This window comes from Molossus molossus, unplaced genomic scaffold (assembly GCF_014108415.1).
Source record: "Molossus molossus isolate mMolMol1 unplaced genomic scaffold, mMolMol1.p scaffold_m16_p_1, whole genome shotgun sequence".
Taxonomy (NCBI): Eukaryota; Metazoa; Chordata; class Mammalia; order Chiroptera; family Molossidae; genus Molossus; species Molossus molossus.
The window spans coordinates 251,922,038-251,980,279 of record NW_023425344.1 but is presented as its reverse complement, the minus strand read 5'-3'; the positions used below and the strand labels follow the sequence as shown (position 1 = coordinate 251,980,279).

At 63.5% G+C, this 58,242-nt stretch overlaps 2 protein-coding genes across 3 annotated transcripts; both read left to right on the top strand.

Moving 5' to 3' along the window:
- The first annotated feature begins 306 nt into the window (after positions 1–306).
- On the top strand, positions 307–7,357 carry NUDT14 (nudix hydrolase 14). Its single transcript, XM_036279012.1, has 5 exons — positions 307–444; positions 3,467–3,510; positions 4,021–4,085; positions 4,228–4,465; positions 7,050–7,357. Exons 1-5 carry the CDS (start codon positions 364–366, stop codon positions 7,288–7,290), a joined length of 669 nt encoding a protein of 222 aa, XP_036134905.1. The 5' UTR covers positions 307–363; the 3' UTR covers positions 7,291–7,357.
- Positions 7,358–12,427: 5,070 nt separating this feature from the next.
- On the top strand, positions 12,428–36,015 carry JAG2 (jagged canonical Notch ligand 2). 2 transcript variants are annotated; one of them, XM_036264852.1, is made up of 26 exons: positions 12,428–12,538; positions 12,745–13,095; positions 21,030–21,087; positions 22,336–22,587; positions 22,902–22,962; positions 26,323–26,453; positions 26,534–26,653; positions 26,843–26,956; positions 27,218–27,331; positions 27,470–27,583; positions 27,665–27,711; positions 27,804–27,974; positions 28,741–28,891; positions 28,975–29,127; positions 29,212–29,325; positions 29,542–29,655; positions 29,738–29,851; positions 30,020–30,136; positions 30,582–30,609; positions 30,696–30,781; positions 31,218–31,331; positions 31,436–31,551; positions 32,002–32,250; positions 32,895–33,026; positions 34,493–34,649; positions 34,741–36,015. In XM_036264852.1, exons 1-26 carry the CDS (start codon positions 12,473–12,475, stop codon positions 35,214–35,216), a joined length of 3,720 nt encoding a protein of 1,239 aa, XP_036120745.1. In that variant the 5' UTR covers positions 12,428–12,472; the 3' UTR covers positions 35,217–36,015. The 2 variants fall into 2 exon arrangements, with proteins under 2 accessions (XP_036120745.1, XP_036120747.1); XM_036264854.1 differs by lacking the exon at positions 27,470–27,583 and having other exon boundaries at positions 12,473–12,538.
- The last annotated feature ends 22,227 nt before the right edge of the window (positions 36,016–58,242 follow it).

Sequence of the window (58,242 nt, the reverse complement as noted above, 5' to 3'; positions counted from 1 at the left end):
TGGACGAACCCATCTCGGGGCGCCCGTGGACCCCGCGGGGTAGGCACCCGCTCGGCTCATCCCCGGCAGAACCGCTCCGCGAAGCCCTCTCTCCCAGCCGTCCAAGTCCCAGCGCACCGGCGATCGCCCTTCGGACCCGCACGGCCGCGCCCGCCGCGCACACTCCGCGAGCCTGGGGCCGGAGACGCGCCCCAACCCCGTGCGCGCGCGCGGCCGCCGCAGGCGCTACCTGCGCGCACAGCCCTGCCCGCCGGCCCGCCCCGCGGGCACTGCGCATGCCCAGAGCGGCGTCACGCGGCCGCTCGCCCCAGTGCAGCGTGGACTCCGCTGCGTCCGCCGCAGCCCCACTGTTCCGCGCGCCGCATGGAGCGCATCGAGGGGGCGGCCGTGAGCCGCTGCGCAGCCTCGCCCTACCTGCAGCCGTTCACGCTGCACTACCGCCAGGTGAGCCAGTCGCGCCCCGGCTTCCGCCCGCCCCTCGGGCGCGCGGAGCCCCGCCCACCGCGCGGAGCCCCGCCCACACCCGGCGCCCCGCCCCGCCCTCGGGTTCCGCGGTTGGGTCCGGGTTCCCGGACCTCGTGAATGCCCGGGTCAGGGCGGAGCCCCGCAGGGACGCCTTGCGGACCTCTCATCCCTCCAGGGAGGCTTTGGGGGCGCGGGCGCTCTTGCTGTTGTTGATCCTCATCCGAGGATATTTTTCCATTGATTTTTAGAGTGAAAGGAGGGAGCGGGAGAGAGCGAGAGAAAGAGAACGTGAGAAGCATCCATGTGAGAGAGGCACGGATTGGTTGCCTCCTGCATGCGCCCCAATGGGGCGGGATCGAACCTGTGACCCAGTACTGCCCTTGACCGAGAATCGAACCCGTGACCCTTACCCTTCAGTGGGTGGGCCGGCGCTCTAAGCACTGAGCCGCGTGGCCCAGGGCGGCACCGGTCCTTTCTGCAGCGGGACTTAACTGGGCTCCTCCGGGGTCGGAGAGCTTTCTAGGAGTGGTGGTTTCCATACCAGGGGGAGAGGCCGGGAGGGAGGAGGCAGGAGAGGGAGCTGGGTGAGCACTGGGGAGCCTCTCCTGGTGGGCTTCTCCCCCAGCGCCCCACCTTGGAGTCTCCACCTTTCTGGGCGCCTAGTAGGTTAACAAGAAATGTTTGTGGGTTGAATGAGTGGCTGGTGCCTCCCGCTCCCCTTGTCTCCAGGACCTGCTCTGTCCAGTTAGAGTCCCCACCCTCACTTACCAGCTCCACCTGCCCCCCAGCTCGCTGCCTCCTGCTGGGGCTCCTGCCCCTCTCAGACAGCACGGTGTTGGGTGCTCCTCAACCTGCAGCGTCCTGTCCTTCCTGTCCTCTCCAGGCCCCTTCTTCTCACTGACCCTGTGAAGCCTCCTAGGGCCCAGCCTGAGAGAGGCCCCGGCACCCCCCACTCCCTCATTGCTGGGGCCCTGTTGGCTCCAGGGTGGACCCACGTTAGCAGGGTGGCCTGGGGCAGGAGCACAGGTCAGTGGAGGGACAGAGTGTGGGAACATGGAGGTCGCTGCCCTCCTCCCTGACATTGGCCTAGGGCAGGATGCCTGACTGGCTGCTCATTCCCAAGGGGGTGGGGCTCTGGGTGTCAGTAGGCACAAGGTGGCCTAGGCACACACCTGCTGGGCTGTGGCTGCAGCCCCCTCTCCCACCCTCTGTGAAGGGCAGCAGTGCTGGTGGGCATCTGCTAGGACATTCCCACTGATGGGTGCTGGTGACCAGAGCTGAGCCACGAGGCTGTGATGGGCACAAGCTGTGGGGCTAGGGACATTGGGCTGGGCAGTGCATGCCACCCAGGGCATCTAGAGCTTTTGGTCATTAGCTACCTTGGCCAGGGGTGATCTGGTGGACAGACGGACCAGAAATAGGGTACCCCTGTGGCTGAGGAGAAGACTGTGTGGACTCCAACCCTGTCCCTCCCTCCCAGGCCCCTGAAAGATGAGCCAGGTCTGGGGCAGGCCTCAGACCTTCCCCTGCACCCTGCCTTGGCTGGACCTAAAGGTCTGCCAGATGTCTGATCTTGAGCCAAGGGGTCCCTGAGCCCTGCACAGGTGGCACGTTCCCTGAGGGAGGCAGTGGGCACAGCAGGCACATGGCACACTGGGGGCAGGCCTTCCTTGGAGCCTGTTCTGGGTGGGTGGCTGGCTTCGGGGTGGCCAGATTGCAGGCAGGCCTGGGCTTGTTTCTGGGGGCAGTACCTGGGAACAGCCTACCAGGCAGCCCAGCCTGCGACCACAGGACATCAGTCCTTCCTGCCCCTTGGAAACCGAGGCTGCCACCACCCTTCCAGGACACCTCTGTCTCTAGGCCAAGCTCAGACCACTTTTCCCAACTCTGCGGGGACCAGCATGGGGGCCTCTGTCTTTGAGGTGCCCCTGCCTGGAATGCCTTTTCCTCATTTCTATGGGGCCTGGTGTGATGTCACCTCCTCCAGGAACTTCTCACAGAGACTGCCCCTGAGTGCCCTTGGTGCTCAGGTCCGTGTCCATTTCGGGGCTTTGACAAACCCCAAGGGTGGGGCCAGCAGTTCACCAGGGCCCTGGGTTGACCAGTGACTGAGGGGCTGCTGATGGGCAGTCTCAGGGCGGAGCCCCAAGGCCCCAGGGTCCAGCCCCATCCACAGAGGCCCCTTGGGCTGGGTGGGCTGGCCCGTTTCACCTAGTGGTGCCCAGCCGGCAGGATTCTGGGCATCTCCGACTCCCCTGCGGGAACCCCATTGGTGTCTATTCTGCCTGTCCCAGTGGGCTCAGCCCAGGCCCCTGTCACACTGCCTCCTGCATATACTGAGTGCTTCCCAGAGCCCTGGCAGACCTCTGCGGCAGGGTGCCCAGGGCAGGGATGCAGGACCCCAGGATGCATGAGACAACCTGGGATAGAAACTGGGCCAGGGGAGAGGTTGTCCCACCATTCAGCTACCATCATTGAGTCCCCACGTCCTGCATATGATCCCCCACCCTGCTTGGGTGCCACCCCACCCCAGCTGCTCCTAGGGCTGGTGCTCTCTCAGGAGGTTGGCCTGCCCTCCTGCCCGCCCACCTCCCTTTTCCCAGTCACCTGTGGGACCTTCATCAATGGAAACCTGGTCTCTGCTCTGCCCCCTTGGGGCCCTCCCTGCCCTGATGGTGAGGTAGGGCATGCCTGCCCCTCCCCCCTGCCGCCACGGTCCTTCCCACACTTGGTGGCAGCGTACATCTTTGCAGCTCCTTGTGCTTAACCCGTGCTGGGTATGCTCTTGCTGTGCCTGGGACACCTTTTCTTCCTTCGCCCTGGTTTGCTGTCTCACCCTGCAGAACCCAGCTGCTCCCCTCCCCCACCTTCAAGAGCTCCGGCTCCAAGGGCCCAGGCTGTGGGCCTCCTCGGGTCTGTCTGGCCTCCTCAGCTCCCCAGAGCACTGCCCCCTGCGCTGGTGGCCCTCTGCCCGTCCTGACTGCCATGCTGCCTCTTTCAGAATGGCACCCAGAAGTCGTGGGACTTCATGAAGACACATGACAGGTGACCCTGCCCCTGGGGGCCCTGCTTCCGCATTTGTGTTCCCCCCACGAACACCCCCACTCTCCCTTTGCCTTCACGGAGGGTCGCCCCAGGGCCTGGAGGCTGAGCTGGGTCCCCGTTGGACCTGCGAGAGGCTGTCTGGGTGACCTTGCTCCCGATTACTGGGGTAAGGGCCAGACAGTGACATGGCTCCAGGGGTGTGGTCAGCAGGCAGCTGGCCAACAGCTACCACATGTCATGTCAGTCACCCGGCCCCCAACTTCCAAACATGTCTTCCCCACCCCACGGCCCTATCCTTCCCCTGGGTCCTAGCTTACTGGGTGATCCTGACAGGCTCCGGCCCTGCCCGGGCCTCACTCTCCCCATCTGAGCAAGGGACCCAGTTTTCCCGGTTTTCCCTGCTGGGGAGAAGGGGTGGGCTGGGAATGCCGGACAGGGCCCCAGGGAGGCGAGGTGGAGGTGCTTCTGTGCTGAGCCTGGTCCCCCGCCCGCCCGCCCGCCCGCCCGCAGCGTGACGATTCTCCTGTTCAACTCCTCGCAGAGCAGCCTGGTGCTGGTGAAGCAGTTCCGGCCAGGTGAGGCGGCCAGGGCAGGTGTGCGGGAGGCAGCACCTTTCAGGTCCTGTGGTCCTAGGGTCAGGGGCCCCAGGGGAAACTGAGGCCGGGCCTACAAGGAGGTGGCTGCCATGCGGCTGTGACCACTGTCTGCCACCCCCAGCTGTGTACGTGGGCGAGGTGGAGCGCCGCTTCCCAGGGTCCCTGGCTGCCGTGGACCAGGACAGACCCCGGGTGCTGCCGGAGGCACTGCCAGGCTCGGCGGGGGTGACGTATGAGCTGTGCGCCGGCCTCGTGGACCAGCCCGGGCTGTCGCTGGAGGAGGTGGCCTGCAAGGAGGCTTGGGAGGAGTGCGGCTACCACCTGACCCCGACGGACTTGCGCCGGGTCGCCATCTACAAGTGAGTGGGCTGGGCCAGGGAAGGGCATCCTGCCTCAGCGCTGCCCAGGGGATGGGACAGGCTGCCTTCAGGCAGTGAGCGCCCCGTCCCCAGGGGTGTGCAAGCAGGGCAGTGTCTCCTTGTTTTCGTCATGGGGTAGGGGGAAGGTTGGATGGAATGCACCCAGATCGTGATCCAGGCCAGAACTTGGGGCTCTTGGAGCTGGTCCTGGGGCATGCTGGGCCCATGCCCCCATCCTGTGGCCCTAGCCTGGTGGGGCTGGCCTGGTGGCAGCTGCTGCTGACAGATGCCTCCGCTTCCTGTGGGATTAAGCACCGGGCGCTGGGGGTGGGGTGAGTCACAGATCCGCTCTGACAGTGGCCCAGGAATGAGAGAAAGGCAGAGTTCTGGGCTGGAGGGGCCCCAGCCCTCCTGGGGAGGGGAGGTGTTGCCTGGACACTGCACTTCAGGACCGGCCCCTCCGAGGACCAGGTGCCCCCACTGCACACTCCCCATGGGGCCCACTGCTGGGGCCATCTTTCTAGGACAGGATGTTGGGGTGAAGCGCACCCCTGCCCTGGGGGCACTGCGATGGGTCCTGCCCTCAGGGGAGTCCGGGCAGGAGGAGGGCCCCAATGTGGGGGCCCTGCCTTCTCTCAGCCCAGTGCAGGGGCCCCTCAGTGTTGGGCCAGGGCCTGCTCTGCATCAGCAGCCCCCAGGACCTAGTTGGGACCCCAGCCTACAGTTGTTGGGTTGGAGGTGACCTCCAGTCCCAGGAAGGAGGTGAGCTACAGAGTACTACTACCTGTTAAACACAGGGTGAGGATTTCCATGCCAAAGCGTTGGATGTCTTGGTGTGAGGCCTTGGTGTTCTGCAGGTCTCCTCATGTGGCTGGCCAGTGGCTGCCTGTCCCCTGAGCCTGCTGGATGGGGAGACTCCTGTCCCAGAGGGGCCTGCCTCGGGGTAGGGGTTGGGCCACGGGGCAGGCAAGGAGGAAGGCAAGTGGGAGGTACCCTGGAGGGGTTGCCCCTGCCCTGGGGTGAGCCTGGTGGGGTGTCTGGCAGAGGGGCTGCACAGTAGAGGCTCTGGGCTATGGCCTGATCCCGAGGGTGCTGGGGAGCCAAGGAAGGTTGTGGACAGTGAGCAGCCTGCTCAGGCATGTATTCTGGAGCCGAGGGACTAGAGTGGGGCTGGAGTGGCGATTAGGGCTGTTGTCCCTGGGGGCCTCAGGAGGGCTGGACAGACGGCAGAGCTCGCGCGGCCCTGTGGCAAGGCCTTCGGCTTCCTCTCCGTCGCCCGGGGTGAGCCTGGCCACGCACCTGCCAGTCCCAGGGGATAGGCCCAGCCACTCGTCTGCGATCAGCTACCTATGGAAACCACTGAGTGAGGGGGAGGCCGTGCCCTGCTGGCTGGGCACACTCAGAGAGGCCACGCCTGTCTCCCTCCCACGCTGGAGGAAACCGGGACTGGGAACCCCACAGACGGGCTGCCATCAAAGGGCAGGCCGTGCCGCCGGCGGAAACGGGCCATCAGGAAGGGTCTGAGGGAGATAAGGGGATGGAGGGCAGAGGAAGCAGCTGGGTGAGCTGTCTGAGTGGGGGCCCCTCCTGGGGGTGGGATGGAAACCCCTCCGTTCTGCCCCCTGCCCTGTGTGTCGGGTGCGTCTCTAAGGGCAGCGCGGCTGACCCGGAATCTCCTTTATCCTCGGCACCTTGGCTTCCTCTGTCCCTGCAGACTGCTCCGGCCTTCCCCTCCGTCTGCTGTCCAGACCGGCTTGTCCCCACCCTGTCCTCACAGTCAGCAGTCCCCACACTGCCCATCTTGCCCTCCACCCGCCAGTCAGGGCCACTGTCCTCTGCCTGAATGCTTGTCTCCCTCCTGGTGGCTAGTAGCCTCTTCTGAGAGGGGGACTCTCCCACACTCCTCTCCGGCCTAGGACTCGTGGGCTTGGTCGTGGGGACCCTGCCATCCTCCCGCCCCACCACCAGGAGCCCAGCCCCTCACACGGGCTGCCTTGGCACCTGCTGTCCTGCAGGTGACGGTGCGGGGAGCTCTCCCAGGGCCATGCCTGCTTGCAGCCAGCCTGGATCCCTGGGTGTGGGTGTGGGTCCGGCACACACCTCAGCAGCCTGGGCTGCGGGGACTGTGATTATTTGTCTGCTGTGGGGAAGGAGGCCCTGGCTGAGGGCCCAGCACAGAGGGCAGGGGGGGGCATGCTCCAGACCACCTGCTGAGGCTGAATAGCTGCAACTACCCACAGCCTGGGGCTGCCCCTCAGGGTCTCTGAAGGCTGCGGTCAGGGTGGAGGCCGGGTCTACTGTCCACCCTACGGCTCAGGTCCTCTTCCCAGCTCCTGCGGCTGTGGCTGTGTGACAAGCCCTGTGTCCTGGCTAGCTACTGGCCGGGACCATGGTCAGCTCCTCCAGGTGGGCAGGCCCTGGCCCCGTGCCCCCACAGCTTGGCAGTTGGCTCTGTCTTCAAGACCAGCCTGTCCGCGGGTGGGGGTGCCTCCTGGAGGCCTGTCCCCCAGAGGGCTGGAAGATGCCGAGCGGAGCAGGCTGGGGGCCTGCACGGTGGCTCAGCTGATGCTCTCTCGACCCACAGGGCTGGCGTGGGACTGAGCGGCTCCAGCCAGACTATGTTCTATGCAGAGGTGACAGATGCCCAGCGGGGTGGCCCTGGCGGGGGCCTGGCTGAGGAGGGTGAGCTCATCGAGGTCGTGCACCTGCCCCTGGGAGACGCCCAGGCCTTCTCGGACAACCCGGATATCCCCAAGACCCTCGGCGTCATCTTTGGTATCTCCTGGTTCCTCAACTGTGTGGCCCCTGGCCTTCGTCGCCAGTGACACGCCAGAGGGTCTGGGTGTGGGCTGGTCCTAGCCCCCCGTCCTGCAGACCTAATAAAGGCTCATATATAGCTCCAGCTTGTGTCCACCAGTTCCGAGCTGTAACGGGCGGGGGCTGTCCAGAGGGCCCCTCAGCTCCGGGCAGCAGAAGCCTCGGCTGTGGCTATGTGGACGGGCAGGATAGGAGGGGATGGGCCCACTGGGCACCAGGCCAGAGGGAGCTAGGACCTCAGGGGCGGTGACTGAGCCAGTCTGTTGGGGTGGGGTGGGGGGCACAGAACTGTGGGCTGTGCATTCTGGAAGACATGCTCCCTGCTTCTGGGGAAGTGAGGTCCCCTACCCAGGTGTTGGTTCCCACAGAGCCCGTGTCCCTGGGCTGCAGGGGTCTGTGATGTCCCTCCACCTGCCCGGTCTGTGTGTGTGGCCATGAAGCCCCAGCCCATCGGGAGGGTCAGGCTGCGTGGGCTGCCGTCAGTCCTCCTGGAATACTTGGGTCACAGGAGGGCTTGGCACCTGGAAGGCTCCATCCGTCACGGGGGTGCTGGAGCCCACTGTGGGGAGTATGTGCTGGTCACCATGGTCACAGGCATCAGCCTGGGGTGGGGGCCCAACATGACCCTTTCTTAGGGTGGTAGCCTGGCCTGGCCATTCTCCAGAGCACACCAAACCCTCTGGTCAGCCCTTCGGATGTTGCCCTGGGGGACAGGTTGGGGAAGCATGGGTCATGGACCCCTGACCCTGGGGAAGGCAAGGTATCCAGGGGGTGCTGTCCCCAGAGAGGGGAAGGGACCGGGGAGCTGGAGGGGCCAGGAGCTTCCCTGTGGACCTGGCGTAGTGTTCTGGGCCCCAGTGTTCCTGGGACTGGGCCCCGGGCTGTGACTGTGGAAGACATGGGGGCAGGACATGGCTGCCTCAGCTCCTGCTGGGACCCCTTTGTCAGGTGGGGGCACCTCATGGGGGCCAAGGTGCACCTGCCCTCGTGTGCTTCCCCTGGCCGACCCCAGGCAGGCAGGCAGGTGGTTTGTAAGCCCAGGTCCCTCCCTGCCTGTAGGCCTGGGGAGGGCTTGTGGCCGAGCCCAGCCACGGCAGCCCAGCCTGGGGCCTGGCATTCGAGGCTGTCCGGAGGAGGCTGTGCCCAATTGACCCACCCAAGCAGCACCACCTGTATGCAAATGCTGGCCGTGACCCAGGTGGGGCCTCCTGGGAGCCCAGCCAGGTGAGTGCCATGCTGCTAGGGAGGGGCCCGTGGGCCTGTGGTGTGTGTCCAAGGGGCCAGCAGGACTGGGCTGCCATGAGGTCCCGAGTACTGCAGCCCCACTCTGTCCGAGGAGACCCCAGCAGGCTGCCCGGGCCCGCTCATCTGAGAACTGTCCCAGGCCAGCTGTGCCCAGCCAAGAGCTGTTTTGCCCTGCCTGCCTCCCTACAGCCTGCCTGATGCCCACCCTAGTGCTCACGGGCTCTCTCGCTGTCCCCCGCATTGTCCTGCAGGGCATCTGGCGGGGACTGGGGGCTCTCTGCCCTGGGGCACGTGCTGGGCTCTGAACTGGCTGGGCAGGGGTGGAGCGCAGGGTCCCTGGACCTGGGTGCAGCCCAGCCCCCTCACTTTGCAGCCTGGGGGCAGGTCAGCAAGCCCTGCTGCTGAGCCTAATGGAACTGGCATCGATTTCCCGGCACTGGTGGGGGGGCTGTAACCGGAAACTCCCCTCCCTGGCCGCTATATTTAGCACCGCGCAGCAGGCGGAAGCACAGCTCACTCCTGAGCCCAGCCGGCTCTCTCCAAACCCCAGCAACCTGCACCCCAGCTCGCCCGAAGCCCCTCGGCCAGGCTGAGTTACCCCAACCCACTCATGCTGTGTCCAGCCCACGCTGATCGCTCACCTCAAGGCATGCCCAGGAGAGCCCCTGGGGCTGGGAGGTCAGAGTGGGAGCCCTAGGCCCCGGGGCCTGTGGAACTGGGATCTGAGGAGTGCTGTGGCTCAGCGGACCCCAGAATAATGATGGGGGCCTTCGTGAAAGAGGCAGGACAGCCTGGCAAGACTGGAGGCCAGAACCCTGACCCCAGCCCTCTGGCCCGAGGTTGCAGAAATCCCTGCAGGGGCACCTCAGAGGGAGGGGTGCCCGCCCCTCCTGTGAAGCGGCCACCTTCCTGGCTTGGACCTCTCCCTGGCACCCTCAGGTCTGGGCTTTGGCTCCTAGGAGGCAGGAGGGGACAGGGGACAGGGAGCAGGAAGGGGCTTCTGCGCCTGTAGGATGGTGCCCGGGACAGGGAGGCAGGGAGCCTGCCCCCAGACATGCGTCCTGGGTCAGCTGACCCCAGTATCACCTCGATGCTCACCCAGCTGTTCTGCCCAAGGGGACCTCAGTCCCTTCCAAAAGGGTCTGGAGGGAGGCCGATGGCCCAGGCCACTGTCTCCCTAGCTTTGCAGGGCAGGCAGGGCCTCCCATCCCCCCTGAGGCAGGGCAGGCCCCAGAGAGGCTGTCTCCTGACAGGTCGAGCTGGGATATTGAGATGCCATGAGCGTCCATCACTGGTGCTTCCCATCAGAGAAAGAGTCTGGTCTCAAACACAGTAGCTCTGGATGGCGGCAGAGCCTGGGCTGTCCTCCCCCCACACCCCCCCACCCAAAGCTGGCCGGGAGGAGAAAGCTCGGGAGGTGGGTGAGGGAGGGGCACACGGGGACTTTTCTCTGACACTGGAATTCCCCAGCCAGCCCCTCCACCTCCAGGCCCCATCCAGCCACTGGCCCCTCTCCCCTGCCGTGGCAGTGGCTACCTAGGGCCTCCCTGCCAACCTCACCCTCGCTGCCCCTCCCCCGCAGCCAGGGATCTTTGTGAAAATGTAAGTCACAACGTGGAGCCCAACCCAGCTCAGCTGCTTTCTGTGACTTCCCGTTGGTCTTAGCAGGAAGACTGTAGTCAGGGAGGCCCAGCTCAGCCAGGCGCCCTCAAGCCTCACCTATGCCCTTCAACCCCTCTGCCTTGGCCATGTGTCTCTCAGGCCCTCACTAGAGTCAGGCTGCCTTGGCCCCAGGGCCTTTGCATGTACCATCCCAGCTGCTCACCTGGCTGGCCCTTGTCTGCCCTCTGTCTTTCAGGGCCCCTCCCTGGGTTGTCCACCTTCTTCACCCTTGCAGTTTGTCACTCTACATTGTTCCTGTAAGTCCTCTGTCTACACCTGACCCTGAGGGTGGGCGGGGACTGTATGCCTTGTTCAGTGCCTCACTGATAGCAGGGCAGAGGTACCTGGAGCCTCCATGGAAAGTGGGGTAGTGGGCATGAGCAGGGACAGGCAGGAATGGACCCGTGGACGCCTGGAACTGGGGGCTCCTCTTCCCTCCTGGGTCCTAGAGTACCTGCTCCAGGCCAGAGCAAGGAGTAGGACCTCCACAGGGAATCCCCACCCCTGCAGGAAGAAAGGGGTGCTCTGAGCACAGCTCATGGGCTCTTATTTGGCAGGGTTTCTGTGTGTGGAGGTGCCTGGCTTGTGTCCTGCCCCCTCCCAGCTTACAGAGGGGCTCAGGTAGGGATGACCTCTTGGAATGAGCAGAGCCAGGCCCATCCCTTCAGGGGCCCCCAGCTGCTCCTGAGGCCTGGATCCTGGAGAGGGCTGCTCAGCAGGGGCAGGGCGATGAAACTGGGGTGGGGGTGAGTGGTAGCATCCATTCCCAGGGCACTGGGCCCTTTGGGGGGTGCCTCAAGAACATCCTCAAGGTACAGGGCACTGTCAGTGCTCCTGAATTTCTTCTGCCCACCCCCAGCCCCTGAACCAGTCTCCTTCAAAGCTCTTCCTCCAGGAAGCCTTCCGTGCCCCTAACTGTGACAATGACTAATGCCAGGTAGCAGGCCTGCACTCCCAGCACCCAGCCCAGGGCCTGGGGCAAATGTGCTGGAGGATCCATGAGAAAGAACACGGTCCAGTGCGGGAGTGGGGAAGACCCCTGTGGAGCATATGGTGATCCCCAACAGTCAAGGTGATCACCATTCCTGGGAGGGACCCTGCTAGGTGGAGGGGAGGTGATGTTTGGAGTCAAGGAGCTCTTGGTATTGACTCCGTGGAGGTATGGCAACAAGGTGGGACGAGGGGCCTGGCGACCAGGACAGTAGGAGGAGCCTCTTTGGGTGGCCTTCGTCTAGTCCTTTTGGGTGTGCAGCACCGTCCTTCATTGGCCCTGCCGAAGTCCGGACCCTGGCCTGGGCATTCCTGGAGCGTGTTGTGGTGACCCCTGTGCCAGCGCGCAGCTGGACACAGCCTTCGCCTGGGAACATTTGTTGCCTGGCTGCCCCACCCGCGAGTCCTACGGCAGGGAGGGCCGGGGAGTCGGCGGGGAGCAGCGCCCCCTGCGGTCGGATGGAGGCGGTGGGAGCGGTGCTGAGGGGGGACCCTCCCCTGGGAAGGGGGGAGCACAGTAGGTTGGGCCCTGCCCAGGTCCCAGGCCGTGCCCGCCCCGCGTGGGGGCCGAGCCCTGATTTGTGCAGGAGGTGGCATCTCTCCTCGGGGACTGCTAGGAGCGCAGCAGCGGCGCACTGATGGGAGGGGACCACGGCAGTGACCTCAGGGGGCGCCCCACCCCCTGGTTCCTGACACCCGGCGGGGCTCTGGCGAGCAGAGGACTCTTTGGGCGCCAGCCCCGCTCGACAGGCTTGGCCAAAGAGTCAGCGGAGCCCCTGCGGTTCCAGCGTCCTGGGAAGCGCGCGCCGGGCTGGGCGCTGGCGGGAGGCACCCTCAGCTGCCTTTAAAGCCCCGGCGCCCCCGGCCCCCCCAGCCCCACCCCACGTCTGGGCCCCGCCCCCTCATGCATATGCAGGTACGCGGGTGACGAATGGGCGAGCGAGCTGTCAGTCTCGTCCCGAACTTGTTGGCTGCGGGCGCCGGGAGCGCGGGCGCTCAGAGCCGAGGCCGGGACCCGCCGCCGTTGCCGCCGCCGCCGCCGCCGCCACCGCCGGGAGGGAGCCAGGCCGGGTGGGAGCGCAGCCGCCTGCGAGCCCGAGCCTGCCGCTCCTGCGCGCTCGCTGCCGCCCGGGCCCGCGCGGCGCCGCCTCGACCCCGCCCGCCGCCGCCGCCGCCGCCGCCGCCACCGCCGCTGCCGGCGCTCGGAGGGCGCGCGGGCGCTGGGAGGCCGAGCCGGGCCGGGCCGGACGCGCAGGGGCGGCGGCGGCGGCGGCGCGCGGGGTCGGGGCGGCGATGCGGGAGCGGGGCGCGGGGCGCCTGCCCCGGCGGCTGCTGATGTTGCTGGCTCTCTGCGTGCAGGTGAGCGGGGGGGCGCGGACTGGGCGCACCGGCCCGTCTCTCGGGGCCGGGCGGCACCGCCTGTGGGCGCCGCCGTTCAGAAGCCCTCGGGGCTGCGCGCCGCGGCCGGGGCTCGGCGGAGGCTCGGCGGGCGGGTGGGGGCGGGGCGCCCGGCTCGCCGACCCCGGCCCGCACCTCCCGGCGCTCTCCCTCTGCCTTATTTTTAGGCGGCACGGCCCTTGGGCTATTTCGAGCTGCGGCTGAGCGCGCTGCGGAACGCGAACGGGGAGCTGCTGAACGGCGCCTGCTGTGACGGCGACGGCCGGACGACGCGCGCGGGGGGCTGCGGCCACGACGAGTGCGACACGTACGTGCGCGTGTGCCTCAAGGAGTACCAGGCCAAGGTGACGCCCACGGGGCCCTGCAACTACGGCCACGGTGCCACGCCCGTGCTGGGAGGCAACTCCTTCTACCTGCCGCCGGCGGGCGCCACGGGGGACCGGGCGCGGGTGCGGGCCCGGACTGGCGGCGACCAGGACCCGGGCCTCGTCGTCATCCCCTTCCAGTTCGCCTGGCCGGTACGTGCGCCCCCACCCTGGGCCTCAGCCCTCCCGTTTCTCGGTGGCCGGGTCCCCGCCCCGCCCGCGAACCCTCCCGCGAATCCTCCCGCACCTGCGGCCCGGGCCCTGCGTGCGGCCGCGCGCACCCAGACGGGGCGGGCCCTGCAGGGGGCGCCGCGCGGTGGGCGGACCCGGGCGCGTGCTCCGTGGGGCCAGGTCTGAGCTCCACCACGAGGGCGCGCGAGGGTCGCGGCGGGGGTGGGGTGGCTTAGGCCCGCGTGCTCGGCAGCCCGCGGCGTGTGCTTGCGCCTCTCTGCGCGTGTCTGTCTGGGTGGGGAAGCGATGCAAGGCGCCCTGGGCCCCTGCAGGCTGCGGAGGCATGTGCGCCGCGCGTGCTGGGGCTGGTATGGGGCAGGCCCCAGCGGAGCCGCCCTGGGCCCGAAGCCAGCCTGCGCTCGCCCTGCTGTTTCCTGGATGCCCGGGGATGGGGTGGGGATGGGGGGGCGGGGGCTGGGCTGAGGAGGGCTTAATTCATGAATGTTGCCTGCAGCTCCTGCTGCTGGCCCAGCCCCCCCCCTCTCTCCCGCTTTACCCCAGGGGAAGAAACGAGGGCCCTGATGCCCTGAATCTGTGATACTGTCTGTTGGTGGGCTTTTTATTTTATTCTTTTTGGGAAGGGGCTTGAGGTTTGGGCAATCAGGCTGTAGCCCTGGGCATGCTGGGAGGCATGTGGGCTGCCCCAGACCATGGGGCATGAGGGCTAGGGCAGGTGGGCAGGGGGCTGTCCCAGTGAGCCTTGGCGGTCAGGCCAAGGCCTCCAGGCGCCTGATGTGGTTGGGCACCCCAGGGTCTCTGTGCTGTAGTCCTGAAACTGGGTGGTGCAGGGATGCAAAGGACTCCCAGGCAGGACCCCAGTGTGCAGGGTCAGGAGCAGCTGGGTGGGCCTGGGAGTGGGGAGTCACTGGAGCAGGATGCCAGGCTGTGGTCGAGGGTCCCACACCTCTGACTGAGAACTTCCAGCTGGCCGGAGGCAACAGGGACATGTCCACCTGGTGCCCGGTTGAGAGAGACTGGGAGTTGAGGCTAGGCCAGCCAAAGTTGGGCCAGGAGGCCCTACCCTTCAGGAGTCCTGTGCTGTCACTTTCTCCTAAGCTTGGGTCAGGTGGCCTCACCCACTGCCTCATCCTCATACCTTCCTGATCACCCACCTGATAGGGAGGCTCGCCCTGTCCTCCTCTGGCCGCAGCCCTGCCCCTTTGAGCCTGGCTGGCTTCTGGAGTCTCCCTTGACCCCGGGGCCTCTGAGGGAATGTGTCCCTGAGATGGAGAAGGCAGGGGCAGGCCTGGGAGGGCCTGGGGCAGTTCCGATAAGCCCGCCCCTCGCCCCCACAGTGGTGCAGCAGGCAGGTCTGAGCAGGGCCGCAGCCTGTCATCTGCACTTGGGCCCCAGCCAGGGCGGCTTCGAATCGCTACCTGAGGATGTGTTTTCTGCTCAAGTTGGCAGCCGTAGCGTGGGGGCAGGGAGGCCTTGGAGGAATGTGGCGGGCCAACACGTGTCCCTCGTGGCTTTCGGGCCCACTGGCCAGCCAGGCGTGGGACGGGATGGGGCAGGCTCTCACCTCCCCGGGAGCCCTGGATTCTGGGCGCTGGGTCTCAGGCAGCTCTTTCTGTCTTCCTGCTCACAGTGGGTTCCCTCAGACGTCCCCGAAGGGGCCAGGTGGCCCAGCACCAGGTGGGGGCCAGGGTCACGGGGTAGCGCAAGGGGGCAGCTTCTGTCTCCCCCTCCTGGTGGCAGTGTGGCTGCTGTGCCAGCGTGGAGCGGTGTGGTGATGCCAGCGCCCTGGTATTTCCGCTCGGTGGCAGCCACTCTGTGGCCACGCTCCCTCTGCTCCGTGCAAGTCCCACTCTGTCCTGTGAGTTGGGGCATGTTTGGAACCCGGGGCACCCCCTGGGGTGCTTCGCCATGACTGGAGAAAGAGGAAACTGCCTGGGCTCCTGGGGACCGAGAAGTGACTGGGCGCAGCCTCGGGGGCTTTAGTTGGGAGGGTGGTGGGCCCCCTTCCAGGGCCGGCTTAGACTCGGGCTCCCTGGGGTAGGAACATGCGAAGGGCCCTGAGGGAGCTGGAGGTGGAACTTGGGCCCCCAAGGAGGAGTCCAGGGAGCCACCCCCAGGGCCCTAGAGGCAGAACAGGGAGCTGGTCTGGGTTCTGCCAGTACCCCGGCTGGTCGGGTGGCCAGACTGCCTGCTGTCCCCGCCTGGTTCAGGTTGGTGTCAGGCTCCGCCTTCTAGAGAAGGCCTGGTCAGGGCCTTGGATGTGGGGCAGTAAAGGTAGCCTGGATGTGGGAACTGCCCCTGCCCTTCTGACCCCACCCCACAGGTGCCCCCTTCCTCTTCACTGGCCTCCCAGGGGTTCAGTGACACCCTTTGCCCCAGAGCCTGGCCTGTGGCCGGCAGGGTGGAAGTTGTATGCGCACAGGCTTCTCTGGTCTGGCAGGTGGCCGGTGGAGGGTTAGGAGGGGCCTACTGGTGGCGGGCTCAGAGGAGCTGGCTGGTGGAGGCGCAGTGTGGCAGCCAGGGCCCTGCCCTGAGTGAGGGGACAAGGGGGGCTGCCTGCTGCCCAGCTGGGGCTGCGCCTTCCTAGCGGCGTACAGCTGTGTGTGGTCGCTTGTGGCAGGCAAAACGAGTTGTGGGGACAACCGGGGTGGGCATGGGTCCTCTCGTGTGATACAGGTGGGCCTGGAGCTGACCCCATTTCTGACAGCACAGCCAACCTGAGATCCTGGGCCACAGCAGCTTCTGGGGCCCGGCTGTGCCCCTTGGAAATGGTGCGCAGGGCTCCAGGCAGCCCCCAGCCTTGCCCCCGGCCTGCCTAGGCTCCTCCTCCTCCCACTGGCTGCCTGGCAGAAGGCCGGAGCCCTTCAGGGACTGGTGTGCTCAGGGGTGCGTGTGTTGGGGGTGTGGGTTTTGGCCTGTCAGAGTCATGTGTCCCAAGGGGGGGCTGGTGGGATGTAGGCACAGTGCCCCACTGCACCCAGTTAGCACAGGGACTTGGTAGCTGCACGAGCCCCCGCGGTGGGCCAGGCTGAGGTCTGTGCCTGCGGCACCTGTGCTGCCCTTGGTGAGAGCATCACCTTCCCTGTGGTCCCTGATCCCCCAGGGACCTGGGGCTAGTGGAGCCCTGGCCCCCTCCCCAGCCCACCGCACTCCCCTCCTGGGGCCTGCGTGCACCCTGGGCCCCGCTTCCTTTCTACACCTTCCCAGCAGAAGTCCTGCTTGGGTGGGGCTTGGCAGTGGGGCTGCTGTGAGGGCTGGGCTTGGAGATGGGCCGGGGGCTTTGCTCCTGGTCCTTGAGGGTTGGAGAGCCAGGCTGCAGCCGACAGGGAGGCGGTCCCTGCAGTGTTTGAGGCAGGGCTTTGTGGAAGGTATTGTGGCTCTCAGGGGCCGTCTTGGGCTCTGGGTGTCTGGATGGGGGGCAGGTTGGGCCAATGACAAGGTTTTCGAGGGAGCCAGGCTGGAGCCTGAGTGGAAGGTAGTGGTGGGGAGATGACCATCTTTAATCCCCAGGTCCAAGCCAGGGTCTTCATCCCCAGACTTCAGGTAGTTAAGTCTCCATCTCTCAGACCCCAGGTGAGCCAGGGCTCCCATCCCCTGATTCCAGGTGAGCTGGGTCCCCATCTCTCAGATTCCAGGTGAGCTGGGTCCCCATCTCTAAGATTCAAGGTGAGCAGGGTCCCCATCTCTCAGATTCAAGGTGAGCAGGGTCCCCATCTCTCAGATTCAAGGTGAGCAGGGTCCCCATCCCCTGATCCCAGGTGAGCCAGGTCTCCATCCCCAGATCCCAGATGAGCTGGGTCCCCATCTCTCAGATGTCAGGTGAGCCGGGACTCCTATCCCCAAGATCCCAGGTGAGCTGGTTCCCCATCTCTCAGATAAGTAGGGTCTCCATCCCTTGATCCCAAGTAAGCCAGGATCCCTATCTCAGATCCTAGGTGAGCTGGGTCTCCATCCCTGAAACCCAGGTGACCTGGGATCACCATTCTCAAGGTCCCAGGTGAGCAGTGTTTCCCTTCCGCTGATCCCAGGTGAGCTAAGGCCCCTATCTCCCAAGATTCCAGGTGAGCCAGGTCTCCATCCTCCGATCCCAAATGAGCAGGGTTCCCCACCTCTCAGACTCCATGTGAGCCAGGGTCCCCATCTGTAAGATCCTAGGTGAACTGGGTCCCCATTCCCAAACCCCAGGTAAGCTGGGGTTTCTGTCTCCTGATCCCAGGTGAGCTAAGGTCCCCATCTCCAAGATCGTAGGTGAGCCAGGTCTCCATCCTCAGATCCCAGATGAGCAGAGTCCCCATCTCTCAGATCCCAGGTGCGCTGGGTCCCCATTCCCAAACCCCAGGTGAGCCGGCGTGACCGGGATCAGCCCAGGCTAGGCTTTGCGGCGTTCTCACAAGGTCCATCTGACCAGGTGCCGGGAGACCCCGGGCGGCTGGCCCTCTTCACAGCAAGGGACCTGAGGGTGGGGTGGGTGGGGTGCTCCCTGGCAAGGCCCCAGCCGGCCTCTGGTGTGGAGTGTGGGTGGCTGTTTTTGTGTGGGATGGGCCTGTTGGTCCATCCCTCCTGCCATCTCCCTGGGGCCTACCACCTTGCCGGGAGTCCCCCCCCCCCCCCCCCGGGTGACAATGGCGGCAGAGGCCCAGGCCGCTCCGAAGCTCGGGTTTCAGGAAATGTATCTGTGCCTAGAGCTGCTGGCACCACAGACACCAAGCTCCGCGCTGTGGGGGGCCGGATGGCTGATGCAGGAGGGTGCCGGAGAGAAGCCAGCTGGAGCCGGGGATCTGGGCTGAGGGTTGTGCTGGGCCTGGCAGGGGCTGCGTGGGCCTGTGAGGTGCCCTGAGCTGTGGGGTGGTGCACCAGGCTTTGGGGTGGCCTGAGCCCAGGAATGGGGTACCTCTGGTCCCGTGTCCATGTCCATGTCTCTGGGCCGCTGCCCTGTCACCCTGTCTGAGGGTCAGATGAAGGGTTGGACCGGGCTTCGGGGTCAGGGTCGGGGAGGAGGCGGCGGCGGTGGCGGATGGGTGGGCTGGGGTCTGCCGGGCAGCACGGGTGGGTCCGGGCAGGAAGAGCTGCAGCCAGGCCTTCAGGGCCTCCCAAGGCCTGGAGGCAGGACCAGGGTTCCTCTGCCCGCTTGCCAGGAAACCTGCCCCACCCCAGCGGTCCCTGGGAGACAGGGTCCTTCCGAGGCCCCGCCCAGACCCATGGACCCTCCTGCTCCGCAGGGCTGTGGGGTTGACAGCACTGTCTACCTGTGGCCCAGGTGGCATGAGCACAGGGGTGACAGGTTGCCATGTGCAGAGGGGAAACTGAGGCCTGGAGGCCGGCCCAGGGGAGGAGAGGGGCTGGGGCCCAGCGCGGAGGGAGGCTCAGGTTCTCTCTGGACGACTTCCTGCCACGCAGGTGTAGGGAGCCCAGCTGGCGGGCGGTGGGGCCCTCGCAGGCAGGCGGGCGGGCGGGCGCACGTCCCTGCGGGAGCAGGTAACCCGAGCCCTGGGCTCCCAGAAGGTGGCGGTAACCCTACCTGAGCGGGCGGCATGGGGTTTCCTGGGAGCCCGGAGGAGCTCCCTGCTTGCCAGTGCCCAGGTTCAGGGAGACAGCCAGCCACGCCGTGCTGTCCTGACCCGGTGGGTGACCGGCGGTAGTGGTCACAGGCCCACCTGGCCCAGCTCCTTTCTGCCTCTGCCTGCCCGGCCGTCACAGGCCTTACTCAGAGCCCCTCACCACCAGCGGCTGCCACTCCCTTTGCTCAGCATTGGTGCCAGAGTTGCTTCCGGCCTTCACAGTCCCACCGCTACTTCTGTCCAGTCCCCGCTGTCAGCCCTGGGGCCCTGCTGTGTAGTCCTGGGCAGGCAGCTCTGTCCCTCATGCTGCAGCCTCCATCCCGGGGAACCCTCTGTGAGCCTTGACACCCCTTAGAGCAGCATCTCTGCTCCCCGCCCTAGAGCCGCTGGCTCAGCCAGCCCCCAGGGCAGAGGTGTGGTCCCAGTGCAGAGCCACATTCTGAGGCTGAATGAGGGAAGGAAGGAAGGAAGGGAGGGAGGGAGGAAGGGAAGGAGGAATGAGTGAATGAATGAACAAAGAAACAAGTGAACGAGAAAATGAGGGAGTGAGGGAGTGAACCAGGGGGTGAGAGTGGATGAGTGGAGGAAGGAACCAGGGAAGGAGGTGGGGCTGCAGCTGTCCCCAGGACTGGATGGTGGGGGGGGGGCAGCCTGAGAGTGGCACCCATGCCGGGAGGGCGCTGTGGTTGTAAAGCGTGGGGGGCAGGTGAGCATGCTGGGAGGAGGGCAGGAGCTGTGGGGAGCCCTAAGAGGGCTGCATGTGGGGGAGATGCAGGCAGAGCCTGGGGTCTGTGGGCTCCTGTGGATGGGGTGTGCAGGCAGCCCTCGGAGGAGATGGATAGGCTGGGCTCCGGCCTGCTGGCGGGGTGGGGGTGGGGGTAATGGGTTTAAGGGAGACTCTAGAGCTGAGAGACTCTAGCAACTGCCCATGGCGGGCAGTGAGGGTTCTGGAGGATAGAGGAAGGCTCCCCAACCTCAGCCCATGCTCCTGAGTGAGCGCAGGCCCCAGGGCACGAGGTCCTGAGGACCCTCTGGGTCGCTGGCATCAGGCCCTGGTGGCAACTGGGCTCAGGGCAGGAGCAGTGAATGAGGGGAGGGAGGCCAGGGGGGCACCTGTCTGGTGGGGGCAGAGAGGGTCCCCGAGGGCCAGCTCCGGGCATCCAGAAGCAGTGGGTGTGGTTGTCTGTGGCAGCGCCCATAGCAGGGAGTGGGCAGCCGGCGTGGCAGTGGGGTTTGCCCGGGGAGGACAGGCAAGCTTGGGTCTGGCTGTCACCAGGAGGCTGTCGGGGGTGTGGGAACAGCCCGGGTGGGGGCCCTTGGCAGGGAAGCCTCGTGGTTCCCTGGCACAGCCAGACCCAGACCGCAGGGGCTGGAAGATGGGGCTGCCGAGGACGGGGAGGAGCCTGGCCTCTGCACTGCAGGGTCCCCTAGGTGGCCTTCCAGTGGGCCCCCAGCCTGGGCGGAGCCAGGGTCCCGTGGAGGGGTGGTCAACATTCATGACTTGGTGAAGGAGGGGCTGAGCGGTACCACGGGGAACCACGGAGGGTCCCGGGCGGGGAGGCCATGCCTGGCCCCTGGAGGCTCGTGCCTGTGAGCAGCAAGGGCTGCCTGCTGGCTCTGGTCACCCTGGGCTTGCTCACCCCACCATTTAGCCTGTGGCTTGGGGACGGTGACAACGGCTGAGGCTGCATCAGGGGTCCCTGGGCCTCAGTTTCCCTACTTGTGCAGCCAGGGCCCCTTGCTACCCCTTCTCGCAGTCTCGGGGTGAGGCAGGTTTGTGGGTTGTGTGCTCTTCGTTGTGTACCTGCCATGTCCTGGGGGGCAGTTCCAGAGCTGGGGCCTGTCAGGACCCTGGGGTGTGCGCTCCACCCTGGCGTCCCTGCGTGCCTGGCAGAGGGGCCCCTGGAGGGCCAGGGGCGTCGTCCCTCTCAGTGGGCTTGCCGCAGGGCCTCGCGTTCCTCCTGAGCGGTGCTCACCCTCAGCACCCTGTGGTCTCGGCCCTGGGGCCCCTGTTTCTGGTCGGTCCAGCCTACTGCTCTGTCTTCCTGCAGGCCTGGGTCGCTCCGTCTCCCCAGGGGTGGGCCATTGGCCAAAGGAGCCTGGGTCCTGAGCCCCCAGCGCCTGGCTGACCTGGGGGCAGCCTCCCTCCTGCAAGCCGTCGTCTGGGGGTCTGCTGAGATGTGGCCAGAGGCTGGTGCCCTGAGCCGAGGGGTGGGGGAGGGCACAGCAAGGGCGTTGGGAAGGGGTCCTCGCTGGGCAGGGAGCCCCGACAGACCCAGAGGGCAGGGCGGGGCTCAGGGCAGTGGGCCCCGGGTCCCTGACGCCCCCCTGTGTCTGCAGCGCTCCTTCACCCTCATCGTGGAGGCCTGGGACTGGGACAACCACACCACCCCTGACGGTGAGTGAGCCTGGCCGGGCGGCCCTGGCAGTGCACCGCCTGCAGCCCTCCCCCGCCCCAGGGGGCTGTCCTCTCTCAGCTGCAGACAAGCATGTGGCCAGGTCCCTTGTCTGCTGGCTGGGGACAGAGGCCCGAATGCCAGGAAAGCTGCTCCCACTCTGAGGGTTTTGCATACTGTGTCGCTCTTCACCCTGGCTGCCAGGAAGCTCTGCCCTGTTTGTGGTTTGCAGAGCTGTGTGCACACTGTCCTCCTCTCCCATCTCGGCTCTGTCCGTGTTTTCCGTGTTTTGGGGGCCGTGTCACTGGTATGGTGGAGTGGGGCACCCCCCAGGTGGTTCTCTCTAGCTCCATGGTCCTCTCTCTGCCTGTCTGTCCTGGAACATGGGGCTTGGTGGCCCGCTCCCCGAGACCCCCTGCTGGCTGGGTGGCTGTGCCTGAGCTCCGCGGGGCCCAGGGGCAGGAGGGCAGAGAGGCTCTCGTGGGCCAAGGGACACAGCTCAGGCGCTGGCCATACGTGCGGAGGCCTGAAGCCCGTGAGCCCGATGTGCTTAGAGAGCACGGGCCTGTGTGGCGGAGGGACAGTGATGAGGTCAGCAAGGCCAGGGTCAGGTCATGGAGGCTTTGAGCTCTGGGTCCCACAGGGGCGATGCTGGGGGCACCGGGTGGGATGGGCCGCCCAGGGCTGGGCGTTCCTGGGAGGAGGTGCCCTGGGACTGGTGGGTGGGCATTTCAACCACGATGGGCTGGGTGGGACTTGGCCCTCTGGGAGAGGCGGGTGGGGACAGCGGAGGGACCGTGGGGTGTGTGGGGTTCCAAAGTATAGGGAGCGGTTTCATGGCCCCCGTGTGCCCGCAGCTGCCAGTGTGAACCTCCTCCCCCACGTGCTAACGTGGTCTGAGGCGAGGCCCAGCCGTCAGGTTGCTGGGTCAGAGAGAGGCGTGCGTTCGGGTGGGCAGCAGCCATGTGCCTGCTGTGGGACCGAGCCCAGAGCCATGCGGGGGTCACCTGCCCAGTGGGCACTGAGTAGGACCGGGCCATCAGCGGAGGGGCACCCCACTTTCCTGGCCCCATGTTCATCGGGAGTGTAGGGGGGCCTGTCTGGGCCCTGAGCTGCTGGCCACGGCCTGGCTTGTGTCCCTGTGGTCCGGGCTGTGCTCCCCGCTGGGCCCGGGTTGGTTTCCTGGGCCAGTGCTGCCTCCCCATGGAACAGGGTGGCCGCGGCCCGACTGACTCTGCTGCCCCCCCAAGAGGAGCTGCTGATCGAGCGGGTGTCGCACGCGGGCATGATCAACCCCGAGGACCGCTGGAAGAGCCTGCACTTCAGCGGCCACGTGGCGCACCTGGAGCTGCAGATCCGCGTGCGCTGCGCCGAGAACTACTACAGCCCCACCTGCAACAAGTTCTGCCGGCCCCGCAACGACTTCTTCGGCCACAACACCTGCGACCAGTACGGCAACAAGGCCTGCATGGACGGCTGGATGGGCAAGGAGTGCAAGGAAGGTGCGGGCACCGGGCCGGCGGGGGCTGATGGCAAGGGGTGCGAGGAAGGTGCGGGCACCGGGCCGGCGGGGGCTGATGGCAAGGGGTGCGAGGAAGGAGCGGGCACTGGGCCGGCGGGGGCTGATGGCAAGGGGTGCGAGGAAGGAGCGGGCCCCGGGCCAGCGGGGGCTGATGGCAAGGGGTGCGAGGAAGGAGCGGGCGTGGGCACAGGGCTGGTGGGGCTGCTGAGAGCAGCGGAAGGCTGGCGGGCCGGGTGGGCGGCCCGGCGTGGTGGCCGGCGTGGCGGCTGCAGCAGGGCTGTCCTTCTGTTGCAGCGGTGTGCAAACAGGGCTGCAACCTGCTCCACGGGGGATGCGCCGTGCCGGGGGAGTGCAGGTGAGTGCAGCCCTGGCCCTGCTTTGCCCTCTGCTCCAGCTGCTCACACACACTGCTGCCCGCTGAGCGCGGGGGGGCTGTGCTGGATGTCGGGGACGCGGGCCCTGTTCCTGGGCAGCTCATCACCCGTGAGGGGAGACGCCTGTCCTCGGGGCCCAGGGTGTGCGGCAGCCCCGCAAGGATGGTGTGGCGGGTGGGGGAGGGTGGCCAGGCCATTTCACGTGACGTGGTCAGGATGGTCACTTCCCATGGCGCAGGCTGGAGACTGAGAGCCGCCCGAGGATGGGTGTCCTCAGCTCAGGAGAGACGGGCAGGGAGAGGCCAGCAAGCATGGGGCGGGACCCAGCAGGGAAGAGGGCCCACTGTGGGCCTAGAGCTGGGCCAGGCGGGTGGACGGACACGCAGCTGCTGTGGGCAAGCCAGGTGGGGAGGCTGCTGCCGGGCTGGGGTGCAGGGGGTGGCCCTGCAGGAGGTGGAGGGGTAGGCGGGTCCTGCAGACAGTCTGGAGTGGCTTTGATGTAGGGGTGAGAGGAAGAGTCAGGGGTCAAGGAGGACCCCAAGCCCTCCAGCCTGAACGTTGGAGCTGCTGTGAACAAGAGGCCAGGGAGGAGCAGGCAGTGCCTGCCCGGCCTCAGTCACATCTCCAAAGCAGGGGTTTAGGGGACAGGCCTGGCCCCGGACACACAGGGCACCTGTGGCGTACGGGTGGTGTCAGAGCCTTGGACAGAGGGGGCAGGGGACCATCTGGGCCCCTCCGGGGGCAGGCGGGTTGCTGGCAGGCTGAGCTGGGAGAGCAGGAGTCCTGCAGCCAGTGCAGACGGTCCCCATGGGGTGGCGATGGTGGAAGAGACCCCAGTGGGCGGGTGGGGGTGGGGGGAGCGGTGGGTGGGCAGCTTATAGGACAGAGAGCGGCTCAAGGGGCCCGAGAGCAGCATGTTGGAGCAGGGCATTCTTCAGTGCGCTGGCAGGGGTGGGCGCTGGGGTGCTGCAGGATGGCCTGGGAGATGGCCTGGGGCCCAGGTGATGCTCTCTGCCCTGGGGAGGGGCTGCGGGTTGGCAGAGATGAGCAGGTGGGGGCAGGGTCCCCATCCCAGCACCTCCCTGGGGCGGTGGGTTGGCTTCCATATGCATTTTTCAGACAAGGACAGTAAGCACAGAGATGTTAAGTCACTTCCCCAGGGTCACACAGGAGTGCGTTTGGGCAGGAGGGCCAGGTTTGGGAGCCAGGAAAGGGCGGGGGGGACCCCCTTTGCTTGTTATGTGGTGGCTGTGGCCCCAGGGAAGGGCAGGGGCCAGGACTTCACCCACCTAACCCCTCACCCTGCTAGATGGCAGACAAGTCCAGTGGGCCTCCAGGTGTGGGGACCCAGCAGGGGCGAGGGCCCAGTGGGACCTGGCCCAGGTGGGTCCCTGTCCTGGGTGGGAGAGGGGGTGTGAGGCTGTCTGTCCAGGAGGAGGCCTGAGTCCTCTGGGCTGCAGGGCCAGGTGCTCGGCCAGGGCGTGAGCACCACGGGCTGGGTCTCAGCCTGCAGCCCTGGCTCGGCCTCCAGCCCACAGCAGTGCACAGCCTTGATGCCCACGTGGTGGCCCTGGGTCAGCCCGTGACTGGGGCTGAGTGGGAGGAAGGTGGGAGTTGGTCTCTGCCACCGGCCCCCCACTGCACAGGAAGCTGAGGGCGGGGCTCCTGGAGACTGGCCTGCAGGGCCCTGGGTTGGGGGTAGGTGAGCCCCACCAGCCCTCAGCCTGTGGGTGAGGCCCAGCTGCTGCGGTGGCCCTGGGCTCAGGTTTCAGTGCAGGACACCCCCCCACCGGATGCTGCGGAGATGGCCCTGCCTTCCTGCCGCCTCCTCCCCTGGCTCCTGCAGCCCTCCGCCAGGGAAGCTGGGGCGGTGGTGGCCTCTGGGGGCTCCCCCACCAGGGCTGACCGTACGCCCTCAGACCCGCCCACGCCTGGTCTCCCCCGTCACCTGGAGGGTTCCGGTGGGGGTGCGCGGCCCAAATCCACAGGGACCCCTGGTTGTCCAAGGTCTGGATGGTGGAGCCCCTCACACAGCCTCTGCTTCCCCATCCTTGTGCCCAGTGGGCAGGCCGGTGTCTCCTCTGGATGGCTTGGGGCTTGGGGGCAGCCCAGGAAGGGCCGTGGCTCCTTCCTTGTACAAAAATAAATTCACATGGCGGTGCCGGCTTGGAAGTGACAGGGCCTGGATGTCACTCCCTTCCCACAGGGCCTTTGAGTTTTAGAAAGGGGCCCCTGGGGGCTCTGTTCAGGGCGGGGAAGACCTCAGGGCATCTGCCGCAGGACCCTGGGCTCGGCGCCTGACCGCAGCTTCCGAGTCAGACTGAGCCCTGGGCCCATGGCGGGGCAGCCACGGTCTGGACGAGGCCGTGCAGATGGCCTGGGTTCCTTTTCCGCCCCGGCTGCCTGCCCTCCTCCTGTAAGGCTTCCCGGAGGGGCCCCGCCACTGTGGCTCAGCAGCTGAGCGTTGACCCTGCACCAAGAGGTCGCCGGTTCGATTCCCAGTCAGGGCACATGCCCAGGTTGTGGGCCTGATCCCCAGTGGGGGCATGCAGGAGGTGGCCAGTCGATGTTCTCTCTCATCAATACTTCTCTCTCTCCCTATTTCTCCCTTCCTCTCTCTCTAAAATCAATAAAGAAAAATAAAAGTTGAAAAAAGAAAAGAAGACTTCCTAGAGGGGGTGCTGGCCACATATGGGCAGGGCCAGGCCTCGGGGTCACGGCCACGGAGCCAAGAGGTCGCTCCAGGCCGTTTGCCAGGGAGCCACTGGCTCGTCCTGAGTCAGGCGCTGCCCTGAGTCTGGCCCCTGGCATGGCCGGGGGGCCCTGATGGCCCCCCCTGTGAGAGGTGTCCCGGATGGGGCTCTGTTGGCGCAGAGAAGTGACTGCCCTTGAGTTTCAGGTGAGGTCGCGAGCTGGGCCCCAAATCACAGAGCTGGGCCGGGCCAGGAGCCTCTGCGGCCGGCCTGCTCAGACCTGTGCCTCGAGGCCTGGGAGCACCCGGGGTGTCTGAGCTGGCTCTTTCCTGGGGTCCCAGCCGGGCTTCCCTTCCCCGGCGCCTGCTCCTGGGGCCCCGCTCAGGGTAAGTCCCAGAATAGCTCAGGCAGGAGTGACTGGACAGCTGCCCTCCCTGTCCTGGGCCAGGGCTGGGAAGGCCTGTGACCGGGGGCAGCTGGCCGGTGGTAACCCCCACCTGGCCCCGGTTGTTCCAGTTCAGAGGCCCAGGGTGCCAGCCCTGGCGGTGGCCCTTGTGACCACCTGCGTCCCGACGCCACCCTGGTAGCAGCCTTGGCTCCTGGGGCCCACCCCCACCCACGGGCGCTGTGCCCCTTGGACTTCCCCAGGTGCAGCTACGGCTGGCAGGGGCGGTTCTGCGACGAGTGCGTCCCGTACCCCGGCTGCGTGCACGGCAGCTGCGTGGAGCCCTGGCAGTGCAACTGTGAGACCAACTGGGGCGGCCTGCTCTGCAACAAAGGTAGCGGCGGCCGGGCCTCAGGGGGCGGGGGCCGGAGGGGCGGGGGCGACCTGCTCCTGAGCACCCACCCTTGCCCCCAGACCTGAACTACTGTGGCAGCCATCACCCCTGCGCCAACGGGGGCACGTGCATCAATGCCGAGCCCGACCAGTACCACTGCGTCTGCCCTGCCGGCTACTCGGGCAAGAATTGTGAGCAGGGTGAGTCGGGGTGGCCTCGCCCGGCACGGAGTGGTTCTCAGGAGCCCGGCGGGGCCCCATCTCCCTGGCGGCTTTGTGCCCTGGGCGCTCCCTTACCCCCGCTGGGGGGCCTTGGGGACTCCCGGGAGCACTCTGGAAAGGTGGGGTCCTGGGCCTTCGCACCCACTGCGCCTCTGGTTCCCAATGCAGCGGAGCATGCCTGTGCCTCCAGCCCGTGTGCCAACGGGGGCTCGTGCCACGAGGTACCCTCTGGCTTCGAGTGCCACTGCCCCTCTGGCTGGAGTGGACCCACCTGTGCGCTGGGTGAGTGCCCGCTTGAGTGTGTTGGGGGGCTCCAGCCCAGCCTCTGAGGGGTCTGGAGGGTGGGGGTGGGGTGGCACTCTGGGGAGGAGGCCGCAGTTGTCAAGCCCACACACGTGGCTGTGGACATAGTGGCCAGGGGAGGCATGGCAGGAAGACCCAGGTTCGTGGCCCCTCCTCCCTACAGACTCCCTCCCCAAGGGGTCCCCCTGGCCTGCCTTCCTATCTGCCCACGTACCATGCCCCCCCTCTGTTCCTCCGCAGACATCGACGAGTGTGCCTCCAACCCCTGTGCAGCCGGGGGCACCTGCGTGGACCAGGTGGACGGCTTCGAGTGCATCTGCCCTGAGCAGTGGGTGGGGGTCACCTGCCGGCTGGGTAAGGCCCCGGGGCACACGGGTGCATGGAGTCTGGCTGTGCATTGGCTGCTGCTGCTGCTGGTGGTGCTGCGGCTGCGGGCGCCAGGTGCGGGGCGGGGGCCCTGGGCCCCATGGCGCCCTCTTGTCTCGTCCACAGACGCCAATGAGTGTGAAGGGAAGCCGTGCCTTAATGCTTTTTCTTGCAAAAACCTGATTGGTGGCTATTACTGTGATTGCATCCCGGGCTGGAAGGGCCTCAACTGTCACATCAGTCAGTATGGGTGGCAGGCGCAGGTGGGCGGGGCGGGGGCAGCTCCGGGACCCTGCCCGTGACCCCCTTTCTGTCCCGCAGACATCAACGACTGCCGAGGGCAGTGCCAGCACGGTGGCGTCTGCAAGGTAAGGGCGGCGGCCACCCTGCCCCTGCGCCGGGGTGGGGCGCTGTGGGGCGGGGCCTGCGGGCCTCGGCTCACCTCGCCCTGCCCATCCAGGACCTGGTGAACGGCTACCAGTGTGTGTGCCCACGCGGCTTCGGGGGCCGGCACTGTGAGCTGCAGCTGGACGAGTGCGCCAGCAGCCCCTGCCGCGGCGGCTTCTGCGAGGACCTGGTGGGCGGCTTCCGCTGCCACTGCCCCCGGGGCTTCTCGGGGCCGCTCTGCGAGGTGAGTGCGGGCGACGCCCTGCCCTTCTCGCCCCAAGCTTGCCCTCGTCCTTGTGACCCGAGGGGCTGCAGGGCAGTGACCTGTAGCGTGTCCTGGGCTCAGTCCTAGACTAAGACCCAGGCCCCAAGTTCCCTTGCCTGGCTGGGCAGAGGGAGGGGGAAGGGCAAAGGTCCCAGCTTGTCATGCCAGCCCCGGTGCTGCCTGGAGGCTGAGAGGCTGGGGTGGAGCATGTAGGCAGCCTGAGAGGGGGGCCCGAGGTGGGGTGGGGTGCCTGAGCGTGAGGGCCGCGTGTGCCGCGTGGGTCCTGCAGAGGGTGGGTGGTGCCCTCTGGGGTGGCTCATGCCCCCCTCCCTCTGACCTGTCCCGCCTCGGCCTCGCAGGAGAGGAGGGTTCCTGGAGCCCTGGGTAGAGATTCCGCCTGGGGCCGGGGAGCCTGCGGCGCTGCGTCTGGGGAGGGCCCGCGGGCTGGGCTGGAGGCCTGGTGTGAAGGGGTCAGGAGCCGCCTTCCCGCCAGCAGGAGGCTGCAGGCCGGATGCTGCCCGGAGGCAGAGGAAGCTGCGCAGCGAGGTGGCGGGAGGGCCGTGGCCTCCAGGTGTTTCCGTCCAGCGGAGTGGCCTGGACAGTCGGGTGGGAGGTCCTTCAGGCTCTGGCCGCGGAGGCCCAGGTGTCCAGGGCCTGGCCTCGGGGATCCTTCCAGTGGACACGATGCCCGGCTGGCCTGCCTGCACCACCAGGAGGGGCGGGCCTCACGCTCCCTGTCCGACAGGTGGACATCGACTTCTGTGAGCCAAGTCCCTGCCAGAACGGTGCTCGCTGCTACAACCTGGAGGGCGACTACTACTGCGCGTGCCCTGACGGCGTGGGGGGCAAGAACTGCTCCGTGCCCAGGGAGCCTTGCCCCAGCGGGGCCTGCAGAGGTGGGGCGGGGCCTGCAGCGGAGGGGCGGTGGGGCGGGACCTGCAGGGGGCAGGCAGGCCGGCTGACTTCCCATTTGCTGCAGTGATCGACAGCTGTGAGTTCGAGGCAGGACCCAGAGTGGCCGCTGTGGCCCCCACCAGCGTGTGTGGCCCCCACGGACACTGCGTCAGTCAGCCTGGGGGCAATTTCTCCTGCGTCTGCGACAGCGGCTTCACGGGCACCTACTGCCATGAGAGTGAGTGGCCATGGCCCAGGGGGACGGCCCGGGGGCCCGGTGGCGCTGAGCAGCTCGCGACCGGCTGGCTTCTGCCTCCCGCAGACATCGACGACTGCCTGGGCCAGCCCTGCCGGAACGGGGGCACCTGCATCGACGAGGTGGACTCCTTCCGCTGCTTCTGCCCCAGCGGCTGGGAGGGCGAGCTCTGCGACACCAGTGAGTCGGCTGCCAGGCTCCCCGCCGCCCGTCTGCCGCCCCTGGTCGGCGCCACACACCCGGGGCCCCCGCGGGACCTCAGGCCTGGCCCTGGCTCTGCTGTCGGCATCCTTCCCCGCCCCTCTGTCTCTCCTGGCCCAGCTCCAGTGCCTCTGCCCCCCGGAAGCCCTCCCTGAATGCCGGTGACCCCCTGTTGACCGGCGTCCTCGCCCCCAGATCCCAACGACTGCCTTCCTGATCCCTGCCACAGCCGCGGCCACTGCTACGACCTGGTCAACGACTTCTACTGTGCCTGTGACGACGGCTGGAAGGGCAAGACCTGCCACTCACGTGAGTGCCCGCCCGGCCCCTGCCCTGCTGGGCCCCTGCTCCCTGTCGGAGGTTTGCCCGCTGAGCCGCCGTGTGCCCGCAGGCGAGTTCCAGTGTGACGCGTACACCTGCAGCAACGGCGGCACGTGCTACGACATCGGCGACACCTTCCGCTGCGCCTGTCCCCCCGGCTGGAAGGGCAGCACCTGCAACATTGGTGAGCAGCCCGGTGCCAGGCGCCGGGCACGGGCCCTGCCCCTCAGACGTGCAGGCCTGCCTCCGCTCCTGGCTCACTCTGCCTCGGCTGGTTTGGGGGCACCGGGTGGACGCCCATTCATCCAGGGCCGGATGAACAGGCCCCCTTCCTCTTTCGTGCCCCTCACAGCCAAGAACAACAGCTGCCTGTCCAACCCCTGCATGAACGGGGGCACCTGTGTGGGCAGCGGGGACTCCTTCTCCTGCATCTGCCGAGACGGCTGGGAGGGCCGCACCTGTACACACAGTGAGCTCGGGAGTCGGGCATCGGGGGGAGCACGGGGCGGGCACTGAGGGGGGCTCCCCAGGCCTGCCGCCTCCTGACCCTGCCCATGCATGTGCCCATTGCACCTGTCCACCAGAACACAGTTGTACCCCAGGACTGCTGGCTGCCCCTGACCCCTGGCTCCCAACTCTGCAGCCTCATCCCCTCCCTCGTGTCCTGGTCTTCACTGACCTCCTGCCAACTGTGCACCTGCAGCCAGGCCCCTGCCCGTGCTGCCCACTCCAACTAGAGGCCCTTCCAGGAGTGGCCCCTCTGTGGCTGCCCAGGGCCCCCTTCTGCAGCCACCCCGCCCTGACCCCAGCCTTCCGGCATGATCGTGGTGGGCTGACGTGTCTGGGCAGCCACGCCTGGTGCAGGGGTTCCGGGTGGTGGGTGCGTGCTGACCCCCCTTTTCTCTCCCACGCAGACACCAACGATTGCAACCCTCTGCCTTGGTGAGTGGCAGCCCCGGGGGCCAGTGGGCCGGGGTCCTTGCCCTGCCCCGGGGCCCCTTTGATGCCTACCTGCCCTCTCCCCGCAGCTACAACGGCGGCGTCTGCGTCGATGGCGTCAACTGGTTCCGATGCGAGTGTGCGCCCGGCTTCGCGGGTCCCGACTGCCGCATCAGTGAGGCGCTGGGCTGGGGGGCGGGGCTGGGGCCCAGGTGTCTACAGTCGTGGGCCGTGGGAGTCCACATACCCTGAAGGGCAGAGTGGACACTGCCACCACCTACCTCGCTTCAAGCCTCAGTTTCCCCACTTGTCCGTGCCTTGCCAACAGCACCCCTTTGCCCACCCCTGCCCGTGTCGGGGCTGCTGATGTAGGTCATAGACGACAGTTGGGTTGAGGTGTGTGTCCCCAGAGGCTGTGCCCACAGTGCCCCAGAGAGGGTACGGCTGGTGCCCACGAGGTGCAGGCCTGGCTCAGGGGCCCCGTGGGCAGCTGGAGGCCCACGCCGCCCGGCACTCCCTCTGACTGGCACGGGCCCCTTCTGCTTTGTGCCGTCTTGGGGGCCTGTGCTGGCCACTGGCCTCTGCCAGCTGAGCCTGGGCGTTCTCTGCAGACATCGACGAGTGCCAGTCCTCACCCTGTGCTTACGGGGCCACCTGCGTGGACGAGATCAACGGCTATCGCTGCAGCTGCCCACCCGGCCGGGCCGGCGCACTGTGCCAGGAGGGTAGGTGGGGGCCACGCTGGGGGGGCCTGTGCTGGGCCAGGGACGAGGACAAGGCCTGGCCTCTGGGCTCAGTGCCCACCACCAACCCCCTGCTGTCCCCACAGTGATTGTGTTCGGGAGGTCCTGCTGGTCACAGGGCGTGCTCTTCCCGCACGGGAGCTCCTGGGGGGAGGACTGCAACAGCTGCCGGTGCCTGGACGGCCGCCGGGACTGCAGCAAGGTGCCCGCGGCCCCGCCCGCCGCCCCTGACCAGCCCGGCCCTGCCCTGCCCGGGCCTGACTTCCTGGTGCCCGGGGCCCATCTCTTGTCCACGACCCTCAGGCTCCCCCTGTGAGACCTGGGAGCTGCCGCCGGGGGCTGAGGGAGGGTGACCCGGTTCACTGATCGCTGCTGGACGTCTCGGAAGGAGGGCCCACTGGCACAGCCTCTGTCCTCCTTGTGCAGTTGGGGAAGCTAAGTCTCACCCTGCTCAGGCTCCAGAAGCCCCAGGCCTCAGTGCTGCCCGGTCCTCCTCCTCAGGGCTGTCCCTGCTCTGGTCGGGGTCGTTCCGGTGCTAGGTTCAGCCTAGGAACCCTGGGTGGTGGGGTGGGCAGGGCCCCGGGGCTTGATGACCTGACCCTGTCTGTCTCCCCACGGTGTCTGCGGGTCTTGTCCGTGTGCGCCTGGCCAGGTGTGGTGTGGGCAGAAGCCTTGCCTGCTGAGTAGCCGGCCCGACGCCCTGAGTGCCCAGTGCCCGCTGGGTCAGCAGTGCAGGGAAAAGGCCCCCGGACAGTGCCTGCAGCCGCCCTGCGCGGCCTGGGGGGAGTGTGGCCCCGAGGAGCCCCTGCTGCCCAGCACCCCCTGCCTGCCGCGCTCCGGCCACCTGGACAACAACTGTGCGCGCCTCACGCTGCGCTTCAACCGCGACCAGGTGCCCCAGGTGAGCCATCCTGGCAGGTGCGCGCCCCGAGAGTCAGCAAGGCCCGGACACTCCTGTCCTCGGCGTGGCCGCTCATGCAGGGACTGTGCCCAGCTGCCCTCCACACTGGCTGTGGCTCGGCTGCTGTGTCGGGGGCTGTGGTTGCTACATGGCCGCTCAGGGAGCCTGGCCATGTGGGGTCAGGTGACGGGAGGGGGCTGCTGAGCCCCGTGTTCTCCCTGGGGGCGGCAGGGAATGTCCGGAGGATGGGCCCGGCCAGGGTGCCTGTGGGTCCAGTTGTCCCAGGGGCCTGGACTCAAGGTGGCCGTGGGCCTTCCAGGGGAGGCTGGGGCCCGCCGGCAGCTGGGCAGGCAGTTCTGTGGCTGAGCGCTGGGCGCCCACTGGGGGGCGGGGGTGGGGCTCTGAGTGGGCGAGGCCCCGCCCCCTCAGGTCTGGGGCCTGTGGTCCTTCCTCCAGGAGGCAGACCGGACTCTGGTGGTGGTCTGTCCTGGATGGGAGCACAGGTCTGGCGTGGGAAGGCAGCTCCCACTGGTCCCCGTGACCCCGCTCTGTGTCCCCACTGCCCCTAGACGGGTGTGGGGCGTGTCCGGCCACGTGCCTTCAGTGGCAGCTGGGCCGCTCACGTCCTGCCCGTCTGTGCCCAGGGTACCACGGTGGGCGCCATCTGCTCAGGGATCCGGGCCCTGCCGGCCACAAGAGCCGTGGCCCGGGACCGCCTGCTCGTGCTGCTCTGCGACCGGCCGTCCTCGGGGGCCAGCGCTGTGGAGGTGGCCGTGGTGAGTGCCGGGTGGCAGGGTGGCCGCCCTCTCCGGGTCCTGCTCTGCGTGTGCTCCCCAGGTACTTGGGGAGACGGCGACCCTGACTCGGGAGTCTCCCCGCTGTCACTGTGTGGGGTGGAGCTGAGGGTGCCCTCTCCCGTGGCTGGTGGAGCCCGCGAGGCCTGGGGGAGGGTGTTGGTGGGCCAGGATGGGAGTCGGGGACAGTTCAGTGGGACAGTGCCAGAGGTCGGGCCGGCACGGGGCCAGCACCGGGCAGGAAAGGGACTGGAGGGGCGGGGGAGGCCTGTGGCCCAGGCAGATGGTAGTCAGCAATCAGTGGCATCAGCTTCTCAAGGAACAAGGGTGTGGGGGTCACTGGTCAGGAGCAGCTGGTGGAGGCCCACGTGGCGTGGAGGCAGGGTGGACAGAGGTGCCAGGGGCTGTGGGAGCTGGGTCAGCAGGACGTGCGGCCGGGCAGGTTGGTTGGAGAGTTCCAAGGCAGCGAAGGCAGGGCGGTGACTGGGCCCCTGCACTTGGATGGTCCCCTTGTATCTGGTGTCTGAAGTTGTAGAGGAGGGGACTATGGCCCAGCATTCCTGGAGTGCCGGGGGCCCAGTGGCAGCAGCAGTCGGGGTACAGGGGCAGCACCTCGAGGGGGAAGGAGAGTGCCGGGGGCCCAGTGTGGGCAGCTGAGGGGTGTGGTTGGAGGATCCCTCTGGGGCAGGGACCGGGGAGTGAGGGGGCCCCTGGGGATGTGGACTGAGGGTCGGGGCCATGGGGGGGGGGGCAGTTCTCATCTGGGACCTTGACTGGGGACTGCGGCTGAGCCTGAGGGTGGGTTGTGGCTGGGGGTCCGGTTCTAGCAGATGGGCAGGCGGGGTCGGTGGTGAAGCCCTGCCCCCAGCCTCGTCCTCACTGGCCGCCTGCTCTGCCTGGGCCGTGACCCCCAGTGTGAGCTGCGGGAGGGGTGCCCCTGGGCTCAGGCTGTCTCTGGGGTGTGTTTCAGGTCTGGGCACCTGCCTGGGCCCTCAGCTGAGCGGAATTCTCGGGCTCTGCTCTGGGCCGGGTGGGTATCTGATGTAAACTAGTATCCACGGGGTGGGGGTGTGGCTGGGGTGTGCAGGGAGAGTGAGGAAGAGGGGAGCGGTGTCTGTAGGTCCGGGCTGGATGCTAGTGTCGGGGTGGCCAGCGCAGCTCCAGTTTGGTGGGCCTGTGGTGCCCCTGGAGCTGCAGGCCGGCCGGGGTCAGTGAAAGGGCGGGTCAGGCCGTACCCACTCTCTGCCTGGTGGAGGGGCCTCCCCTCGAGAAGCCCCGGGGACCCAGGCTCCCATGCCCACCGCCCTTGTCCGGGGCAGCACTGCTCACCGGGCCGCAGAGGCTGGTCGTCTGCAGCTGGCCTGGGGCCTCAGCATGAACTCTGCTGGCTCCGTGGGGGAGGGCCCGGGCGGTGGGGTGGGCCCGGTCAGCACCGTCCTCCGCCTCAGTCCTTCAGCCCTGCGAGGGACCTGCCCGACAGCAGCTTGATCCAGAGCGCTGCTCACGCCATCGTGGCCGCCATCACCCAGCGGGCTAACAGCTCACTGCTGCTGGCTGTCACCGAGGTCAAGGTGGAGACGGTCGTCATGGGCGGCTCCTCCACAGGTGAGAGGGCGGGCAGGTGGGGAGCCGTGGGCGCGTGGGGGGCCGTGGGCGCCGGGCCGGGCGAGCCTGAGCGGGGAACCCGCCGCCCCAGGTGTGCTGCTGCCCGTGCTGTGCGGCGTGTTCAGCGTGCTGTGTCTGGCCTGCGTGGTCATCTGCGTGTGGTGGACCCGCAAGCGGAGGAAAGAGCGAGAGAGGAGCCGGCTGCCGCGGGAGGAGAGCGCCAACAACCAGTGGGCCCCGCTCAACCCCATCCGCAACCCCATCGAGCGGCCGGGCGGCCACAAGGACCTGTTGTTCCAGTGCAAGAACTTCGCCCCACCGCCCCGCAGGGCGGGCGAGGCGCTGCCAGGGCCCGCGGGCCGCGGGAGCAGCGGGGAGGAGGAGGAGGACGAGGAGCTGGGCCGCAGTGAGGAGGACTCCCTGGAGGCGGAGAAGTTCCTCTCGCACAAACTCACCAAAGAGCCCGGGTGCTCGCCTGGGAGGCCGGCCCACTGGGCCTCGGGCCCCAAAGTGGACAACCGTGCGGTCAGGAGCATCAACGAGGCGCACCGAGCTGGCCAGGACTAGGGCCGGCCGCCAGCTGGGCCAGGACGGGACCCCTTGTGGGCGCCATGCCCCCCACCAACTGGGAGGCCGAGGCTGTGTGCATAGTTTCTTTATTTTGTGTAAAAAAACCACCAAAAACCAAAAACAAATGTTTATTTTCTACGTTTCTTTAGCCTTGTATAAATTATTCAGTAATTGTCAGGTGGAAAACAAGGGAGTATTCTTGGATAGTTGCTATTTTTGTAACGTGTCCGTGTGTCGCACCCGCTGTGTGGCAGGAGCGGGTGTCGTGTGTTCACCGAGCTGTTCGTTCCCAGAGGTGGCGCCCTGTTTACAGACTCTTCCCTTTTATTCCTTACTTGGGGTTCCCCATGGCTCCTGGCCAAAGAGCTGGCGGGACCCATGGCCCACGGAGTTGATGGGACCCGTGGCTCTCAGTGTGGCCCATGGCTGTTGATGGGACCACCCGTGGCTGTTGGTGGGACCAGCCGTGGCTGACAGTGTGGCCTGTGGCTGTTGGTGGCACCCGTGGTTGTTGGTGGGGCCCATGGGGGTTGGCGTGGCCTGAGGCTGTGGGCGCCCCTCGCCGGTTCACGGGTCCGTCCCCTCTGCCCGCCGTCCTCGCTCGCTCCTCCCGGGACACACTAGAGATCTTCAACTGTGCTTTCTGAAGTGCCCTTCCGACTGCTCTGTTCTGCCCGGGACGGGGGCAGTATCGAAGCTTGTGACAAGTGCCTTCACACAGACCCCCTCCTCGCGACTGTCAGCGTTGCCGTGGGCACCAGGATGCTGCCGACCTGCTGGCCCCGGCCCCCTTGTGAAAGTGCATTTTTGTAAATATGTACATATTAAAGGAATCACTCTGTATATTTGATTTAATAACTTAAACCTTTTGGCCTCCCTGTTCTTCAGCTGCTGCTGGTTTATCTGTGGAGGCGGCATGGGGCGGGGCCTGCGGTACGGGCAGCGTGTCGGGCCCCGTGGCCGAGGTGCTGTGAGTGTGGGCTGGCCCTGCTGACCCACAGCCACGGCCTCCAACACATTTGTGCCCACGGCCGAGAGGCTTCTCAGAAGCCTTCCTGGGAACGGGAAGGGGGGCGCTTGGCACCCACACCCTGCTAAGAACTAGACAAAGCCTTATTGAGTCACTTAGGCGTGAAGAGCTATCAAGGTTTTAAGGAATTACCAGGTCAGACTGCAGAGAAGGAGGTCCCAAGGCCATAAGCCCCCTCTTGCTGGTTGCAAATTGGACTCGGCTGGGTGGCCTTGGGCTGGCTGTCAGCGGCTGACCAGCAGCGCGTCTGTCTCCCGAGAGGAGCAGGTGGTCGCTAATTCAAGGAACAACGCCAAGAACAGAATCGACGAAAACGAAAGGAACCCTGCAAGCAGCCTGGGCGAGAGCCGTGAGCTGGTCTGTGATTTGCTGGTCACTGAAGGTCACGCAGGACGTCTGTCTGCAAGCCACTTCCGTCATCTTGGGCTCTCCACATGCCGTGCGAGCTGGGGCGCACTCGGCGGGCGCACGCTGCGGGCGCGGTCTCCTGCAGGCTCCCGGCAACACCACTGCGAGTCACCAGGTGGTTCCCTGGCAAGGTGGAGCCAGCGTCCCTGCACACCCCTGGAGACACCCGCCTCCCCCTCCTCCCTCTTCCCCATGCGGTGAGAGCAGTGCCCTCTCCTTCCCCGTGGGGCGCAGCGGCTGACCCCGTGTCCTGGCAGGTGGCCTGCTTCGGGCACTGAGCAAGGGGCTGGGATCAGTGCTTTCCTGGTCAGGGCACTTGCGGTTTTCTTGGTTTGGCCCTGGAGACCTCGCTGCCGGCTCTGCTTGGAGACAGTCCTGACTGCCGAGAAACGGCCCCAGGGAGCAGGGAGGAGATTCGGAGCATGTCCCCAGGGGGGCCAGGCCCATGAAGCCCTGTGGGACCAGCAGGAGGGACACTCAAAGGCAGGGTGGGGGTGGGAGTACCGGCGGAGCCTCCTGCCCCCTGAGGCCTGCGTGTGGTCCCTCTTCCTCGTCTGCACTGCCCTTGGGAGAAGGACGCGTGGCCCAGTGACGTGGCGCCCCAAGTCCTTCATCCTTCCTGCGCCTCTCCAGGATCTGTGGGTGTCTCACCCTTATTCCCCCCAAGGTGGGGCTGCTGAGTCTTCCACCAGGCCCCCCTGGAGCCTGACAGAGGTAACAACAGCCCTCCGGGGCTCAGTAGACAGACTGGGCAGGACCCCCAGCGTCTCCCTGTGAAATAGATGCAGGAGAAGAGGCCACGGAGCTGATCGTCAAAGACACCACAGAATGACTTTCTGGAGCCCAACCAGTTCCACAGTGACTCCAAGGACAGGTGGTCGGTGCTGAGAACCCCCAGTTAATGGCTCGAAGGTCACGGGGAGAGAACTGTGTGGGGTAGACTCGGGGACAACGTAGTGGAAAAGGATAGGGAGGGACAGGTGGGCAGAGCAGTCATCAAAGAGAAAGTGCACTCCTCTTGGAGATACATAAAGACACAGACAGCCCACGTGGGCTGCGCACCCGAGAGGGCGGTGCGCCTGCCGCCTGCCACGGTGAGTCCCGGACACGCTGAGCGACTGGAAAAGAGGAAGCTTTACGAAGAAGACACCGGGAGATGAGCCGAACTTGTACAGGGAGAAAGTGGGCCGTGTGGTGGGCGTGCCCAGGGCTCATGGCCATTTCCGAGACCTTCTGTTCACCTGCCCTGCAGCTGAAATCTGCACCAGTCACCGTGTCACCCTGGGCGAAGCACTGGCTCTGGCTCCCTGAGGCGGCCGTGCAGACGCCTGCTGAGTGTGGCCGGGACGCCGAGCCAGCCCTTGGAGCTGCCGGGCCCACAGTCCAGGTCAGTGTGGGCGTGACCTCTGCTTTGTGTGTGATCACGCTGAGATCAGGGGTGTGTGAGCGCTGAGATTGGGGGTGTGTGAGAGCTGAGATTTGGGGTGTCTGAGTGCTGAGGTTTGTGGTGTGTGAGCGCTGAGATTTGTGGTGTGTGAGCGCTGAGATTTGGGGGTGTGAGTGCTGAGATTTGGGGTGTGTGAGCGCTGAGATTTGGGTGTGTGAATGCTGAGATTTGGGGTGTGTGAGTGCTGAGATTTGGGGGTGTGAGCGCTGAGATTTGGGGGTGTGAGCGCTGAGATTTGGGGGGTTTACACTGAGATTTGGGGGATGTGAATGCTGAGATTTGGGGATGTTTGTTATGCGGCAACCTTCCCCCGCTGACTGACACTCATCCTTGGGCTTTTCGTTGGTATGAGCAGTACTATCTGCGGCTGGGACTGGTTACCCTCAATGCAGCAGCTAAAAACGACCAACCATCATCATCTCAGTTTCTGGGGCTCAGGGATCTGGGAGAGGCTTAACCCATGGCTCTGGGTGGAGTCCCCTGAGGCAGTCAAGACCAGCATCCCTAGCTGTTGCTGCTGGCACACCTGTGCCCAGGTGTTCCTGGGGGGCGGCTCAGTACTGGGGGTGCCGTGTCGAGAGCGGACGGGTCTGAAAGGTCTGGGGTGCTGGCAGGGGCTGTGCTCTGAGGGAGGCCGCTGGAGGGGGCGAGAGTCAGTGGGGCTTCTCTACGAACAACAGCCATGAACAGGCGGTGCCAGCCATGTACGTCCCTCATATCCTTTTGCTAAGAGAGATTTTTCATCTTTACGAGGTTTCATCGGTCCACCTGTCCGTGGTGTAGAAAAGGTTTCCAAGTGTAGAGTCAACTGCGGTTCTTTCTCCGAACAGAGCTTTCCACGTGTGTGGTCAGACCGGCCCGTGGCGTGGGGTGTGCGTCGGGAGAGGCCCCGTCGGGAACGGTGCTTCCTTGCAGAGACCTTTCCATTCACGTACTGCTGCCTGTCTGGCCTGCTCTTAGTGGCTTCTGGGTCTGGGGGTCTGGGGGTCAGGGGAGTGCTCTTTCTTTTCCCCAAGTATAGACCGAAGGAGAGCCGCGGGTCAAGCTGCTGGGACGACAGGGCAGGTTTGGCCATGGTCACGGTGGAGCCATGGGGCAGATAAGCAGACCGGCTGGTGACCTTCCATCCACAGGCCCAGGTGGGGCTGCCCTGCTGCTCTGTCCTTGGCTAAACTGACACTGTGCCGACCTCCTCTTCGTGGGTCTCTGCGAACGTTAGGGCCCTGACTGGGACCGAGTTGGACCCCAGAGTGGGAGGGAGATTTGAAGGAAGATAGAAGCAGCCAGAATCCCATGGGAACCTTGCCAGGCAGAAACAGCCCCCCCGCCCCACCCGTGGTCTGGTTTGAAGACCTTGAGATGACTTCACCTGATGTGGTTGCTTTGCAAGCAGGTGCTGATGCTATCAGACGCCACTTCCCCTGCCCCACCGCAGCCAGGCCTGCAATTAGCATCACTCCCGGCGTGGCCTGGGGGCTGCGTACCAGCCTACATTGGGAAAAGAAGGCTTACACATCAAAAGTTTTGCAAGAGTTGTGTTTACATTGTCAGACACGGGGGAAGGGGGGGGCGTCTGGGAGTCTAGACCGAGGCTGGAAAATGTACCCGTGGATGGGGTGAATCTATCGAGGTGGCTCCGTTGCAGGAGATTCAGAACTCAATATTTTTAGCCGGAGAAGCTGGACGTGTCCCTCACTTTTGTCCTGGTTGGTTGACTGAAACCTGAGCTCAACAATCACCCGCTGAGGTCGAGGTGCTGGAGAGGCCTTGGCATGATGGAGGTGGGTCCGAAGTATGGAAGGAGGGAAGGACCGCTGTCCCTGACTGCTCCCAGAGGACCCCGGGGACTCGGCCGCACACGGGCGTCCTGGGGCAGCTCCCAGGCATCCTCTTCAGGAGACCACGTCGAGGCAGGTGGGCCAAGACAAGTCAAAGATAAAAATGAATGTATTTGAAAGTCAGACGGCAATTGGAACTAATGATTCTAAGAGCTAATTCTTTAGGGACAAAATCATGATAAAATAGAGAAGCTATTACTAGAAAACCTAATCAAGGCAAGAAAAAAGTTAAAATATATAGAAGAATAAATAAGAGCAAAACAAAATTGCAGATAGAGAAAACTTTTGTTTTTGTATGCTTTTTTAAAATTGACTTTTTACAGAGAGAGGGAGAGAGAGATAGAAACATTGATGTGAGAGAGAAACAGCGATTGGCTGCCTCCTGCACGCCCTCTACTGGGGATCGGCCTGCAACCCAGGCATGTGCCCTGACCGGGAATCAAACCAGGACCTCTCAGTCCATGGGATGATGCTCAATCCACTGAGCCACACCAGCTGAACTAGAGAAAAATTTTAATCACAAGACAACATTTTCACACTAATCAAATGAATAGAGACTGGTCGAAGTAGATGATTTTCTAAGGAAATATGATGACTGATTATTCTAAAAGTGTTGTAGCCCAGCCGGTGTGGCTCAGTGGTTGAGCATCAACTCCTGCACCAAGAGGTCGCTGGTTCGATTCCCGGTCAGGGCACATGCCCAGGTTGTGGGCCTGATCCCCAGTGGGGGCATGCAGGAGGCGGCCAGTTGGTGTTCTCTCTCATCAATGTTTCTCTCTCTCTCCCCCTTCCTCTCTCTCTAAAATCAATAAAGAAAAAAAAGAAGTTTCGAGACCACTGATTAAAACACAAGCAAACTTAAACCTGCAGGAAAGCATCAACCTTCCTCCGGACCCATCAGAGAGTGAGTTGCTGGCCTGGTGCCCGTCACCGCCGGGCGCTTTCTGCTGCAGGGAGAGCTGCTCCCGCCAAGTCAGAACACGGCTGTCACAACCAAGACAGCCGCACTGGCCATGCCATCGGGTCCCCAGCCCCGTTCACACTGTGTCAGCCATCCCCCCACTGTCCTCAGCACGAAAGGACCCCGTCTGGAGCCACACCTCGCCCCCAGTCACCTCCTTCTGTCCCCTCTTGTCCGGGTCCCTTCTTAGCGTCCCCGAGTGTTGCTGGCCCGACGCTTCTGACCTTCAGGGCCCAGCTTTGAGCACTACGTTCCCAGTGCGGGTTCACCCTTAGCCTCGGGGCGCACCTCTTTGCCCCAGCCTCTCGCATCTGTGCCGCCGTCAGGTGACACCGATTCCACCTTGTCCCGAGGCTGATGAATCACTCCGCTCACTGAGGGTTCCCCTCTGTGGTTACTGAGGACTCCGGGGAGGTGTTCTGAGACGTAAATACCCCTTCCTCATACAACACGCCATCGATTCTCATTCATGCACGTGTTCGAGTTGTTACTTTCATTATTTATTCTGTGGCTCTCCTGTTCTCTCATAAACAAGGTGCTCCGGGGCCCAGTTACACTTCCCCTGGACGAACCCAGTGATCAGACATTTCCCCGAGGACCCCCAGTTCCCCAGCGGAAAATGCTGTTTCAGAGTACAGATCTCAAGTGTGTAACTCGGTGAGATTTGACAAACGTATACACCCTGTGCTCAGTACCTCCAGTCAGAATATAAGACACCCCCAGAAAGCGACCTTGGCCCTGGAAGATTACTCCCGACCCCACAGGCAAACCCGTCCTGATTTCTGTCACTATGGGTTCACTGTGCCTGGTTTCCACTTAAACAGAACCACAGAGTATACGTATCTGTGTGTCTGTTTTTGAGGTTCACCCAGGTGTGACATGTCTCAGTAATTCATGGTTGTTCATGCTGAAGAGCGTTTCATTGTAGACTCCAGTACGACTTCTCGATCACTTCTGGGATGGGCATAGATTCTTTCCAGTTTTTGATTATTTTTTAAAAACACGTTTTTATTGCCCAGCCAGTGTGGCTCAGTGGATTGAGCGTTGTCTCATGGGCTGAGAGGTCTGGGTTCGATTCCCGGTCAGGGCACATGCCCAGGTTGCAGGCTCGATTCACAGCAAGGGTGTGCAGGAGGCAGCAGATCGATGTTTCTCTTCACATCGATGTTTCTCTCCCTGTATTTCTCTCTCTCTCTCTCTCTCTCTCCCCCTCCCACTCTATCTGAAGATACTTGAAAAAATACCCTCAGGTAAGGATTAAAAAAAAAAGAAAGAAATATATATTTGGTCTTCATCCCCAAGTCTGTCACAGAACTCTTTTTTTTTTTTTTACCCTCACTTAAGGACATTTTTGCATTTATCTTCAGATAGAGCGGGAGGGAGAAAAGGAGGAAGAGAGAGAAACATCGATGTGAGAGAGACACATTGAGTGGTTGCCACCCACACAACCCCAACTGGGGCTGGGGACAAACTGCAACTGAGGTACATGCCCTTGAGCGGGAATCGAACCCAGGTCTCTCTGGTCTGCAGGCCGACGCTCTGACCACTGAGCCAAACCGGCCAGAGCTGGCACAGAACTCTTAAAACTCTTAGAATTTCCTGTGAAGACAGCAACCAAGGTGCCTTTTGTTATGTTAATGAGGCAACTTTGAGAAAACTCTTAAAGATGGGGATTGCACCAGGGGGACCAACCTTATGAGTAGTACCCCACCTCGGAGGAGGGCCAAGACGCCGAATCGGTAGTCAGTGGCCAATGGTCTAATCGATTGTGTGTATATAGTCAAACCTCCATGAAAAGTTCAGAAGGATGGGGTCGGGGGTCTTCCGTGCTGGGGGACCAGGGGCTTCCAGAGTCACCCTGCTGAGCCCGGAGCCCAGGAGGACCAGCTCCTTGTTTGGGACCTCCCCCTGGGTATCTCTTCACCTGGCTGTTGAGTCCGATCTTCCTGTGACCTTCGTACGTGTCAGCGTGTCAGCGGTATGAGTAAACGGGCCTCCTGAGTTCTGCATGTCACTCCAGCAAATTAACTGAACCCAAGGAGGGGTCACGGCAACCTCCGACTTATAGCCAGGTGGTCAGAGTGTGGCTCAGTGGCTGAGTGTCGACCCATGCACCAAGAGGTCGCCGTTTCCATTCCCTCTCTTACTCTCTCTAAAACAAACAAGCAAACAAGTACAGGTAACCTCCTGGGCTTGAGAGGGGTGTCGGCTGAGATGAGCCCTTTACCTCTGATGCTGCCTCGGGGTAGATGTGTCAGAACGGAGTCAGGGCTCGGACACCCAGCTGGTGTGGGAGAATCCCGTGGTGTGGGGACAACCTGCGTGGGCATTGGTGGCAGACTCCCACAGCTGTGCCCAGGCGTGCAGCTCCCTCGCGGCCAGCGCTGGTCCCTGCCTGCTGCGCCCCGCAGCGCTCAACCTCGGGCCACGCCAGTGAGGCCGCCCACCGTGGGCCTCCATCTCCCTGTACCGTGGAAGGAAACCGGATGAAAGCCCAGGGCAAACGCGGGACTCGCCTCACGATTTCCCTCCTCTGTTCAAGTCCTGGCAGGAACTGCCTCGGACATCGCCCGCGTTGCAGCTACAGCTAAGAGGAGCCCCTCTCCAGCCCCAGCGCGGTGGCCAGAACCCACAGGCACGCTTTCGCTTAAAACTGTACGTACTGATTGCTTTTCAGAGAGAGAAATAGCCATTTGTTGTTCATTGGTTGCATCTTTTTTTTTTGGTTAATCCACACCCGAGGATATTTTTTCCATTGAATTTTAGATAGAGTAGAAGGAAGGGAGAGGGAAGGAGAGAGAAACATTGATGTGAGATACATTGAGTGGCTGCCTCCTGCACGACCCCGACTGGGGCCGGGGATCGAACCTGCAACCCAGGTACTTGCCCTTGACCGGGAATCCAACTCACAACCCTTCAGTGCCTGGGCTGACACTCTAACCACTCGAACACGGCCAGGGCTCACTGGTTACTTCCTGTATGTGCCCTGATGGGGATCCAACCCGCAACCTTGGCGTACGGGGACAAAGCGCCAACCAACTGAGCCACCCGGCCAGGGCCACATTCGTTCTTGGTCAAACATCCTCAGTACGACACCCAATCAGTGGGGGTGCTGGAAGAGCAGGCCTATGAAGTGACAACACAGGGGGCTCGTCATCACAAGGATCACGTGACTGCAACAGAGAAGAGAGTAAGATGAACTATAAAATTGCAATGGAGCCCGGCCTGTGTGGCTCAGTGGTTTAGCGTCGACCCATGCACCAGGAGGTCGCCGGTTCGATTCCCAGTCAGGGCACATGCCCAGGTTGTGAGCCCGATCCCCAGTGGGGGGCACACAGGAAGCAGAAAATCGATGTTCTCTCTTATCAATGTTTCTATCTCTCTCTCTCTCCTTTCCTCTCTCAAAAATCAATGAAGAAACAATATATATATTTTTTTTAATCCTCATCCGAGGACATTTTTCCATTTTTTGCACAGACAGAGTGGAAGGGAGAGAGAGGAAGAGAGAGAGAGAGGGAAACATCGATGTGAAAGGGACACATCGAGTGGCCGCCACCCGCACGACCAACCAGGGCCGGGGACAAACTGCAACCGAGGTACATGCCCTTAGCGGGAACCGAACCCGGGCCTCTCTGGACCGCAGGCGGACGCTCTAACCGCTGAGCCAAACCGGCCAGGGCAAGAAACAATATTTTTTTAAAAATCGCAACAGAAGCCCTGCCCGGGTTTCTCAGTGGTTAGAGCGTCGGCCCGCAGACCAGAGTTGCGGGTTCGATTTTGGTCATGTTGTACCTGTGTGTGGTTCATCCCCAGCCCTGGTTGGGGTCATGCAGAAGGCAACCAGTTGATGTGTCTCTCTCACATCAATGTTTCTCTCTCTCTATCTCCATCACACTCTATCTGAAGAGAAATGGAAAAATATCCTTGGGTGAAGATTAAAAAAAAAAAAAAAAAATGAAAGTAGAAACCACAGCTCTCTTGCCCTGGCTGGTTTCTCAGTGGTTAGCACACTGGCCCGCAGACCAGAAAGACCTGGGTTCGGTTCCCCCTAAGGGTATGTACCTCAGTTGCGGTTTGTCCCTGGCCCTGGATGGGGTCATGTGGGTAGCAGCCGGTCGATGTGTCTCTCTCACATCGATGTTTCTCTCTCTCTCATCCTCTTTCTCCTTTCCACTCTATCTGAAGATAAATGCAAAAATGTCCTCAAGTGAGGCCTGGCTGATGTGGCTCAGTGGTTGAGCACCGACCCATGCACCAAGAGGTCACTGGTTCGATTCTCAGTCAGGGCACATGCCCAGGTTGTGGGCCCGATCCCCAGTGGGGGGCATGCAGGAGGTGGCAAATCAATATTCTCTTTCATCTCTGTCTCTTTCTCCTTCTCCCTTCCTCTCTCTCTAAAATCAATTTTTAAAAACATGTCCTCGGCCCTGGCCGGTTTGGCTCAGTGGTTAAAGCGTCAGCCTGCGGTCCGGAGAGACCCGGGTTTGGTTCCCGCTAAGGGCATGTACCTCGGTTGGAGTTTGTCCCCGGCCCTGGTTGGTCGTGCGAGTGGCAGCCACTCGATGTGTCCCTTTCACATCGATGTTTTTCTCTCTCTCTCCCTCCTGCTCTATCTGAACAAAGAATGAAAAAGTGTCCTCGGGTGAGGATAAAAAAAAAAAAGACTGTACTAAAAACATGTCCTCGGGCCCTGGCCAGTTTGGCTCAGCGGTTAGAGCATCGGCCTGCGGTCCAGAGACCCGGGTTTGATTTCTGCTAAGGGCGCGTACCTCGGTTGCAGTTTGTCCCCGGCCCCAGTTGGGTCGCGCAAGTGGCAACCACTCAATGTGTCCCTTTCACGTCGATGTTTCTCTCTCTCTCTCTCTCTCTCCCTCCCTCCCTCCCTCCCACTCTATCTCTCTGTCCGAACAAAAAATGGGAAAAAATGTCCTCAGGTGAAGATGAAAAAAAGAGAGACCGCAGCTCTTCCACCACACACACATACACACTCTCCAAAGCCCACGCCCAGCAGGCATCACAGGTTGGAGGCACCAAACCCTCGGAAAACAGATAATCCCTGTGATGTATAACTTGTTCCAGAAAATGGGAAACGGGGGAAGTGACCCAACCTGTGTTTATAAATCAAGATTGGAGATAGAAAAGAAAGCACAAGGTAAGTACATTCTGAACTAGTTTCATTTGTGAGCATGAATTTTTAAAATGTTCAAGTCCGCTAACTAAATTCCAAAGCACGTTAAGGTCATGCAAACTTTATCTCAGGAACAGGAGGATAGTTTAAATCAGGATTGTAACAGAGCCATCAACCAGGTTAAAGAAGAAAAGAAAAGCATTACTCTGGTGCAGGTTAAAGCATTTTTATTAAGTTTAATACATATCCATGATTTTTTTTTTTTTATCCTCACCCGAGGACATTTTTCCATTTTTTGTTCAGAGAGAGCGAGAGGGAGAGAGAGGAAGAGAGAGAGAGAGAAACATTGACGTGAAGGGACACATCGAGTGGCTGCCACCCGCACGACCAACCAGGGCCGGGGACAAACTGCAACCGAGGTACGTGCCCTTAGCGGGAACCGAACCTGGGTCTCTCTGTACCGCAGGCTGACTCTCCAACCGCTGAGCCAAACCAGCCAGGGCTATATCCATGATTTAAAAAAAAACAAAAACAAAAACAAAACCTTAGGAAATAAGGCCCAGAGGGAACTTTCTTAACTGGAAGGACCCGCCCCTCAAACCTGTGGTAAGAGTAACAGAGACCCTTTACACAAGGTGGGGGGTGACATGAGGATGTCTGTTCTCACGGTGACTGCTCAGTGTCATTCCAGAAGTCCTGGCCAATGCAATAAGACAAGAACATGAAATCAGCAGTTTAAGAACTAGATGGAAAGGAGTCAGCAACTGTATTATCACGTATTTCCAGATCACCTGATAACTTACACTGAAATGCCAAAATAATCAACAGGTTAACTATTAGCATTCATCAAAGTTTAACATGGTTGCCTGATACCAAAGCCAATAGGAATCCTTGAAGTCACTAAAAAAAGAAACAACAGAAAATATGTTATTTTCAAAAAGAACAAAATTTATTAAATATTTTGTAATTAATCTGGGAACCCACAAGTTCTTCAAGGGGGGGAGCCCCCCTGAAATATCTTCCCAGGCCTTAAAAGAAGACTGGAACGGATGTCATGTTTCTGCCCCGCTCGGGGGTGGGGCCAGTCTTTGAGGGTGATGCCCCAGCACTCGGCCTGCTGTTGCCTAGGCCACACTTGCCAGTTCTGGTGCCCAAATTCCTGTGGGTTTCGAGGCCTGCGGGAGGCTGTGAGCAGTGGAGCGGGCTCTGCTCTTGTGGCCCCTCTGGGTCTGCCTCTGACCGGAGCTGGCCCACAGCTGGACTGTGCTGCCCTGGCCCCCACACCAGCATCCATGGGCTAGACCCCAGCCCCACAATCTGTGGTGTGAGGACCTGGGCTTCCTCCAGGTTGCCCCTTCCATGCTGGGCTTTGTGGCTCTGGGGACAGGACACCCTGACCCCTCCACTCCATAGTCGGTCACAGGTCAGTGGGCTGTGTTGGTGTTTTCTGCTCAGTCCTCTGTGGCTTGCGTTCCTGAGAGAGACACTGGGGTGGTGACCGGACCTGCCTGGGTTCTTCCCAGCCCACCGGGCCAGGAATGCCAGGGCGTGCTCGAGCATGCCTGTCTGCGGCCCGGCTCAGCCAAACTGCTTGGTGTGTGTGTGTGTGTGTGTGTGTGTGTGTGTGTGTGTGCGTGTGTGTGGGGGGGGAGGGTTGGGGGGTGGCTGGACCCTGCAGGAGACCTGGAGTCAGCTTTGCTCTGAGCCTGCAGAGCAGGGCTGGGGGCTTGAACCTCTGGGGGGACTCGGAGGGGTCGTGCAGGAGGATATCCCTTCCCAGCCACCGGGACCCTGGATGTCCTGCATGACACCAAGTCAGTCACTGTACCCCTCTGGGATGCTGTGTCCCAGCCACACACCTTCACCTGGGCCAACCCTTGGTGAAGGCTCTCCCTGCCACAGCTGGGGGACACAGAGTCTGATTGGGGCTCAGAGATGGAACGTGAGGATGCTTCCGGCCCTGGGAAGGCCAGAGGCAAGGGTTGCTCAGTGATTCAGACCCAGCCTGGGTCGGGCCGTTGACTGTCCCAAGTCAGGGAGAAAGTGTGGGGCGTGCCAAGGCTGTGTGACCCAGAGAGACTCCGGGGGAGCAGCAGCGGGCCAGGGTTCGCTGAAGTGGCCATGCTTGAGTTCCAGGGAAGGGGGATGGACATAGTGGGGGAGGGGGAGCGACGTGTCTATAAATAGCTGAGCAGGGAGTGGGTGGGGCAGGGGCTTGATAGAGAGCCTGGGGTTGATCCTGTGGGCACTGGGGAGTTATGGCGGGCTATAAAGCAGGGGAAGGGCCAGGCAGATGTGTGCTTGAGCTATCTCTTGGCAGCCAGGATGGAGGGGTGAAGAAAGTGGGATCAGGGGAGGGTCCGGAGGCCAGCTGGTGCCCCCATCGGTGACAGAGGAGCGAGGCCAGCGAGAGACTTTAGAGGCTCTGGTGCAAAGTGGAGACCAGAGCTGGGGACGCCAAGAGGTCACCCAGGAGGGGGCATCAGGTCCCAGTGACAGAGACCAGTTGGGATTGGGGAGCCTGTGAGCCTGTCACAGTCCCGCTGGGGGAAGGTTAATCTGCCACAACTTTACTGGCCAGCAGCTGGTGACCAAGAGTCTAGTCAACTCCGTTCTAGAAATCTGTCTTCATGAGTCAAAATGCAAACAAAATGGACAGTGGTTTTCATTCAAAATCCTCCAACCAGAAATCTGGAAATCCCCTTACTATCCAGCAGTAGGGCACTGGTCCAACCTGAAAAATGGGTTATTCCACAGCCTGATACCTCAGGCTTGCTGGTGTCTTCTGGTGTGATCTTTCCAAAACTCACATCTGACCATGTCACTCCCCAGCTCAAACACCTCCCATGGCTCCCGACTGCTCTCACAACCATGGACCATGTCCAAGCCCAGGCTTGTCCACGGCCTTGTCCTCCAGGCTGATGTTCACACCTCTGTTTTGCATAACACACCAGGCATTCCTCGCTGGTCTGCCTTTGCTCCTTGGGGCTCCTTCCTGCATCTTTCAAGACTCCCCCTGACTCCCCCAGACCTTTGAGCATTTCCTGCCTCTCTCCGCTCTGTCCCCAACCATGCTCCTCTGGGGAGTGTGGGTGCCCAACCTGGGCCTGGGGCATGGTGTCAGTGCAGGTGAGCTGAGCATGTGGGAGTGTGGAGCCCCAGAGCAGAGGAGGGGGCCCTGCCCCCTGCTGGGAGAGAGAGGCCTCCAGTCCAGCCCGCCCTCCCGCTGCTCCGGACGCCCAGGGCTCTCTGGTGGGCCCTGCCCTTTGCAGCAGGGTCCCGGGATGCTCTCCTGCTGGCCCTGCAGACCGTGGCCGAGACTCCAGGGCCCCTGCAGGCAGAGAGGGTGAGCATCTTCGGCGTCCACGTTTTGGCCCAGCGCACAGCAGGAAGCTGGCACCAGGCGCGCCGCGTTTGTGAATGAATGGAGGCGCGGAGGCGGGGCTAAGGGGCCGAGCGCACAGACTGCACGGCTTCACCCCGCCCCCCAGGCCCTCTGGGCCCTGGCTCCACTCCACCTTCCACCCCAGGCCGGCAACTGCCCAGCGCGAACTCGGCCTCTGGACCGCGCGGCCCGCCGCACGCGCCTCTCTGCTCTCATCTTGCTCAGCAGCGCCTCCCTGTCCCCGCCCCGGGCAGCCACCGGCCGGCGCACCCACCCCGCTGCGGACCGAGCCGGCAGCCTCGCGTCCCTCCCCCCGCCCTGGGCCCTCCTAATCACCCTTGCAGGGCCAGCAGGGCCGCCCCCAGCGTGCCCGGGGTCCACGCCTGCGGTGGCAGGAGATGGGCACGGCTCGGTCACCACCGTCGGAGGGCTCCAGTTGGGACTGGTTCCTTCCCGGGTGGGGGGTGTCCCCTGCCCGCCCGTGGTCCCCACCCCTAGCGCCAGCCTCCGCAGGAATGCGCGCGGGCCGGGGGCGGGCGCTGGAGCGGGGCCGGGTCGGGCGCCGGGCCGGCCGCGACACGCTCGCTGGGGACGCCGCGCACCAACGCGCGCTCTGCCGCCCCGCCCCTCGCCGCCGGGTCCGGCCGGGGGACCCAGTCCCGACGTCTCAGGGTCTGGGCAGGCGGAGTGGGGTCGGCGCCCCGGACTTTCCCCCCACCCCCCATCCTCACTCCGGCCGGGTGCCGGCCAGCGGCTCGCAGGCGCGGGCTTGTCCGACAGCGCGCAGGAATCCGCCGCCCCTGGCCCGCCCTGGCCGCCCTGACGGCTGGGGGGTGCGGCCGCGTGGAGGCCCCGCCGCACTTCATCTCTCCACCTTGCAGGAGGCTTTGTTCAGGAATGCGCCCCCAACCTAAGAGACCGACCTGTGCCACCGCCTCCAGGGAGCATCCTCACCCCCTTGTATCTGGTCCCTGAAGATGGGGCCTGGGCCCGCCCCGCTCCCAGGTCCCCGGAGGGAGGCGCCCCACCGTGAAAGGACACCTTGGGTCTCTGGTAGTCCCCTGGTCAGGCGGGGTTGGGGGTAAAGAGTACCCGGGTAGGGCCTTGGCCGGTTTCGCTCAGTGGTTAGAGCGTCGGCCTGCGGTCCAGAGAGCCCCGGGTTCGGTTCCCGCTAAGGGCGCGTACCTCAGTTGCAGTTTGTCCCCGGCCCTGGTTGGGTCGTGTGGGTGGCAACCACTCGATGTGTCCCTTTCATGTCAATATTTCTCTCTCCCTCCTACTCTATCTGAACAAAATATGGAAAAATGTCCTCGGGTGAGGATTAAAAAAAAAAAAAAAAAAGAGTACCAGGGTAGGGACGGTGTCCACTCATCAGGTGGCCGTAGTGCAGAACCTGGAGCCTTACCTGGGCAATCGCTGCAGAGACACGGTCGGCGCGAGGCCAGAGTCCCCTTTGCTCGGGTGGGACCTCCTTGAGCCCCTTCTCCTTGGCTGCTGGGGTAGCAGAGCAGAGCCTAGTCGCGCCCCCTCTCGTCCTTCTGACCCTTGGGAGCTCCAAGGAGAACCATGACCCTCCCCCCCTTGGAATTTTGAGACTCTGCCCCAAACCCGGGCTCAGAGTGTGGCCCCTCGTCCTGGGGTCAGGGTGCTCAGTGGTGCTTGGACATGGAGTAGGTGATCCACGTGTACTGTAAGTGGGAGACTCATTGGTGAGGGGCGGGGGGCAGGAAACAAGCACAATGGGGATGAGGGGCCTTGGATCTGTGTGAGGGTTGCACCCAGCACTGGGACCTCTGTGCTCAGGGTGAGGCCCAGGGCATCCAGGATCCCCCTTGATTGCCAGCACTCCACTGCCCTGACCAGCACCAGGCACCCCAGTGGTCTCGGTGGGTCAGCTGTGGCAAGGGGATGCTGGGGTGGCCCCCTGGGGGAGGAGTGGGGTCCCCGGACCTGCCGTGTATGTGGCTGGTGCTGCAGACTCACTGGCTGAAAGAAGGTGGGGGCAGAGGTAGGTCCCCAGGTGAGGGGCCAGACCACTGCCCAGCAGCAACAGAGGGGCTGGGAAGCCCTGGGCTGCCTGGGGAGCAAAGCTGGGCCCTGGAGCTGAGGTTCAGAGCCTTGCAGCAGAGCAGAGATCTGCCCCAACCTGGGCTCCCTCCCAGTCTCCCCTGTGGCCTAGCTGGCAAGGCCTGGACCAGCCTGGAGTTGGCAGGGATCACGGGGCGGAAAGCCATCCCCGCCCTCGCCCATTGAGAGAGGAACCTGTGGCCCCGGGGCATGGAGTCCACAGCCACATTCCAGGTGCCCTGGTCGCCACAAGGCAAGGGTGGGGCAGGGCTTGAGTGCCAGGACTTGCACTACGGAGCGTGGGAACCCGCTGCTGCCAGCATCCAGGCCGACTGCACCCTCTGCCTGGCCTCATCTGCCCTCCACTGAGGGGCTGGGTGGGGCCAAAGAGGGGTCCACATGGCCCAGCGGCAGGTTCTCTGAGAGGGGTGGGACCTGGGTCCTTGCCGCTCACAGCAGGGGCCAGTCACCCTCACTGTCCAGGGGAGATGCAGCCCTGACCCCCTAACCTGGCCTTCTGGGCTGACAGGGACCTCGGGGGGAGAGGGTACCGGCAGACGACCCTCATAGGGGTCACACAGAGCGACAAGGTGCTGGCACACTGAGGTGTGTGCGCACGTACACACGCAGCCAGCCTGTGGCAACTCGTGCTCTGGCAGAAAGGCGGGCTCCTGGCTGCAGCCCCAGAAGCTCCCCTGGAGGGTCTGTCCCCCGCGGGCTGGAACAGGGCTTAACCGGCCCTGCAGACCCCAGCCCCTCGGACACAGGCCACTGGCACTGGGATGGCAGCCTTCAGAGGCACCTCGTGCTGGATGGGGGGAGCCCTGCTCCTGGGGCACTGAGACCAGCTGGGCAGGGGCCAGAGCCAGGGACCAGCACTTGGTCCAGTAGTTGTCCCTGCCCAGCCATGCCAATGCCTTCCTTCCCACCCCTTTACAAGAGGGGAATCAGGCCCAGAGAGTCTGCAGCACCACCATCAGGTGATTTTCCAAAAATCACACAACAAGGTGGAGGCAGCTTGAAGGAGGACTTGAAGAAACCTTGGAGACCCAGACCTTATTCCCTGAGAGACAGGGTCGGGGCACCTTCTCCGGCCTCAGCTTCCTCCGCTGGGAAGGGGGCTCACACTAACCGCCTGGCACAGTTCCCAAGAAGCCCAGAAGGTGCCAGCCAAAGGTCAGCTCTTCTTCCCCCAGACCTCCCCTCCCAGCTCCCAGCTCCCAGCTCAGGGGTGCTGGTGCACCCTAACTCTGCATCTAAAGCACGGCGCCCCCTGGTGGCCATCTGTGGAGTGACGCCACCAGTCCTCTGCCCCTGGGGATGGAACAGGTGGTTGAGAAAAGACACTAAGAGGGCAGGGATAGGGGGCAGGCCTGGGGGGAGGGCACTGTGGGGGCTACGGAGCAGAGTCCTTGGGTGTGATCCATTGACAGGGCCTAGGAAAACTGGTCTCCTGGGGTGTCCGCAGGGGGTGCTGCGCATGAATGCCAGGTCAGGAGCTTGGAGCGGAACCCGGGGCAGCTGAAGGCCATGAGGGCGGAGGGGCACTGTTCCCTGGAGGATGGCCGCAGGGAAGCAGGGTCTGCAGTGAGCGGAGGGCAGATGACCCCACAGCCACAGGGCTGCTCAGGGGTGGGGTGTGGTCAGTCTGAGGCCTCTAGGCCACCAGGCTGGTGATACAGATGCTCCCTGAGGTCTCAGGAGAGCCTTATGCTCACCCCCCTTCAGACCAGAGTGCCAGGCCACCTTCGAGGCCTCCCCGGCTCCTCCAGCCTGAGGCCCACCCTGACCCTGGCGAATCCCCTGTGACAGCCACCACAGCACTGGCCCGGGAGGCCCACTGGGGGTGTAGGTTGGAGACATGAATGAATGAATGAATGAATGAATGAATGGGCCTTTGATGCATGAAGGAATGTGGGCTCCCAGTCTGTCTGGCTCGGGCGCTGTGCCGCCCTTGCTGGTTGGAGTCAGTGGGTTGTGGTGTCTGGGCCCTGAGGGGTCTGGGGCAGGAGGGGACTCGGGGTCATCTGTCGGTATTAAAAGCCAGGTCATCCTGATCTCCCCAAACAATAGGGTCAGGTTCGCTGTTTTTCAGTAAAACAGATTGAGGCTGGGCCACAAGAGAAGGTTGGGCCCCAGTTTCGACAGCAGCCAGCTGGCCCGAGACCTCGCCGTTGGTTCTTAGCTTAGGTTTGGGGACGGTCAGGACACCAGCAGGCCTTTCTGCAGCGAGGTTCTGCGACCAGGTGCCCCAAATACCGAACCTGAGTTTGAACACACTGGCGTTCTTCCTGAGAAAGTGTATGCCCTTTGGGCTGGAAGCTCTCACAGGAAGCGGCCCGGGGAAGGCAGCAGAGAAGCTGCCCCAGGGAAGAGGCAGAACCTCCAGAACCCTCATCCACAGTGTCCGCGAGACCCTGGGCGCCACTGTCCGTGTGCTGCCGCCGTCCTTCCCCAGGAAGGCAAAGGGACCTTGGCTGGTGTCCACCAGGACGCCGAGGAAAGCGGTACATGTGAATGACAGCAAAAACCTGGCTGTCCATGAGGATGGAGGAGGACCAAGTGTGGGGCTGGGAAGGGCAGGACGGCCGTGGCAATGACTGTTTACGGCCCGGAGGCCTTGGCCAGTCTCCGTGGCCTCCATCTGGTTTCCCCACAGGCCAGACAGGCGTCTCAGGGGCCAGTGCAGGACTAAGGAGGCCCTGGCCCCTGGGCCTCCACCGAGGCTCCATGTCCTGTGGGGCCTCTTCAGTTACGGGTGGTGATTCATTCTCGGGGGTGCATTGAGGGGCCCACCTGGATCCCAAGAGGAACTGCGCTGAGGGTTCTGCCGCCATGAGTGGGGGATCCTGCCCATGGGGGTGGGGTGGTGGTTGCTGATCCCATAGGGACAAATGACCACTGTCCTCAGGACCATCTGCAAGGCTGTGAGAGACAGAACACAGAAGAGATGCTGAAGGGTCATCGGATCTGCCAGGCTGGCCGCGTCGGCCGCTGCTGTCAATTTCTAGAGTCATTTCCCCCTTCCGGGAGAAGCAGATCCCAGCACAGCATTTGCTCAGCGATGTCGGCCCAATACATGAATAGGGTGGGGGAACCAAGGAGAAAAGGGTCCTTCTCAAAGGGCCCAAACGAAAGGGACAGGCTCAGAGACAGGACCCGGTGGAGGCTTATTAGGGACCCCGCTGTTTGGACCTCGGAGGCCTGGGGCTGAGCGTGGAGGGTAGGTTTGGGGCTCAGAGTCCCACTTTATTTTTCTCCCCACATCCAGGCTTCTTGCACTAATGGCAGAAACCACGGCTTTGGCTTTGTGTGGGGGCCTCCATTCGTTGGAATTGAAGATCAAGGAATCCAGTCATCTGCCTGGCCCGTATGGCTCAGTGGTTGAGCGTCGACCCTGCACCAAGAGGTCGCCGGTTCAATTCCTGGTCAGGGCACATGCCCAGGGTGTGGGCTCGATCCCCAGTGGGGGGCATGCAGGAGGCAGCCAATCGATGTTCTCTCTCACAGATGTTTCTATCTCTCTCTCCCTCTTCCTACCTCTCTCTCTAAAATCAATAAAGGGAAAAACAATCTTTTTTTTTTTTATCCTCACTTAAGGACATTTTTGCATTTATATTCAGATAGAGCGGGAGGGAGTAAGGAAGGGAGAGAGAAACATCGATGTGAGAGAGACACATCGAGTGGTTGCCACCCACACGACCCCAACCAGGGCTGGGGACAAACTGCAACCAAGGTACATGCTCTTAGCGAGAACCGAACCTGGGACTCTCTGGTCCGTGGGCCGACATTCTAACTGCTGAGCCACCCCGGCCAGGGTGGAAGAAAAAAATCTTAAAAAAAAAAAAAAAAAGGGGGTCTGTCCAGTGTGGCTCAGTGGTTGAACGTCGACCCATGCAACAAGAGGTCGCCGGTTCGATTCCCAGTCAGGGCACATGCCCAGGTTGTGGGCCCCATCCCCAGTGGGGGGCATGCAGGAGGCGGCCAATCGATGTTCTCTCTCATCGATGTTTCCATCTCTCCCTCTCCCTTCCTCTCTCTCTAAAATCAATAAAGGAAAAAAAATTTTTTTTTTAAATACTTCTAGTCATCCTTCTGGTCGAATCGCCTGGGCGGCGGGTTGGCTGCTTTGCTGGTTAACTCAGTCTGGCCCTGTTAACGGGAACAGAGAGACCCTGGTTCAGCCACAGTGAACACAGAGCGAAGGCCGCCCCGTGGACGCAGCATGCGAGCAGGACCAGAATCCTCCCGGTGTCGCGCGCGCGGTGCCCGGGCTTCTGGGCACCAGCCTGCGTCGTATTCCACAGGCAGGCTCCGTGAAGCCCCAGGCATTGCCAAATGGGTGTCCTGGCGCTTCTAAGGCTGTGAGGGCTCCTGGTCCCCAGGCTGTGACTCTCGGGGCTTCTCTGTGGTCCCCAGGGGCAGTGCTCCTTCGGGTGGGGCCTGTGCCGCCACCCCCAGGGCAGAGGGCCAGGTGGGCAGGCTGTGTGACTGCCCTGCGTTCTCAGCAAACCTGGGGGGATCCTGTTATTTTGGAGAAACCCCAGCTGTGGCTCACAACTCTGCCTTTGCCCAGGGAACACAAGAAGCCAGGGCTTGGCGTGTGGATCCTCAGAGGGTCTGGCTCCTGCAGGGGCAGCTCCTATGGGCTCCGGGAAGGAAGGAGCCGGGACGGGTTTGGAGAAAAAGAAAAGTCCGGAGAGACACCCAGACGAGGAAGTGGATGGCACAGAGGGTGGGGGCCACACAGAAGGGAGAAGCTGGGCATAAGCTGGCTACCGTGTGCCCAGAGACAAGGACAGTGTGGGGACCCTAGGACACCAGGTGAGGGTCAAGCCCTCCAGGGTCAGGCAGTGGGAGATAGGGGACACCAGTGGGGCAGCTCACCCCCCTGTCCAGCCCACCCTGACTTGCTGTGGGGGCACCTAAAGTCCCCCTCTGGGCACCCAGACCACAGTCTCGACCCAGAACTGATTTGCTGGGGCCTTTTTACTGGCCCAGCAGTGGTCAGGCCCCTGGGGAGGGTGGTGTGCACCCTGCTAGGGGGTGCGCTGGCATGGAATGGGGGGAGCAGGTGTTATAACTTTGTTTTTTTAAAATTCTCAACCTAGGATATTTTTACATTTATCTTGAGGCAGTGTGGGAGGGAGGGGGAGACAGAGAGAGAGAGAGAGAGAGAGAGATTGATGTGAGAGAGACACATTGATTGGCTGCCACCCGCACAATCCCAACCCAGGCGGGAAGGACCCGCATCCGAGGTACATGCCCTTGGCTGGAATTGAACCCGGGTCTCTCTCTCTTTCTCTCTCTCTTTTTTTCTTTATCCTCACCCAGGATATTCTTCCATTTTTTGTTCATATAGAGCGGGAGGGAGAGCGAGGAAGAGAGAGAGAAACATTGACATGAAAGGGACACATTGAGTGGCTGCCACCCACACGACCCAACCAGGGCCAGGGACAAACTGCAACCGAGGTACATGCCCTCAGCGGGAACCGAACCCGGGTCTCTCTGGACCGCAGGCCGACTCTCTAACCGCTGAGCCAAACTGGCCAGGGCAGGTGTTACAACTTTTAAGTCCACAGCTGAAAGTCTTTTTCAAAGAAGGGGTCTGTTGGGTCCTTGCCAGCAAGAAAGACCAGGTCCTGGGCTCGGAGCCGAACCCCGAGGGCAGCGAGGAGCGTCTGTCCGGTTTCCCTCAGGGGTGGGGAAGGAAGACGCGGTCCGTCCGAGGCCTGACATCTGTGCACGAAGGGGCGGGCACGCGGGCAGCTCAGCTCCGGGGGGCGCGAGCCCACGGAGGAAGCGTTTGCTCCCTGGAAAGGTGGGGGGCGGGCCTGGAAAGCGCGTGGCTCAGTCGCAGCGGAGGCTCGGGGCGGGCACCTGGCTAGTCGCCGGGATAGATGGGAAAAGGCCACCTGGAAGGTAACGCGCAGGTGGACAGACAAGCTGCACTGTGAGCAGTCTTGTGTGTTTGTCCACAGCTATTAACACGGTCGGGCCCTGGCCAGTTTGGCTCAGCGGTTAGAGCGTCTGCCCGCAGACCAGAGAGTCCAGGGTTCGGTTCCGCTAAGGGCACGTATCTTGGTTGCAGTTTGTCCCTGCCCCATTGGGTCGTGTGGGTGGCAGCCACTCGATGTGTCCCTTTCACGTCGATGTTTCTCTCTCTCTCTCTGTTCCTCTCTCTTTCTCTCGCTCTATCTGAACATAAATACAATAATAATAATAATAATGGCCCTAGCCAGTTTGGCTCAGCAGTTGAGCGTTGGCCTGTGGACCAAAGAGTCCCGAGTTGGGTTCCCGCTAGGGGCACGTACCCACCCCCCCCAAATGCCCTCAGGTGAGGATAAAAAAAACAACCCAACACGTGGTCCGCAGTGGGGGAGGGGCTGGGGGCCCGCTAGGACCTTGAAACCTCCACCCCCTGAGCAGGCCGGCGGGTGCAGTGCACTTTGTGACCAGCAGGCGGCGCCAGCGGAGCCTGTCTCGGACGGATCAGCTCAGGAGGCCACCCTCCAGCTCACCAGTGAAACCGGCGAAGGAGGTGGCTGACTTCACAAGCTGCCGCTGGGTGGTTGGGGGAACTTCGGTCACTGCAGGGAAAGGACCTAGGAGACTTTCATCTGCGGGCAGCTGGGGGCATTCTCTGAACCACAAAAATTTCCAGCAGGGGCTCATGAGTCATTCACTGGGGAACAGAGAGGAGCGGGTGGGAGAGCCCAGCCTGAGGCAACGCCTCCGTGCACAGGCACCAGTAGGAAG

Bases quoted from the DNA above. Each gene is read 5' to 3' on its own strand.
- JAG2 (XM_036264852.1), top strand. From the start codon at position 12,473: ATGCGGGAGCGGGGCGCGGGGCGCCTGCCCCGGCGGCTGCTGATGTTG. The intron at 29,326-29,541 runs GTGAGTCGGCTG...CCTCGCCCCCAG, and splicing joins GGGCGAGCTCTGCGACACCA to ATCCCAACGACTGCCTTCCT. The intron at 34,650-34,740 runs GTGAGAGGGCGG...CCGCCGCCCCAG, and splicing joins CATGGGCGGCTCCTCCACAG to GTGTGCTGCTGCCCGTGCTG.
- NUDT14 (XM_036279012.1), top strand. From the start codon at position 364: ATGGAGCGCATCGAGGGGGCGGCCGTGAGCCGCTGCGCAGCCTCGCCC. The intron at 4,086-4,227 runs GTGAGGCGGCCA...TGCCACCCCCAG, and splicing joins GGTGAAGCAGTTCCGGCCAG to CTGTGTACGTGGGCGAGGTG. The intron at 4,466-7,049 runs GTGAGTGGGCTG...CTCGACCCACAG, and splicing joins CGCCGGGTCGCCATCTACAA to GGCTGGCGTGGGACTGAGCG.